This window comes from Cajanus cajan, chromosome 6 (assembly GCF_000230855.2).
Source record: "Cajanus cajan strain Asha chromosome 6, NIPB_CcT2T_4, whole genome shotgun sequence".
In the NCBI taxonomy this organism is placed as follows: Eukaryota; Viridiplantae; Streptophyta; class Magnoliopsida; order Fabales; family Fabaceae; genus Cajanus; species Cajanus cajan.
In genome coordinates this window covers 58,592,522-58,655,678 of record NC_138522.1, presented here as the reverse complement: position 1 = coordinate 58,655,678, position 63,157 = coordinate 58,592,522, and the positions used below count along the sequence as shown (strand labels likewise).

The window sequence follows — 63,157 nt, the reverse complement described above, 5'->3', positions numbered from 1 at the left end:
GTGCAAACACTACTTTTTCTATTCATGTGATTTTTTTTAATTATTTTAAAAATACTACATTAATTTCTTTTTAATTATTTAAAAAAATCACGTTATAACCTTTTGTAAATATATATATATATATATATATATATATATATATATATATTGCAGATATTATAAAAGTAATTAAGGAGAATCAGTTTAATTTTATAAAATTTTGATTTACTATTTTTTTACATTTGTTAATTGCTATGTGTCGGCCAGGAATTTCGCTAATTTAACATAGATTTCGGGTTATGGACCAAATGAGCTGACTCATTATCCACTTAATCTTCTAGAATACGAAAAGTAAAATAAATTAAATTTATATAATAGATTAACTTTTTGGTGTGTTCTTGGGATGGACATAGTTTTATTAAATATTTTATTAAGCTGTTATTTTACTATCTTGGATTAGAAAGAATAAGATAAAACTATTCCTATTTCCTAAGAAAACAGATCACGAGAGAAATAAGATAATGAAAGATAATTATGATAAATTATTACAGAGCTGATAATACAAGTAAATTGTATAAATAAGAGACAATAGCCCAATTTAGGTTTCAGATTTTTAATCACTGCTCTTTATTGGCCGAACAATTATAGTTAATTTATTTTAATTATTTAATTTTTTATATTTTAAAAAAGTAAATGAATAATGGGTCAAATCGTTTGGCCCAGAACCCACTAAAAGCTGTGTTAAATTAGCAAAATTCCAAGAACATAGACCCGGGCCGGCACATCGGAATTATAAAAATGTAATTAGGAACATCTTAAAAAATTATAATAATCCTAATGAAAACTGTAGGCCACAACGTCACACGTTGCAATTTAGCCAAAATAACAAACGATAGTACATATATATAAAAAAACAATATAATAATAGCTAAAAATAAATAAAGTGTATGAATTGCATAAAAATAAATAAATGTTATTTAAATAAACTTTAATATACATAGAACAATAACTATGACTAATATGAATAAAGGGACAAATTATTTTCTGTATTTAATGGAATGGGATTAATTAATATTGGACGCACACTCTAAGTTGGGTTCCTTGGATAATGGTTCAAGGTTGGGAATTGGAGCTTCAAAAACTAAAGGTATTGGGCCTTTAGAAAAACAACTATCATGAATAATTTTATCTAGGACAAAAGGAAAATTTTCTTCATGAAAGGTAACATTTCTAGAAACAAAAATCTCGTGTCTATGTTCAAAATGACAAATCCCTTAGTCTGATTCTGAAATCCCAAGAATGCTCTATGTCGTGAACGTGGGTTAAACTTGTGACGTTGGGCCAAAGGTGTGGATGCATATATCAGACAACCAAAGACTTAAGTTTTGAAAATCTAGATTTTGCTTGTGAACAAGTTCAAAAGGAATTTTATTCCAATTAAGAGCAGAAGGGACACAATTTTATTAAATAGACTGCATATAGGATGGTATAAGATCAAAAATCTTTACAAAGATGTGATTGAAATATGAGAGCCTTTGTTACATTGAGAATATGTTATTGTTTTCTCTCAATTCTCCCATTTTGTTAAGGTGTGGTAATAGTAATACAACTAGTTCCATGAATTATACCATTGGATGCATAAAAATCTTTCAAAAAAGATTCAGGCTCATCACGTTGGTGTGCTTGACCTACATGTCTAGTTGATATTTGAATCACTATTGATTGATGATAAATTTGAAAAAAAAAAAATATATTTTTAAGTGAGATTTTATGAAAAAAAATCTAATTATAAGTAGCATAAAAACTTGACTGTGAGGACCCCTTTTTCTTTTCCTTCCCGACTCATTCCAGCTCTCATTTTTTTTTCTCATTTTCCCTTTTACTCACTCTCACTCTCTCCTTCATCTTGCTACTGACTTTCTCTCCCTGTGGTGACCTCAAATTGAAGGTGCTAATCAAGCTTAGGCAAGAGAATTAGTTGCGGATTTCCTCATTTCTCCGTTCGCTTTCAAGTTCTCTTTTTCTTCAATCTCCGTGGACCCGAAGCTCGGATTTTCTTCAGTCCGAGGTAAGGGAAGCTAGTTTTTCTTAGTAGATTTTGTGGGAAATGAGTCCTTAAACTCATGATGTGGTTGATCCCTTGAAGATTGATGGCTGTATGTGATGAAAATGGTTTTTTTTGGGTTTTGATGAAAAAATTTGGGGTTTTTGGTGATTCTTGGTTGCATGTTGGAAACAATTTGGTTTTCATGTGGTTGGATGAGAATAGGGTGGTTTGGGTGGAATGCATGTGCTTGGATTTCTTGTTTTTGCAGGATGGTTATTCAACAATGGTGGGAGGGATTGGGGTTACTGTCATAGGTGCTGAGCGCTTTGGGGGCAGAGAGCCCCTGGAACCAATCCGCTGAGCGGTTTTAAAGCGCTGAGCGCTTTGGGGGCAGAGAGCCCCCTGGAACCAATCCGCTGAGCGGTTTTAAACCGCTGAGCGCTTTGGGGGCAGAGAGCCCCCTGGAGCACTTCTGGAGGCAAAGCGCTGAGCGCCTTGTAGGTGCTGAGCGCCTTGGTGCTTTCAGAATTGGACGTTGCAGTCTTCATGAAAGTTGTAGCCTTGGATGTTAGCTTTCCAATGGAGCTGGAATCACTCAAAAAGGAGTTTTAGAACTCTAGATATGGCTGTTTTAGTGAAGAGAGGTTGAGCTGTCAACTTTGTTTATAGCTGCTGCGGTTTTTATCATTTTTAACAAGGTAGATGAAGGAATTTGGACTTGGTGTCTTAATGAGAGTTGTAGGAAATTTGATTATCTTTCATATGAGATAAGGATGAGCATGGTAGGAGTAGTATAACTCCCGATGCGCTGTTTGTTGTGATGGTTGCCATTTCACATTTAGTGATTTGGTTAAGTTGAAAGTTGTTTTAGGTGCTTAGGTGTACTCTTGTTGTTTGGGTGAGTAATTGGACAAGATAGATGAGTTGTAAATAAGATGGTTGGGTCGTGTTAGGTGTATGTTGCTATAAGATGCTTAGATGTGCTGTAAGACGATAGGTTGTGCTGATTAATGTTGCCAATGCTGTGTGATGAAAAGTTGTGTTGTGCGGTATGTTGTTAATGATGTAACGCTGAGTTGTGCTATGTGATGCTAATGCTAAACTTTATTATTTGAGTCGAGCTGAATTATAGGCTGTTCATTGTTGAATTTTGCTGTGATTGCTGAGCTGAGATGTAATTGATAAATAAGTTGTGCTGACTAGTTGTAAATGTTGAAAGATGATGTTAAGCTGTAATAGATGTGTCTTGCTATGCTGAGCTGGGCTGTTATTGATAATTTTAAATGCTGATTTATAATATGGCTATGCTCAAGAATGATGAGCTGAGTTATGAGTAGTAAGCTGTGTTGAGTACTACTTGGCTGTGCTGTATGCTGATTTTGCTGTGCTGTTTATTGCTGAGCTATATGCTGTGTTTAGCCACTATTGTGGTGCTGTTATAGCCGCTATGTCGGTGCTGTTAGCCACTATTGTGGTGCTGTTATAACCACTATGTCGGTGCTGTTAGCCACTATTGTGGTGCTGTAATAACCGCTAGCTGGTGCTGATGTGTGCCTATTTGAGAGGCCATTATAACCACTTGAGGTGGTGCTGTTGCTGCTGCTGAGCAGTGCTAATGTTGCCGCTAGGCGGTGCTGTTATAACCACTTGAGGTGGTGTTGTTGTTGCTGTTCTACAGCGTTGATGTAGCCACATCGTGATGCTGGTATTGATGCGTGATATAAGCTGTGCAGATAAGCTGATACTCATAATGATGAAATCTAATTACATTGCTATGTATCTATTTGTATGCTGATTTTTAATTACACTAGCTTACCCTTTTGCTGTTTTCCATGGTGTTTGGACTGCAATGATCATACTGTGTATGGGAGCAGAACAGGAATAGGTGGGCGTCTAGTGGTGAGTCTCCGGCGGACCGTGGAGTTGTTTTGCTTGTGTGGATATTTTGCTGGTAGCTACTTGGGATAGTAGCATTTGGTTGTAATTTTCTTTGGTACACTTTAACCCTAGTCAGACTAGAACTTTGTATATTTATATATTCTAGATCCTATATTTATATACTTGTTCTATCTGTCTGGAGTTTCTAGTGTGCGATGCCGTGTGTAGTGACTAGCTGGGTCGTTACATTGACTGTAAGAGTTTTTTAAAATTAGACTATTCATATTTTCTTATTAAATAAAATTAATATTTTAAAATTTTGACTTAAATATATTTTTAATCTTTCAAATTTAAGATAAATTTATTTTTGGTTTCTCCAATTTAAAATTATTGATTTTAATTTTTGTAATTTTTAAAAGTTTTATTTTAGTCCTTTAGGTCACCAATAACATATTTGAAAGTGATTAATTAAGACGATTATGCAATATTAACTAATTTAATGTGATATTTTCACTAATAAAAACACTAATAGACAAATTTTATATAATAATATTTGATAAAATTTTAAATAAAATTTAAATATAAAAATTAAATATTTTTTTAAATTATAAAAATAAAAAATAATAATTTTAAATTTGAAAAATAAAAATAAATTTATCATAAATTTAAGAAATTAAAAGTATATTTAAGTCTAAATTTATTTAAAATTTTCTTGGGCCTAATTTCTTCTTTTAAGTAGAAAAAAGTGCCAATATATATGTTTGTCTGACCAAAAATTTTATTCATATTTGGTCAACCTGACATCTAAATATTTCCACATGTATATCTATACGGATGATTCTTGAGAAAATATTAAAAGTTGTGCAGCACGTGACAAGTTTACGGCTATTGCTCCGGTGCCCTTTTGTTTGGAGGGGTTTTTGTGCCCCTTGTTTGTAAACCAATGACAGATTGACATGTGGTCTTAATGAGGTGAGTCACCTTGTGAGCTGGAAAGGTAAGACTTGAAAGTTGAACAATTCGTAAAGGACAATAAGGTAATTTCACCCAAGGCTATGAACGTAAAATTGCCTTCTCCGCTGAGGGCTTCGCATTGTGAATTTTACTGCCCCGTTATTGAACCCTAAAATTTCCATTTTCCGTCGAGGTTGTTGCGATTGATTTCTGAATGCGTTGTTCTTCTCCGGAAGGCTAACAAGGTTAAATTTTCCGTCTCCGCTTAGGGCTGTGTATTGTCGTTTTCCGTCGACCTGGTTGCGACTGTCCATTTTGAAAGCGCACGTATAGTCGTTGTGGTTTCGTTTTCCGTTTTTGTTGTCCGGCGAAGGAAGCTGGTTTGTCAGCCGTAAAGCGTCATCATCTCCGACGAAAGTATTTTCCCACGACGCATTTGACCGGAGTGGTTATCTGTCGGTAGTCGGTGATAGATGTAAGTGTTATGTTCCAGATACCTTTTGCATAGTCTTGTTGTGAAGAATAATATTTTTTATATGGTTCGGTTTGTTTTTTTTGGTAATTTCAAATTGTGATGTAGGGTTTAGGGACTTTGATTGTGTTGTTTAGTAATATTTGTGTTGGATTTTTCACATACTATACAGATGGCAAATTTCAATGGTGAAGCATGCGTTAATTTAAGTGATGATGAAGAGTGTAGTTTTGATGACATTAATATTTGTAAAGATAGTGATATTGGAAATATTATTGAAGATGAGAATGAAGATATTTCTAATGATAGTGAAAGTGAAAGTGAAAGTGAAAGTGAAAGTGAAAGTGAAAGGGATAAAGTAGAAAATGTAGGTGTGAGTAGATTTGATTACAAAAGTTATATTAATTTAACAGCAGAGGAGATTTTGGAGATGGAGTTCAGTAGTGAACATGATGCTTATAAATTCTATTTTGGTTATGCAAAGTATCATGGTTTTGGTATTAGAAAAGATGAAGTTGGTTATGACAAAAAGCACAATATTGTAATGCGTCAATTTTTGTGCAACAAGGCAGGTTTAAGGGATAACAAACACTTTATTAGAGATGATAGGAAAAAATAGCATAGACCTTTGACACGAACAAATTGTAAAGCAAAATTACGTGTTCGTTTAGATGAAAAAATCGGTAAATGGAAAGTGGTATCGTTTGAGCCAAGTCATAATCATATTAGATGTCAAGATAAATATGTGTCATTAATCCCTACATATCTTGGGTTGTCTACTACAGACAAAGCAGAGGTTGATTCGTTGCATGCTCAAGGTGTAAGAACATGTCACATAATGGGTTTCATGATGGAGCAAAAGGGGGCCTGTGTTGGTTTAGGGTTCAACAAGAAAGATGTTTATAATCATATTTCACAGCAAAGATGATGTAAAGTTGAAGGGGGAGATGTATTTGCTGCCTTAAGTTATTTACAAGGAAAGGCAGATAATGATGCAATGTTTTTTTCAAGATATGTTGTTGGTGAGCAAGGTGAACTGAAGCACCTATTTTGGTCTGATGGTACCAGCAGATCTGATTTCCAATGTTTTGGAGATGTTGTTGCATTTGATAGCACCTACAAAAAAAATAAGTACAATAAACCTTTAGTCATTTTTTCTGGAAAAAATCATTCTCAAACTGTGATTTTTGATTGTTGTGTTGTTTCAGACGAAACAATTGAAACATACAAGTGGGTGTTAGAAACATTTTTGGATGCAGTGTGCAACAAAGAACCAAAGTCCATTGTGACAGATGGTGATGGAGCAATGAGGGAGGCAATAAAACAGGTGTTTCCAAATGCTACACATAGACTTTGTGGTTGGCATTTGCGAAAAAATGCCTGTCAAAATGTTAAGAATTCTAATTTCTTAGCTGACTTCAAAAGAGCAATGTATGGTAATTTTTCATCAACTGAATTTGAAATTTTTTGGGAGGAGTTAGTTGTTAAGCATGAGGTTCAAGATAACAATTGGGTTAATGAAGTTTATAGGAAGAGGGGCATGTGGGCTCATGCATATGTTCGTGATAAATTTTTTGCAGGAATAAGGACAACGTCATTATGTGAAGGGATTAATTCTTGTATCAAAACCTATATAAGGAGGAAAAATACAATTGTTGAGTTGTTGTATAATTTTGAGCACTCCTTAAGGGATTTTAGGTACAATGAACTAGTTTCTGATTATAATTCATTATATACTAAGCCTGTTCTGACATCCTCTCTTCGAAAAATTGAGCGACAGGCTGCTAATTTATTCACAAGAAATATTTTTAAACAAGTGGCATAAGAAATTATAACTGTTGGATCTTTGAATGTGACAAACAAATTTGAAGCTGAGGAGAAGGTTTGTTTTAAGGTGGACAAATTTTGTGAGCGTGACCGGGAACATAATGTTGGATATGATAAAGAAGAAGGTAAATTTGTTTGTGATTGCATGATGTATGAGTTTTGTGGCATTCCATGCTCGCACATAATATGTGTCATGCGATATGAACACATTGAGTGTTTTCCAAGTAGTTTGATTTGCAAGAGATGGTTGAAGGATGCTAAAAGTTCATATATGTCATCTTTTGAGTCAGAAGTTGAAGATACTGATATGATGGTTATGGCTCGTTTTGCATCATTGGCTGGTTGTTGTAACAGTCTGTGCAGTATTGCAGTAAAAAAATCTGATACTTTCAATTTTGTTAGGAATGAAGTCAAGTTAAAAGAACAACTTGATAAGAAGTTGCAATTAAATGAAAATTTTGAAAAAAACGATAGTTGTGATCCAAATGTGGTTAAGAAAAAAGGTGCTCCAGTAACAAAAAAGCAGAAAAAGAATAGTAGAAAATGTTCTAACTGCAAGAAATCTGGTCACTTTATAACAACATGCCCTGCTGTTGTTTATGAGCAGCATGATGTAAGTGAAATTCATGCTGTTTGTGGATCAGAAAGTGGGCGTATTACAAGTGCACGACATAAAGTAAAATTTTGTTCGATTTGAAATATTTTGATTCATAAATTGATGTTAATCCCTATATTCATTTATATTGAAGTTGTTATAATTTGTTTCAGGGTAAACAGCCAATGGTGAACGCTTCTGAGGTTAAGAATGATAACAATTGTGAGGTTAATAGTTTGAATGAATTCCCACAACAGGTAATTTTGTCAATGCCTAATCCAATGGTCACGTACATGGTTAGTTTAAATTTTTTTGAGACGTAATTTGTGTGATTTTGAAATTTGAAGAAGTATATTATGATTAAGTGTATATATGGTATGCACGGTTTAATGTTAATATTTGAATGTGTCAGGCAAGACAGTATATAAGTCCTTCGCCAGTATGGTTTGGCTCAAGTGGTGTTAACATTAAATGTGATGAACATGGAGTAATGTCGATGCCAAATTTGATGTCCACATATATGGTTAGTTTGTATATAATGAAAATGATTTTGTTGTGTTTTATTTTTATTTGGTCTTTGTAATAAATTAATTGGTATATTGGAATAATCATTTCAGAATTATGGTGTTCCTTCGAATTATGGTGTTCCTTCGAATTTTAATTCTGGAAGTGGTTGGTGTGAATTCTTACATAGTATGATGAAAAATCAAGGTGGATGATGTAAGTTAATGTTATTTTTTGATTGAATTTTTTTTTGTATAAATTAATTGTATGATACATGAATTATTACAACCCAGAAAACAGTAACTTCATTTTGTGTGTCATGTTTAGGCATGAGTGACTGATGGAGGAATTTTTGAGTTTATTGTGCGAAGGATGAGTAAGTTGTTGGTGATGAGATAGTTTTTTGACGCCATCATTGTACATTGTAATTTTATTTGAACAATTGATGCTAAATACCGTTGTGTATAAGGTAAATTTGATTTTGATATTATTTAAATTTGGAATTTTTATAATTTTGTTATTTAATTAGAAACAATTTGTACGAAAATAATAAATGAATTAGAAACGTAAATATAATAAATAAAAAGAAATAAGTGATACTAAAAAAAGTTATAATAAAAAAGTAAAAAAAAAAATTGATTAAAAAAAAGATATTATGTGAAGTGTGTAAAATTGTAATTGTAAATATAATTGTAATATGTAAAAAAAAACAAATTTAAATTATAATATTATTATTATGACACCTGTTGAAGGAAAAAATAGTCGTTGTCATACGTGTTTGTATAAATTATTGTGATAGAATTATTTTGAAATGATACTCACCGAAAATTTGAAATAGTTATGAATTATTTTTGTTGGAGAAAACGATTTATATTTGATGTGACTATGCATCTGGAAATTGACTAGTTAAAAAAGAAAAATTGTGTCCATAATTGGTGATAAATTAATGTACTAATGTTGTTGATAAAAAGGTAATAATATGATTACAAATTATAAATGAAAAGTAGATAAAGTAATGTAATACAATATCTGTTATGTATAAAATTGTTACAAATAAAAAGGATACATCATTAGGCTTTTTGTACATATAGTATGTTAGGATTATGAGTAAAATAAAACTGAAGGACATCATCCACGACAAAGTTGTTGGAGCAGACGAACTCATACCATCCTGCAACGATGTACCTTTCATCAGATGTTTGTTTGAAGTCACATAAATATTGATTTTCATGTTCATCCTGTAAGACTAATAATTTCTGGTCCAGTGGCATAAAATCCCTAACAACATGAGATGAAATCGTCTACAAAAGCAACATGTTATCATTAGTGATGAAATATAACATTATATAATATTTTTGAACAAATTACGATATAAGTTGTTAATTACCAAAAAACTTACCAGTGTTTGAAATTTATTAAAATCTTCATCAGTAATTGTTTTGACCCAACTTTTGTGAAGCATAAACTGTTGTAAATTTTCTTCATCTTTTCCAATATTGTAATTAATTTCGATCTTGGCTCCATAAAACACCCTTATTAAGAACTTATTATGTTCCAAATAATGAATCCAAACCACATGATTGTTTTGAAGATGATATCTTTGTACGAGTTGCAAAGCTCCGGTCAATTCGAAATCAATATCGTCGTTTTGTAATTGCAAAGAAAATTCATTTCCTGCAGGATCAGTAATGACGGCATCGCCAACATTCATCTTATCTTGCCAAAAAAAGTTAAAATTTCCTCCAAGTGGCAATATATCCTGCGTTAAATAAGTTAAAGAAAATGTTAAACAAAAATATATTGATACACACAAGTCCAGACATTTTGTGTATGGATTAGTAGGTATTAAAATTATTACCTGTTCATTATTTATGTTGGTTGTGAATGTTTGAAAAAAGTTGGTCGAAAAGTGAATAGTACGTCGGTTGAGGAATGCGTTTGAAATTGGGTAATCTATTTCATAAAAATTTTCATTGCATATACGTAGATGGAAATGATTATTTCCTATAAAGTGCATGAAAATAAGATGAACTGTGTTCATTTGATAGAAATTTGCCATATCAGTGCACCCACTTGTAAAGCAAAACTTGTTTTTTCTTTTAGAAATTACGAGTTTGTTGACATTGCCATTCGGATCCATGGCATAACATAAATCCGTAAGTAAACGATGACCTCAAAATTTCTGAAATTTCTTTGACATTTTCATTGAATCCTGCATATTATTGAAATAATCAAAGTTACATTACAAACAACAATAGTTGATAAATAATATTAGTGAACATGGAAAATAGAATGAAAATACCTTTCCTGGAGTTAATTTTCTAGCGGAAGTTTGAAACCAGTATTTGAACTTGTCGTTGTTTACCGATGTGGAAGAAGATGCCATGGTTAAAATCTGAAAAAAAAAAAGCAGTAGTACGAAGTAAATGCTGAATAATACCCAAACGAAGATGTAATTTTGAAATTTATAGAGTCAATACAGACATACCTGGATCAGAGAAGGATGGAGTGAATGATGAATAAAACCGAAAATGAAGGCAATGCTGTTATGGTCGTCACATATGGAATGTGAAAAGTGTGTATGGAGGAGTGAATGTTAAATAAGTCATTAAGGGGAGGGGGTGTAAAAACCCATAAACCGAAAAGGGACGCGTGTTTAACAGAAGTGGGTATTAATTATGTAATAAAGAAATATATGAATATTTATATAAAAGTCATCACACACAAACCGTATTTACATTTAGATTTACGAAGCACATAGAGATTTGATGAGGGATATCAAATCTATTTATGTATGAGTGCGATTACATGATATTGATAACCAATGATGATTTCAGAAGTAACCAGTAATACACGCGTGCAGTACGGAAGCAGGGTCAGTTTGAATAATAGATGCGTTTTCAGTGTTTACTTCCGATTCATTATCCTGATGTTTGATACAAAGTCATTACATTACAGTATAATAATAATAATATTTTTAATTAAAATAATTTATTAATTAATAATTTAATAATAAAAAATAAATGATTAACAATTTATTCAATAAAAAATATATTTTGTTATAAATATTTTTTTTTAAATGTAATACAATTGAAGTAATTAAAAAATTATTTTACACAATTAAATATTTGTGTAATTTTGTTCGTCATTGGAATTAAAAGAATGCATATGAGAGTAAATGACAGCAAAAGAAAGTAAAACACTTACGAATGTTTAACAAGAAAAATGTATTCAACGATTGACCACAACAAGAACAACTAAATTTTGGAAACGTTTATAACTAGATATTTCGAGTTATAAACTTTTTCCAACTTCAGGACGTCACCCTCTTTGAATTTTCCGGTCTTCAAAAATTGCATCCACGCAGAACCCAAATAACACTCCTTATTTTGGCAGGACGATCTTCTGCTTATATATAATTCATATTGTTTTTTTTGATTGACATCAAATAAAAAACAATATCCATAATCATTTATGTTCCAAGAAACGACGTATTTAAAAAGAAAATTCTGGCAGCCAAAACAAAAATTAAGTCATAAGTAAACTATATTATATTAAGCATATGTTATTTTTATTAATTATTTACCAGAAAATTAGAAACTTCATTAATAAAATAATTTTTAAGTAAATTTATTACTCACCAATGGTTGTTTCCCTGTAGCTGCTGCTTTTGTTAGAGTCAAATACCACGGTGGATAAACGGGCAGGTTATCCTCATTGGCCTCTTGTACTATGTTGTTGTCACTGATAACAACAACTTCCAACATTCAATGAATTTTATAAAGTAGGACTATAAGAATAAACAAGTTAACAAATGTTTTTAATTCAGTGTTACCTTAGATTTTCAGGGTTTGGATTCTCAGGATAAATAATTTCTTCACCAGCCATATTAAAAATACTCATATCAAATTTACTATTACCTTTATACCCAAAATTAATAGTATGTCTTTTTTTTATACCATAAAATTGGAGTAATTCCTTGACTCCTTGTTCAAAATATCCGACTGTCGGACCAAATTTTTTTGTTAAACCAAGAGTGAAAGTGTTTCCTTTTGGATCAATAGTTTGACATACATTTAACTTCCCTTGCCATTGTTTAAAAAAGACATACTTCCAATAAATTTTTCCCTGCCAAAAAATTACATACACAAATTAACAAATGACATATATAATGCTAAGTTTTTGTTTGTGAATTTAAACAAAATATGAAAAAATAAATTTACCTTTTTTGGTGTCAAAAAAGATGTGAAGTGTGTTACGGATGACCTAAGAATAAACAAAATGCCATTTATCATTCGTAAATAACATTGACAAATAACAAATATAAATAACAAAAGTAAATCGTATGTATTGTATATCCATGCAATGAATAAAAAAGTTAAAAAAAAAAGTTAAAAAGATTTTAGTCACAGTTAAAATGAATAAAATAACAAACATCAGCTTGTACTGCAAAAGGGTAAAGACATGGAATAACAACATAAATGAAACTTACTGATGATTTTTGTTTCCAGAAACGACGGTATCGTCGGCCATGTTAACTGTTTAGGGCGAAGAAAATGAGAGAAAATTTGTTTTGAGAAGAAGATGAAAGGGAAGAAAGTTACAATTGTTTGTCTCTCATGCAAACAAAGCGTCAGTCTTATATGTTACAAGTTACAAGTAATGAGTAATGATTACTCTCCGAATAATGCATTTACAAGTTCACATTTTTGAATGACAGTTGGTACACGTTTCGAAAAGCGTCCCAAACAGCGTCACAATGTTTAAATATTGATATATTTTATAAAATATATTGTAAAATAAATATATAACTTAATATTTAATAGTTGAAAAAATTTTGTTTTATAAATTCTGAACTTATTTGTAAGGTACTGTATTAGGTTTCATTTACTTCAAATGCAATATTAGGGCTTAATTTGGTAAACCCGAATAATAAACCTGATCCACTTTAATCCATTTAAAAAAAATGTGATTATAAAAAAATTGAAATGTTGCATAATTCAAATAAACAGTTGTTGTACTCGAGGCGACGTGGGAGGCAGGGGGGTGCAGTTATTGGGAACACAAGTTGCGTATGGGAGTAACTCTTCGTATACGTAATTTTTGGTATATATATCCGCATCAGTCATTTTAGTCATCATTCGTTCGGTGCACAACACATACAGTACGGTCATCCTGTACAGTGTACACCACCGTAAACAGAATGACAATTCCAGTGGACTTAATAATAGAGACTTTTTTGCGCGCTCCCGTCAAATCAATATGCAGAGCCAAAGCAGTGTGTAAACTTTGGTTTTCTTTGTTTGTCGATTCTATCTTCGCAAAAAGGCACTACGCTCAATCCAAAATCGTGAAAAAAGTAATGTTCTTTTCATGTTTCGTAAATGAAATACTATGCGTAGACACAAGCAAACCTCTTCTTGGTGAAGACGCAACTTGCATTCTTCAGAACCCAATGACGTACTCCAATGCGTACATGAAAATTATTGGTACGTGCAGGGGCATGATACTTTTTTGGGTTCCTACATCCTTGTTCATTTGGAATCCCTCTACCGGGTTTTTTGGTGCTTTTCGTGCATATCCCCCTACTATAATGAGAATCTCGGGTGATTTTTTTGGTCTGAACTTCTATGGATTTGGTTATGACCCATCTGAACAGAATTATGTTGTGGTTCAAATTTATCTTAGCAAATGTCATCCATATCATCGTGCATTGGTGTATTCTTTGAATGGTGCTTCATCGAGGGATTTCGAACATGAGTCCCTAAAGACAATTACACAGCCTTGCATTTCTGTTCATGATGGATGTATCGGACTCTATTTTCGCGATTCTCTTCACTGGATTACTTTCAACTGGCAAACAAATGTTGATGTTATTTTGGGTTATAATTTAATAGATTCAAAATTTTATCAACTAAATATTCCTGGTGAAGTTCAATTAGAGGAATTTAGTCTTTGTTGTTTGAGAAATATAAGACAGTGTTTGGCATTGTGTACTGTGATGCGAGATGAAAACTGGGACTACATTGTTGACATATGGGAAATGGAAGAATATGGTGTCCACACGTCTTGGACTAAGGTCACAAGTATGCAAGTTAGTAATAATTTTCCAGGATATATGTTACCGGCGTGTTCCTCAAATGATTCAATTATATTTGTCAACAATGAAACGGGAGTTATGGGCACATGGAATGCAAGGGATGAGACATTACAATATACGACTTTTGATCGTGTAGTGCAATATGAGCACCAGATGATAGTGTGTGAAGAGACACTGCTGTCAACCTAAATTGAATGTAATTTAATGTTTTAGTTAAGTTATATGTTTTCTAAATGTTTAACATGGTGTACTAAACATATTATGAATTCGTTGTTGTATATATATAAGTAACAGTAAAAACGCTGTTTCTGCATGTATTATATATAAAAAAATATATGTAAAATTAAATAAATTAGTCATAAAAATAATAGTTATTGGAAAATAAACAATAAATTACTTCATGTGAAATTGAAAAAGATAAATAATTTTTCAAAGTCATATGTTCTTTATATATACTAGGAAAAAAAGGCACTTCGTGCCTGCATTATATTTAAAAAAAGGAAAAAAAATGACAAGTTACTTATTAAATAAAGTAGTTATTAAAAAATAAATAAAGGATAAAATGGTTCATATAAAATAAAATAAAAATAAAAATTACATAATAAAAGTATATTAATTTAATTGGTGTTATGATTAATCTATTAGTTTTAAGTTCTTAAATTTGATAAATAAAAATTATTTTTTTTAACTTTTTTTAAAATAAAAGGGTATAATGGTCCAAAAATTGTGGAAACTAAGATAGTTACTAAAAAAGGGTATTCCCTTTATAGATTAGTATAGATATAGATTAGTATAGATATTAATAAAAAAATTTAACATTATATATTATAAAAATTAAAATATGTATTTTTGTTATGCCATTTCAACGAAGAAGTTTATGAAAAAAATGGCTTATTGAAAACTAAAAAAACTTTAGACAGTATCTAATAATCAGTGAAACGTACAATAAATATTAATGGGACACAGTTAACCATTGTTGCATATTATGCCAAAAGCCCAACGCAGCATCCAAAGATATTAATAACAAAAAAATGATATAATATAAACAGAGACAGAGTTAACCATTGTTTGTTGTTGCATATTTTGCCAACTTAACCAACAAGTTGTGTGTTCTTTTGTTGGAGATGCTTCCAATTTTTCGCAGCATAGTTAACGACCTCATCTTTTTTTGTGTTATATGAAGTCAGAACCAAATCAAGGGCTACCTTCATCCTCGTTGCATTGTCTACCTATAATTATAATGGTTGTACACATCATATTCAAATAATATTACATAAAAGGTTATGTCAAACATGCATATAATAACATGATGAATGATTTTAAGGATAAACATTTCATTACGTTGATGTTGTAATCGTGTATGGATCAACTGCTCATCATCCACTGACAAACCCATACGCCACAGTCATTTCTGGTAGTTTGACAAACAAAGTCAAATTATAAGTTAAAAAATAACTAAATTGTATTTAGTACTAGGCAAATGTACAAAGTACAATATATGATATAGGAGAGTTGCTTACGAATCAGGATTTTGTTGGCCAATATCATGTGGAACCTTGATGGAAAATTCTGAAATTGTAGGTTTCGTTGATGGCTCCAATTGGTTAAACGACTGATGCAAAAACATCTCTTCCAAAAATAATGCCTAAAATATTAACCTCATAAGTACGAATATTATTTTATTTATGTTCAGTACTGTTGGTGGCATAAGAGATTACACGACATACCAATTTATTAACAGAGATTTTTCTCATGGGGTTCCTGGCAGGGTGAGGTAGTGAATCCAACAGAAGTAGTGTTTTCTCTCGGAGGTCAACGACAAGCAGAAACCAATGCAAGTTGAGATCATTAATAGGAACAAAAATCTATTGATATGTTAGTTACTCATTTGTTGAACACCTGTAACACTTTTAACAAAATATAATTAATCTTTTATGGAAATTTAGATTAAAAACCTTTGTTAAGTCATGAATGTTTCCCATGTAATCTCCGTGGTAGTAGTCGATAATAGTTTCAGGTGGAGAACTCCAAGCCAACGCATATTGCTATAACATATATATATATATTCATAAATTAGGGTTTAGGGTTTACGGTTTTTACTTTGTATATAAATAAAGTTTAGGGTTACATAAAACTTTACCGCCACAGTTGTAGGAAAATACCAAAACCCATTTCTGTTCAAATTCGAACGTTCTTCATGGGTCAACATGCAAGCAACCAGATTAATGACCTAATGGAAATATAATTTGTATACAAAATTACGTATATATTAATAAAGTAACAAATATTAGTTAACAACCTAAGATAAAAAAAACACATTTAATGTAACGTACCTCTTGATCCACTAGTCCTTTTGGTAACAATGATTTGAGAGTCTTCCTATCCCCGACCATGTTAGTCGACGTAGTTATTAGGACTTCTTTGCTGAAAAAAATTATAGGAAATACTTCATTGTTAATCATTGTCGTCGTCCGATGTTTAGGGTTATAATAATATAGTAGAACATTACTTACGCATTGATGGGGTCATCTTTATTTGAGCCAAATATATAGGCTGCAACCATGGCATGAACCTGGTCCAAAATGATCGTCATAGGTGGGCTAAATAACATTGGTATCCACTGCATTTTATGATAATGAAATTAGTTTCGTATTCATAATATGTAATTTATGTAAATAATAATCACACAATACACGATGCCTTACGGTGGGTATTTCGATACTTGTTTCCATCCCATCATACTTAGCATTATGTAGTGGCTCCATGTCTGCCAAGCATCCCCATTTGTTTCCTGCTATTGTATGTGAAAACAACCTCTTTTTTAAAGATGCAGGATTTTGAACAACAGGTCTTGCAGTTCCAATAATGTGTTTAGGGTTTTCTTGGTTGGAAACTTGATCAGGCGAAACAAACTCTGGCACACGTTCCTCACTATTTGTGTGTTTGTTTATTGTTGAAAGAGTACATGGTGAATTTGAAGGAGTCATCAGTGAAGTTTGACTACTAACCAAATTAGTTAAGTTCTCCAAACCTTTAATAATCATTTCGACCGATGACTCTAAACGGGCCACTTTGTCCTCCAAAGCATCCTATAAGAAATCAAATGGAATAGTAGTTTGGTTAGCAACCATTCAAAATGAAATTACCAAACATAGATTACTCTCATTGAGTTTCATGTCAATCTTTATTAATGATACCTGCCCATGTTTTCTATCGTTGTTTTCATCGTTGATAGAAGGATGAGGAATACTCTCCATGTAGCTGATGTAATTTGATAACAAACATTAAGTCATTATCTGAATGCACAAATATTTTGAAGAAAAATAAGGTTACCTATTATAAAACAATAAAATAATGAATTGTAACTTATCAAACCTAGAAGATATCTCGATCACTTGTTTCACCTTGGCTACCTTCTTGTTCCTCGTGTAAGTCTTCCTGGTCGGTGCCGGTGGAGTCTTGGTCGACGCTTTCCTTCTCTTTCCATGAGATACCATCTTGGTGAAAATGTTGGATATTTTTTTGAGCCAAAACGGAAAAACGGATAGTGTCGAAATATGAACGACTTAAATAACATTTTTTTAATTAATTTTGAAATTATGAAAAAATGTCAAAAATGTTTTCCAAAATTTGTAACGATGTTGATATTTGTTATTTGTTATTCATACAATGAAATGTAGTAAAATGTGTAGTGTTTTAATTTTTGGAGGACCATGGTGGGCAACGCAGGGTAAGAGATGAATTCATATTTGTTAAAGACTACTAGTTTCGTGTATAGGTTTGTAGGTTTTTTATTGCATTTTATTAAGAGAATAAATATAAATATAAATATTTAGTGTTGTTCATTGGACGTGACTTGATGGTTGTTTGTCAGTTCTCAGTACGTGGTTTAGGGTTTGCAGCTTGCAGGTTTTACAGTACTTGTCATCATTGTTGGAAATCAAACTTTTCGATTGTTTCTCAGTTCTCAGTAGCTGGATTAGGGTTTGCTGGTTGCAGGGTTTACAGTAGTTGTGATGATTGTTGGAAATCCAACTTTCCGAATTTCGAAGGTGTGTATAGTACTCTTAAGGTGACTTGTAATAATGACGATTCACATATAATGTAGATATAATATATTAAGTTATACTTAAACATTCCGAATGTATTTCGGAGGATCCACAATTTTAATTTGTTTTTATATGATAGTGACGATATGTTACTTAACACAAATTAAGGATTATTACCCAAATTTTATATAGTTGAGGTTCTTTCATGAATATAGTATTATAATATTGAATCATAAATATTAATATCAGTATTTTATTGCGGTAATTTGTTAAATTAAGGCAAACCATAAAGTGTCATATATATAATTGAAAAACCAAATGGAAAGGTTTTTAATTTTAAATTTTGTTATATATTACTTATTTTAGATTACAATTTGAATAACAAAATATATTTTAGCATAGTATTTTTTACCAAATATTTTAGTAACGTCAAATATTTAATATTTATAATTAAGATATTACTAAATGTTCAACATATAAATAATTAAATAACACAATGTCAGTGGTGAACTTGGAAAATACAAAACATTTAAACATTTAAAAAGTCGTGTAACAACACTATTGTTGACAATAAAACCCTAGTTATAATGTAGAGGATGATGAAGTAAAAGTGGAGCATTTCGCAGGAAACCAATAGTTTTCGTCGTTTTCGTTGACCCATTTGTTTAACACCGTGTAATCTGCAAGTCAAAATTAAATATTTGTGTAAGTAATTTTAATATTTTTTTTAATTATGTAATGGATACCAAATTATTGATAATATATTCAGAATTACCTGACTTATGCTTTTTTGAGACAGACGTAAATTACTTGTTTATGGATGACCTTGTGAAATCGAACAACGTCAGTTCCACCTAACTGAAAATGTCGGCAAAACTGATACCATCCACTCCCGAACTTGAGTTCATTTGGGTACCATAAAAGTTTTCAACTACGTTGTGTTCCGTCTGGATAGAAGACTACAACATCATGGTTTGCTCCAACAAATTCAGTGGCACAAATGTGTTTTGGAATACCCTTAATTCAAAAACATTAATTTCTATTAAACATGGTAAAAATGGAAGTGTAAAGAAAGAAAAATGAATTACATATACAGACCAAAGGTCGCCGTCCCCGTGCCATGGTTTTCGTTAACTTTACTTCCCAACAAACAAGTAATTTTGCTGTCAGAGTTGATGGCATACAACTTGTAACAGTCGCATGATGAGTGATTTCAACGTTAAACTTGAGATAACCGTCAAATGAAAACTTTGTGAATTTCGACGCACACATTTGCAGAGAATTAATGACATTCTGTAATCCATCTGCGAAATAGAAAACGTTCATGCCATTTCTGTGTTCCATCTGAATATCCACGGCAAACACATATCCTCCATTTGTCTCCAACATGACTTGTTGTTTCAAAAGACTTCCCCAATTTTTGCAGAAAAATGTTGGAATCTTTACTTTTTGCTGCACATACATAAAATTAGTTATAAGCATTACTATAATTATGTATTATATTCACCAACCAAATAGAAGCAAAATAGAATAATCGTTGCCTGTCCATTATGAAGCTCAATCTGAAAACTTGGAGGTAGAGGGTGAACCATGTTTTGAGTGGGAGTGGGTACCAACTAAAATGAAATATTAAATAGAAGGGTAATGGTAAGACATATGGTTTAAAGAAGGAAAAACACAACAACCATTGCATTAAATTACGTAATAAATACACCGAAAAACACAACAACCATTGTATTTACTCGTCCATGCTGGGAAACAATAAACAATTAATACAGGGATAGTATATATTAATATTAATTATTCAATTTAAGGAATATTGTCCTAAACCAAATAAAATTGTGGATGACAGGAACACTTGTCAAAATTATATAATATTTTATTGTACTAATTTGTTTTTATTTAAATATTGATTTACTAATTTTAATATGTTGTGTTTAAATAAAATTTATAAATTTTGATATTTTTTATATAATTTAAATATATTAATGGTAATGTAGCATGTATTTAAAGTGTATGATTCATTTACAGTTACGTTAAACATACCCAAAAAACATGATATGTTTGCATTCGAAATGGTCTTAAATGACTTTCCAAACATCCTGTAAATTGTTGAATATTCATATTTTGTTAATATGTTTAAATATTATTTTTATCTAAATTTATCGTAATTTATAGTATAAAGTAGTTTTCCAGTTTTAGTCATTTATATTTGTCGTGATTTTGTTTTTTAATTCTGTCATTATGAACAAAATATGTTATGGAAACTATTTTTTGAATTATTGAATTTTAATCACTACTTTTTATTCATTCATGTTATACAAAATTTAAATGAAATTTTTTTTTTGTTGTTTTCAATTTAAATATAAATATTCATTTTATCACATAATTTCATAAAGATACAAAAATATTTGTCATTATGAAGTATTTGAAACTGAATTTTTTTAACTTCTAATATGAATGTTGTTATAATGTTAATAAATTATAATATATTTCGTTTGGTTGTTGTTTATTGGTATGATTTAAATATATGTTACTACTTTATGTGTTTTCATAAATGTTAATTGTATTTATAAGTGTTTCATATAATATGACGATGACTATGATACAAGTATTACAACTCCATATATGGTTTTTTATGTAAAGGAAATTGTATTTTAAGTTCAAAGTATTGTTCAAATGTTTAGGGTTTTATGTTCTATATTTGTCTAACTTCGCATCATACATGAAATTCGTAAATGTTTAGGGTTTATGTATCATATATTGAAAACGTTCAATGTTGGTCATGTTCTTTATACAATTGTAAACTAATAAAGTTCGATAATGAACAACAGTTTAGTACTTCTTGGCTGAACTTGTAACGTCATGGAAATACCAACCTATTTGGTATATATACTGTATATATATATATATATATATATATATATATATATATATGTATGTATGTATGTATGCATGTATGTATATGTTGTTTATATGGATTTGGATTGGATTATGGAGATGTGGATTTAAAATGTACTTACCTCTGTGCATGTTGTATGTTGATGTCGTTTTCGTTACTTGTTTAAGCATCATACTGATTTTATAGTATGAGATAAGAGGTTGATGTTTTCAGAGGTTTATATAGCCATGTGTGTGCATCAATTTCATAAATCATGCATTGTACACCATTATACTGACTTGGTACTAAGCGAGAAGAATACTGATCACCTTTCTTCTGACGTTGGTTAATTAAAGTATTATGGCATGCAACTCATTATTCGAAGCATATGTATCTACAAATGATGTTGGTTTCTGTGTTAATACATGTTGCATTTGATATGGTGGTCAGTTGTGCGTATTGCATGGAAAGGAATATGATTGGATACCAGATTTAAGGATACGAACATAAGATAGATGCCGTTTATCACATAATTTGAGGTTGTTTTAGAGCTTAGGGAGTTGAAATACTTCAACGAAAACCATAGTTCAGGTGAATACGTGGTTTAGGTGAAATTAAGAAAGAAGGTCAACACACATTTGGGAAGCTTATCAAGCCAGCATCAATATTCACAACGGGACTGTAAAGACATTTGGAATCTAAAGGTTTGAAAAATGAGATTAAACTTTAAGTTGGGATTTGAGGCTTGTGTCCAAATGTTGCATTTGTGAGGTTTCTAAGGTAAGGGTTTAGGCTTATAACACTTAATGTAATACGGATGGAGTTAAAATATCACATTCATTCCATGTTTTACGCATCATTCGGGCTGCATTGACTTGGAGAGGGTTTCGTTAGGGTTCTTTATGATTTCTTTAATATTATTTAATAAATTTAAAAACGTAGAATTTTAATAATTATTAATAATAAATTTAAAATTTTAACAACATACATCAAATATGTAAATTATCTACGTGGGCTGGCAGTATACATACATAACAAACAAGTAAGTGGGGTCGGATTTTCAAAAACAGTAACATATTTAATTAAATTTAAGAAAGATTTGAATTGTGAATTTCTTTGAAAGGGTCAAAATTAAAATTGAAAAGACGCCTGTTGCTGACTATGATGGGAAAGCACGCATAGCGTCTCTGTTCTGCTTGCATACCTTGAGACACTATTGATACATTAAATTTACAGTATGAATTATTGACCATACATTAAACCCTAAACCCTACACACTAAACACTAAACCCTAAACCCTAAACCCTAAACCCTCAAACCTCAACCCTAAACCCTAAACCCTAAACCTTGCAATAAGACATTCTGGTATCAAAATAAGACCAACCGCCATTCATGGCTGAAATATTTCAAGCAAAATGTCCAATATAAGTTCCCTAGTTGGTTTCTCTAGTGGTGGGAATATATATATATATATATATATATATATATATATATATATTTGCTAAACATTATAAATTAGGTGACAATGGGTCATCAAGTTACACGGGAATACAAAACCTCATACAATTTTCTATATTCAACATCAAAATAACAACCAATGAGCCAACGCCATTCATCCCGCAAAGCATATGTTGTTTATGTAGGTAGGCAACCAGGAATTTATTTGTCATGGTTTGAATGCGAGCAACAAGTTAATGGTTATAAAGGAAATAAGCACAAGTCTTATTCAACATACGAAGAGGCTGAATCAGCATGGATTGAATACTGCAACAGTCGTGGCCATTCTGAAAGGAAATCATGTTCTATGCCTATACCAACACAAACGAACGTTGAATGTCACAATTTTGGAAAACCGGAAGGTGACGTTTTCAATACTTCAACTTATGTGTTTATATTTGGAGTGTGTTCTTAATCATTTTATACACTTTGTTAGTTTCAGGAACCACATCAACTGACATTCTTCAACACCCTTCGGCCGATGAATTTGTCATTCAGCAAAGTATGACGAAAATGTTAACCGACATATGTGGCATACTTAATATTGGTTTTCCTGTGTACACCAAAGCTGAGGTTAAATATGTTGAAGATGTTGAATATCGAAGGTTCTATGGATCCTTGGTTGTAACACTGCCTGAAAAGACAATTGGGTGTTTAGGCAAATTTGCTTCAAATGATGAAGAGGCAAAGGAAGATGTTGCGTTGTCCTTGATACAACAATTGTTAGCGGTAAAAGGAAAAAAAATTAAGGACTTTAACTACTATAGCATGTTAGAAGTTCAGAAGGATCTACAAAAAGTTATTCATGATAAACTGGAATTGCAAATGGAGGTTGCGATGTTAAAAGAACAAATTGCGAAATTGACTCGCTGACGGTATAAAAGTCATATTAATCTCTTCTTCGTGTTTGTTTTGTTTATTTATGTGTTCCACCTAAATTATGGCATTGTTAATCATTTTTTAAATATTGTTTACTTTTTTATTTAGACCTATGGTTAGATTCTAAATTACAGTACATCAAGATAAAGGTGGACATTATAAATTCGGTACGACTTGGTAGGAGATGCAACTGTGATACGACATACACACAACTCAATACACACGCACAGATATTTTGAGTATCATCATCACGATTCTCATATCTTGGCCATCAGCATCAGTCTGACTACTGAGTCTGAATAAAAAAAAACAAAATGTGGTGCGACTGAATCCACCGAATGCTTTATGCTGCTCATAATTATTACAAAAATATATAAATAATAAAATATTGAATTAAATATTTAATTTGTAAATAATTTATTAACAATATTAATATTTAAATTATTCCGTGGATCATTATTTTCAAAATTCTTCATCCTCCGAAAAGCAACTTCCGAACAATTCGAAAAATTACAATATTTTTTTAAAAATTAACTAATTTTAATAAATAATGAATTTATAATAATTTTTTTAATTTATATTTATAAGATAGTATTCGGACGATTCCGAAAATGACAATATTAATTTTAAATTTAAAATATTTGACTAATTAATGAATTAATAAAAAAAATTAATTCATATTTATAACATATTATTTGGATGATGATTGGACCTCAAAATTGGCTTTCCATGTAACTAAATTGTCACCACCATTTTTAATTTGGTATACATTTTTGTCCACATTTTTAAAACCAAACTCTTAACTTTATGAAAAATGTTAAAGAAAATTTTCTTTTAATAAAATTTGTTTATGAATAAAGAAAAAAGAACCATCTTTATTTTGCAATTTAATAAGGTTAAATTGTAGTAAGTCATAATGTTAATATAAAATCTTTTTTGTATCACATATTATATATATATATAATATATATAAATATATAAATATATATATTTTATTCAATTAAATTTAGACAAACACTAATTAACATTTTTAAATATATGTCTATAAAATGGACATATCTTAAACACCAAATTGTTGCTTTGTATTTTGGTGTTTTGGAAAGCGTGTCTTTACGTTTTCGTTAACAAAACGATTTTCCAAACACGCTCTAAGTGTCACATATCTTCTTCCCTCAAAAAATAATAATCAATGACGTTTAGACCAATGTTTATACAAACACAGCACAGACATTGGGCAATGTAAATACACATTCCAATGTTCTGAAAATGTCATCCCAGTTATGTACAATTTGTGAAGACCAACTCATCTGCATAAACACTTTGATCATAAAAGACATACTATTTATACTAAGGAAAAAAATCTATATACCCAGTTTTCTTCATTTCCACATTAATTTGTATGTTTTGGGCTTCCAGTGTTGTATGTTTTTCCAGTCATGGCAAAAATGGACATGAACGATATTTCATTTAGTCTCACACTTCTGAAGGTCGAGGTTTGTATTTATAAATATTATTATCACTATTCTTATGTGTTGTTACATTTATACTATTGTTTTCAAATATTTTTTAATTAACTATGTATATGCATTTTGAAGAGGCGTATTATACTCCCCACCTATTTCAACGAACTTTTTCGCGATCAAAAGAATCGGAAAGTTTTTGTGCATGATAGGGATAACGAAATAATACATACAGACATTGAGGAAATGATGTATAATGGAAAGCAAAGAATGTTTATGGTTAATGGAATCGCAGATCGTATACACAAATTTTGTCCCCATGGAACCTGTAAGGCGCATTTCCGTTATGTTGGTCAAAAACATTTCCTTTTTAATTATATCCCTTCTGCTCCAATGCCACTTGAGGAAGCTGAACTGTATCAAACACTCTGGGACAACAACCAAACTGTAGGTTGGGAAACCTTCATCAAAAAAAGTCATATAAAAGGAGCTCTTGTAAGTTGGAAATGACGGTTTATAAATTTTTGTTTTTTTCTTAATAAACTGTATTTATTAATTTTGTTATGTTACCATATTTTAGCCGATTCCCGCTAATATTCGTAAGGAAGAGTTTGTTGGAGCCAAATATCGACCTAAAACCGTTGAAATTGTTCTACTTCCAAGTGGTACAAAAATGAAGTGGACATTGTTGTGTTACAAACATCAAATTTTTTTCGGTCCCGGTTGGTATGATTTTGTAAAGAAGGAGGAGTTGGGTACAGGTGACTATCTGTTTTTTGATAAAATTGTTGGACAAAACAAGATTTACCTGTACGTGGACCAAAAATTATGAATTCCTACGGTAAGCTTTTACTAATCCTCTTTTGAAACCATTTTGAATTGAATATCAATTATCACTTATTAATGTCAACCAATTTCAAAAGCAACCCTAATACCTTTCATTTTTAAACATTTTAGGTCGTCCATCATGATTTCACGATTTCCTCTTTCTAACAAGGACTGTTGGTGTTAACTTTCTTTATGTTTTTTTATTTCATTTTGTGTATGTGTGTTTCAATGTTAACCCTCTGCTATTTGGACTGAACTTTGTTAAGTTTCACATGCTACCCGGTTCATTTATTTTTTACACATTACTTATCACTTGAACATCAAACCTAATAGGTAATATGAATTGTATATAGTAATTAAAGGTATTTCAACTGTTGTTACGGTATCATATAAATTATGAGGAATTTTATAAATACAACATTCATCACAAATTATTATTATAAACAAACTATGATCAATATTTTACAACATAAACTTTTTTGCATATAAAGTTTTGTAATTAAATATTATAACAATACATATGCTTGTAACACAAGTAAGGTAGTATTTGCTGAATCTTTGTCAGGCGTCATGATGACGAATGAACCTCGAGCGTCGACCATGTCACTTATCAACTTTTCATGATTACAACAAAATCGCATACCAGTGGATCTCCTACGGAAAAGGTAATAATCACTTTAACCTTCTGAGATGTTAATAAATTTGATGGGATGCATGTCCGTAATTGCAGTAGTATAAATGTTAATAATTTAATTTCTGAATTATGAAATTTATATAAATAATGTTGAAATTTTCATCATCAGTATCCTTTATTTACTACATGAATGCGCATTTCAATATTTATAAATGATTAATTTTAAACTACGTATTAATTAGTTATATTATAATATGACTTATTCGGTGTTAATGAATTTTTCTGTTAATTGTGTTACATAACATCATATAACTTGTTATTCAAATTCTGTATGTTGCTTTTCATTGTTACCATTTATTGTTTAACTGTACATTACTTCAAAAGTGCTGCTTATTTTATGCCAATAAATGACTGCAATTATAAGGTATAACTACAAATATTTACAAAACCCTAAACAAAAAACAAATGACTAATAATGTTTAATATAATATACAAAACAAAATAATACAACCATTACAAAATACGTTACAACATATATTAATGCATCCTTAAACATAAACTATGTATTATAACGAAACTATAACCACATAAGGCTTTCTTCATAAATATACATGTAGTGCGGAACTTCAATAATTTCAAATATCTTATGCTCAAGAATCCGCTCAATGTTATTCTTCCTAAGCATCATTCCGTTGGTGTTGTTTACATAAACAACACCAAAATCTGTAGAACACACCGGTAACATGTATCCGGAACCGTAGTGAGACGTGTGCAATGTTACGTATTGAGTCCAGTAACATTGACCACCATTTTCCTTCATGCTCCATATTTTGACAACATAATAGCTTGATCTTTCAACATTGTCAAATATTGCACAAAAGCTGATAAGTTCATGTAGTATAACCAATGAACAAACTTCAACACTTTCGAAATCACACTCGCTGGGGAGAACAATCTCTTCAGCTTCACCACTACTACATTGGTATGCTAAAATAACAAACGAGTGACTAATAAAAGACAATACAACCCAATACAAAGCTTCACCAAAATACAAACCCAACCACCCATTTGATACAGTAAAATCAGGATCCATATACCTACAGAATATATTCGTATTAATGGTGGACCACTCACCATTTCTGAATGAGTAACGCTCAATGATGCCTGTGCCATCATATATGTTATCATATACCTCCATGTAAAAATACTCTTTTACAATAGGAACATACCCTAAACCATAGAACTTACGAATATATTCCTCTACTATTGGGGTTGAATCAGTCAGTGGCCTCTGGTTAACCCCGAGGAAATTTCCAGTTGTGGGGTTCCAAACATAGGTAGAAAAATTACCTTGAAATAAGCCTTTAACCAATAGAAGACCCCTGCATACTCCATATACTTGCATGTCGTAAATGAGACCTTCTCCAACCATGTCTGTCCTTATACGCCGCTGAATGCCGATATCATCAATAGGTTTGGTGATGTCCATCGAACATACACCCAAATTTTGAAATCGATAAGGCGAATTTATGAAAATGGGTTTCTTAATTACACCACCAGCAATGTAGTTTGCATGCAAGAACTTAGGATCAGACAAAACCCTACACCACTGCCTACTAACACATCTAAATTTAGCAATTGACTTGGACGGTGAACGGACAATGATTTCCAGAACCAAGTCAAAAGGTAAACATGATAGGTCCATGCTGGGAATTTTCAATAGATAAGGCTAACAAAACCAGGGGTTTGGTCACGCGTGCATCGGATATTTGTATGTATAACTGAAACAAAAATGCCTAACACAAATAGTGGTTACTTATATATATATATAAGCATAAAACCATTGTAACTATCTCTGTCTTTTCGTTTCTAACTAGTGCGTGCATGTTTGTTTTATCATTTGGAAAAGCCAAACGGACGTTCAACTCCATTTTTTCCGTTTGAATGCATTGAAATGTGTGTGGATGAGTGCATTGGAATGCGTCTCCGTCTTTTGCTTTCAATCACCACGACGCCGCGCTTCGAATTAACTGACTTTATAAAATATAATAATATATTGGCAAAACATTTAACTTTTACATTCGTAAATGATTTGATTTTTAAAAAAACCAACTTTTTCTTTTTATTAACTTAAATATCAATTTCTAAACTTAAATGTAAATATATATACTATATTACTCTAATTACACCATACAGTAATTAATTTTGAAAAATTGCATCACAATTTTGGATCCTTCATTCATATATGTCATGACAGATCTTTGTCAATTGTTACAGTAAATGTCGTTTTTATTTGTATTTTTTGTTTGTCGAATATGACTAATTTTAACTGTTAAACATGCATGCTTTTGTTTTGTGTACTGGTTTTGTGTTATCGTACTTTTTTATGAATGTATTTTATTTCATTTCATTCAAGGATACTAAAATAACAAAAAAATTTAAAATCCTCTACTTCTATCAACAATTCAAATTTGTGCTCTACTTCATATTTTAAATATTTCTGGTTTGTCATTTTTAATTCCAATGTTGGATTACTGTGGTTCGTAGGATTCAGAAATTAATATGTGCTTCAGGAGGCACGTGTCATGTGTTTACACGAACGTCGAATGTATCAAAATAGTTATAAGGATGAAAATGATGCGTCAAATTTCACTTGTTTGGAAATGGAGTAGAGAAGACAAGAAAGAAAGACAGAATACGGGGGAGGAGGCAAACCATAACATAAAAAACAGACCAAAAATACTATTTCACCTTCAACTCAACTTTAATTTCGGTCATAAAAGAGGTAAATTCAAATTTTTTCTATGTAAATCAATAAACATTACAGAATAACAATATAATTCACATTTTTTCTATAAAAATCACAAAACATTAGTAAACCCAATACTAACAAGCTATACATAATCCTTAATACAAATAACCTCAAAATAAAAGTAATACAAACATCTTATACATAATTAATAATAAAAATAACCTAAACCCAAAGAAGGCTTTCCTCATAAATAGTCATGCGGTGATAAATTTCTATAATTTCAATCATCTGATGCTCAACAACCCGATGAATGTTGTTCCACCTAAGTATCATTCCACTGTTGTTGTTTATGTAAACAATACCGTAATCTGTAGAACATACAGGTAACATGTATCCGGAAGCCCAATCACACATATGCAATGTTACAGTATTACTCCAACACTGCTGACCACCATATTGCTTCATTGACCATATTCTTATAACATAAAACGGTAATTCAGCATCGTCAAAAATCCCACAAAATGTTAGGCATTCATCAAGTATAACTAATGAACATAGTTCAACCCTTGACAAATCAACATCACGAGGTAGGCCAACAGCCTCAAATTGACCATCACAAAATTTGTATGCTAATATTTGATATGAGTTAATAGTATAGGACAACACAAGCCAGTGCAGACGTTCAGCAAAATACAAACCAAAGGACCCATTCCGGACAGTATCATCAACTTCAGTATATGATAATTCCATGTTCGTATCAATAGTTAACCACTCATCCTTTGTCAACGAATAACCCTCCACTATGCCAATCCCATCATATTTCTTTTTATATATCTGAATATAAATATACTGACCTATATTTAGAGCATACCCCAGACCATGAAACTTAAGAATATATTCATCCACAAATGGAGTTGACTGAATCGGTGGCCTCTTGTTGAATTTCCTCAAATATCCTGTTGTGGGATTCCAAGCATAAAACTTAAACTCACCTCCAAAAAGAACTTCGACCAACACCAAGCCCCTGCATGCACCAACAGCTTTGATATGGGATCCGAATTCATGACAAAGCAAATCTGTTCTGAATGTTCGCACGATGGCATTATCATTTAGATGTTTGCTGGTATCAACCAAACATATCTGTCGAAGTATTTCATTTATGAATAAAGGCTTCCTTATGCCACCCACGGCTACATAATTTTCTTCTAAAAACTTCCGATTGGACAATAACCTCTGCCAACTCTTACAAACGCATCTGTATTTTGCAATACAATTGGCAGGCAATCAAACAATAATTTGTAATATCAACTCAGATGGCAATGCCGAGAAGTCCATCTCACTCTCAAATCTCTTTGTATAATACTTATCCTGATGCTACAAATGTTCGATTTTAAGGCTCCGGGTTTGTACATATATATGCACCCATTGGATACTGACCGTCATGAATGGGGACTTGTACTGTTGTACATGACTACTTATTTCTTAGCTTGCAACCCTTCCCATAACTGGCGCCGTTGGTTTCTGGGCTGTTTGGTTTCCGGGCCGTTTAGTAAATTACTAAATTACTAAATTACTAAATTACTAAATACTAAATACTAAATACTAAATACTAAATACTAAATACTAAATACTAAATACTAAATACTAAATACTAAATACTAAATACTAAATACTAAATACTAAATACTAAATACTAAATACTAAATACTAAATACTAAATACTAAATACTAAATACTAAATACTAAATACTAAATACTAAATACTAAATACTAAATACTAAATACTAAATACTAAATACTAAATACTAAATACTAAATACTAAATACTAAATACTAATTACTAATTACTTGTTTTTTTGTACATACTAATTTTCACTTACTTATTATCATGTTGTAAATTTCAATTTTCCTTCGTATTTACAATTATAAAATAAACAAAAAAAACAATAATGTCAATTTTAATTTAACTTCAAATTTACAATTATAAAATAAACAAATAAAACAATAATGACACGGCCTGATCAGAAAATCTTGCCCCGACCGAAACCGGAAGTTTTCGAGGTGAGTTTTTCAGTTTGGCAGGTTATTTTCAGTTTTTTCAATTTTACGGGTTGTTACATTTGGTTTATAATGGGTTATCTTGGTCGGGTTCGGGTTAAAATATTTCAACCTGTCGGTATCCATACCCGACCGACCCAAATTTTGCTCACAAACTAGAAACCCTAGCTGCCGCTCCCCAATCAGTTTCTCCTTCTCCAATCAGTTTCTCCTTCTCCAACTCAGCCTCTTCCTTCGCATCGGCGGCAGCCGCAGCATCCAGCTGCTCCCCCTGAATGACACCATAATTGGCAGGGTTATCATGATCATAAGCCTCCTTCCACCTTACCAGCCTCAACGACCTATTAAGCTTGTTCTGAAGAACAAACTTGTCCTTGATTTCAGTGGCGACCTTGATGCGGTTCAGAAGCCCGCCAACGACACGATACTCGGGGCGGAGGCGGAAGTGCTTGTGCTCGAATTTGTCGATTTTGGCCATCCACTTGAAGGCGTCGTCTAGGATTTCGGTGTCGGTGAAGCTCTGGAGGAGGTCCTGGTGGCGCTCGAACTTGCGCTCGAATCCGACTAGACCGACCCGGTTAATCCGAGATTCGACAAACCCGAACCCGATAAACCCGAAACATTATTACAGTCGAAAATGGGTTAAATTTTTTTTTTGGTCAGTTTGGATTGGGTTAAATATTTTTTACCCGAACCCGTCCGAACCCGACCCGTGCTCAGGCCATTGACACCCTTCAAGTTCCCAAAAATTTGCACAACTACCAATCTGTACAAATATAACTCTTTACGCAACCGCAACCTGTACAAACCCTAAACCCTTCAATAGTCCATTCGTTTCATTCACATTGTTGCAACACAGCCTAATCTTCCTCCATCCTTTTTTGACCATGACTTCCACTGCTGCCGTCGTCGGTAATACTAACTCCAACTTTCTCCTTCTACTAAATTCTTTTATGCTAACATTGTTGTATGTCGTTCAACCATGACTCATCTCTTTCTTTATCACAGCACAAACAAGACAACACATATTTCTCTTCAACCAGGAATGCCACATTTCTGAGTTTAAAGCAGAACTTTGGCCTCATAAGGTAAACCCTAAACCGCTTAAACTTTACACAATTTGTTATATAATGTCTGCATGTTAATAATTGTTTTTTGTATTTAGGGACAACTGATTATTCCCAGACGATTTTACCATCATTGGAAGGAAACCATGAAGTTTGACAAATACTTTATCACAGATCCGGGTGGAAACTGTTTTCCCATCAACATTACCAGAAAAGGACAGGTTGGAATAATCACAACGGGATTTCAAAAAATGAATGATTTTTATGGACTGCAACACTTGCATTCTATACTGTTTAAATACAATGGGAGACAATGGTTCGCCATTAGAATCTTCACATCCATGGACGACGAAATTCCTTATACCCCAAACACAGTTGCTGAACAGCAACAACCACAAAGGTTATTTTCATATTCCTGCAGTATTATATATGTTATGAATTATTCCCATTTTATTTCTTATTTCTTATACTTGCAAAAATATTCTGTTATACAGATTGGACAACGATGTCTCATTGGAACCAATATCCATCAAACTTGTCATATTCTAAAGAGGAAGAGGAAAATGGCATCTTCATTTGAGTACTACTTAACATCAACATGCTCAAGGTTCTTCAAACAACAAGGGTTCCTACTGGGAGACAACTTGATTTTAGAGAAGGTTATCACCCCAAACAATTTACTTATTCAAGTCCAAAAGATAAACCATTAACTTTATGTTATTTATTTATTTAACTTCTCTCAAAATGATGAACTAAACCCTATATCAATATGACTATTGAAGTTCAATATTGACGCCTATTTAACTATCATTTATATTGTCTTATGAACATCACTTATATCATTATTAGTGTTTTAAGTTACATTTATACTAATTGTCTTTAAATTGCAATTGTAAACCCCATATTAAAGGAAACCAAAATGCCTAACGTCTTTCGGTATTGCAAACCATTTTCCTAAACATACAATTTACCCTTCCAATTCAACTTTACTATTCATATTCTTATTCATGTTATAACCTCAACTCGTAACCATTTATTACTCATTAACGCTGTAGTCAAACACCGAAAATGTATTACTCTTTAACGAATGAAATTATAAAAACACATGTTTATTACGGTTTTTGTCCTGTTTTCACATTTTGTGTAACAACTGCGAACCCTCCACTGCAGAACCCTCCTCTGCAGATTGCCATCTTACAATTTCAGTCACTTACAAATGTAATAACAAAGTCTCACACTACAATAAATTTTAACTATTATTTATCATGACTTTTATCATAATTATTTAATAATCTAACGTTATTTTACATCATTCACAATCAATTTATGAACGTTATTTCAATCGACATACCAATATGTTTTTCAATCTAAAATCATATTATTTTCTGCCAACTTACCAACTCAAAAATCCTAATAAAACATGACTGTTACTGTTATTCTATATTTCGTCCACTGCGACTACACCACCTAATATATTCAACATAAGCCCATTTGCAATAGCCTAAACATAATAGGCCCACCAACATAACTTGTGCGATAATATAAATTGTATCAACTGCAAATCACAGTACCTCCATTTGCAACTTATCAATGACTTTAATCTGTAACAAATTTCAACCGATTGCCATTTCCCCACCCATATCACAATTTCTGTTAACCACAACGTCAACAAATCATACTGTCAGTATATAATGTATAAACATTTTTCCATCCTTCAACCATTACAAACAAAACGAATTACTTTAGCCTCCTCAATCCACATTATTCCACATGACATGATTATGCCTCGTTTAACAAATAATATGCCACTAACAAATCTAACAACGTTCATATACAATCAAACCACACTAAATAACAAATTCTTCTGCAATACACTTTCATTCTTTTTTGTTTCAAATAATTTGTCAACCATATATTATGAATCACATTCTGTCCAACTTCAAATCTCTCATTCCTCAAATTTCACTCAAAACTCAAACCATATTACACACTACTCAACAATAATATTTTTTTAATGTAATATAACATTATTACGATAGTTAATTATGTAACACAATAATGTACACCTTATTCTACCAACACTTTCTACCACAATTACACAACATACATATATTCTAATATGGTTCAAAATATATTTTTTTTTCATTCACAACCAATCAATCTTAATATTTCCTTATAAAAAATTCAAAACCATTATTGAACTTCAATCCTTCTACAACAAACAAAAACCGCAAAACAACAACTTACCAAAATCGACAGTACACACATAACACACAACTCTCTCGTCACTTGCTTCGTTACTAAATACCACCGATTACAAACAAAACCCACTTTTGCCACACATACGAGATACGACGTACCACAAACACACTTTTAACTTTAACAAAACCGATTCATAAATCAATGTCGCAACCACCTCGCCGGAAAATGCCAATTTAACGGTTCAAAAACTCGGCTGAAAAACCACACTACGATAACCTCAGCCAACAAGGGGAATTTTAGATTTCAAAAACGCCTTTCAAACAACACATTGCCAATCAACTCCTCCGACAACTCCAACTTTATGGTTTCACAAACACTACTCATCTATTCATTCCATTAAACACTAAACTCAATATTCACACAAAAAATTACTTAAATTAAAACACGATTCATCATTCAAACCTGATTCATCATTGAAATTTGCCATCTGTATAGTATGTCAAAAATCAAACACAAAAATTACTAAACAACACAATCAAAGTCCCTAAACCCTACATCACAATTTGAAATTACCAACAAAAACAAACCGAACCATATAAAAAATATTATTCTTCACAACAAGACTATGCAAAAGGTATCTGGAACATAACACTTACATCTATCACCGACTACTGACAGATAACCACTCCGGTCAAATGCGTCGTGGGAAAATACTTTCGTCGGAGATGATGACGCTTTACGGCTGACAAACCAGCTTCCTTCGCCGGACAAAAACGAAAAATGAAACCACAACGACTATACGTGCGCTTTCAAAATGGACAGTCGCAACCAGGTCGACGGAAAACGACAATACACAGCCCTAAGCGGAGACGGAAAATTTAACCTTGTTAGCCTTCCGGAGAAGAACAACGCATTCAGAAATCAGTCGCAACAACCTCGACGGAAAACGGAAATTTTAGGGTTCAATAACGGGGCAGTAAAATTCACAATGCGAAGCCCTCAGCAGAGAAGGCAATTTTACGTTCATAGCCTTGGGTGAAATTACCTTATTGTCCTTTACGAATTGTTCAACTTTCAAGTCTTACCTTTCCAGCTCACAAGGTGACTCACCTCATTAAGACCACATGTCAATCTGTCATTGATTTACAAACAAGGGGCACAAAAACCCCTCCAAACAAAAGGGTACCGGAGCAATAGCCCAAGTTTACGGGTGTATATAAAAATTAATTACACTCACAAACCTTTTTTATTTCACAGAAACATGTGTTTTTTCATCATTTAGTACTACACGCAAGCAGCAAAGTTTGAATCGGGTCATTTCATACACTTATTTTTCATAAAATAAATGCAACTTCAACGATACGGCCCTTACAGTTTTATTTCCACACGGTCCTGCCACCATTTTTGGATCAAATCAAAACTTGTTGATAAAATCATAAATGTGAGTATTGATTTCCTCAGCTACTTCTTGGTTGTTGAAATGAGCTACTCCTTTCTGCACAATCACTTCTTTCAAATTGGGCACATCTTGCTTGAAACCTCCACCATGAATATACTCCTTCGTGCCTGGCGATGTGTATACCATGTCCAACTCACCTGTTATGAATTTTACCGGCACCTTTATTTGCACACCGCTCCATGGTGCTGTCAGCTCCCAATTTCTGCAAATAAATACAATTAATTAATTTAGAGAAACATTAATTTAGAGCAGCTAAAAAACCGGAGAGTGAAGAAATTACGAGTTCAAATTTCTGTAGTAGTTCAAGCCTCCAATGAAGCCAGTTTTCTCATATTTGGAGACATAATAAGCAAGATCATGTTGTGTGAGCCAAGAGGGTAACGCATCAGTCATATCAGGATTGAATCCTGTTCCGTATTCTCCCTTGGGAAATATTGGAGGTCCAGGTTTGCGAGTTGTGAGGATGTTTTTTAGGACATACTCAGTGCCAACTTGAGCCATCTGAGCCTCTATTTCGCCAGGTTTCTGTCACACACAATCAGATCTACCATTGTAACTAGCTGTAGCATAACTAAAAATAATTAATGAAGAAAAAATGATGGAAATATAACCTGAAATCTGCAGACATAGTAGTCATCTCCATGCATAGCACGCATGCCATCTACCGTTCTGACGTTGGCGTCTCGGTGGAGGAGAGGAACACTGAGGCAGACATAGGCCTTCACTTTCTCAGGACGAAACATGCAGAGATACCAGCCGATGACGGCACCCCAGTCATGAGCCACAAGGAACACTTGCTCCACACCCAAAGAGTCAATAAGCGCAACCAAGTCACCCACTATGTGAAAGCAGGTGTAGCTACTGATCGAAGGTGGTGCCTCCGTGTCACCGTAGCCACGCAGATCTGGAGCCACGGCACGGTATCCTAGGGAACTGAGAGCGAGGATCTGGTGGCGCCATGAGTACCAGAGCTCAGGGAAGCCATGCAAGAACAACACCACAGGGCCTTCTCCTTTCTCTGCTACGTGCATTTTGATGCCATTCACTTGCACTCTTCTGTGCACTATGCCTTCCATCTGTGTCTTTCTTCTTCTCTTGGGAAGTGCGGTGTTGGTTTAATACGGTGGTTCTCCTCAAAGTTCAAACCAGAACACCAATGATTATCATTCAATTAATACGAGCCATCAATTTATATGATACTTTTGGGGGATGACAAGAAACTTAACTACGCGCCAGCCTGTCGCTTGTTGCCCGTCTCTACAAAAAAATGGAATTTTGGTCCTCATCTCCAATCCTCTCTCAATTTAATTTTATAAAAATTATTTAAAAAATTACATTAATTATATTATAAAATTAATTTATATTATTATAATATTATTACAAAATTAATATGGTTTCTTAAATATTAAATAATATTGTAATAATTTTAATTAATTTTATAATATTATAATTAATGTAATTTTTTAAATAATTTTTATAAGATTAAAATTTAAATTATGTTTATTATTATTACACAAGCCACTCCGTTACCATGGACAGCGACGTTGCAACCCTGAGGCGGCTGATCGACCAAGTCGAACAGATGCGACAACAGCACGACGCTGACCTCCAGAACATACGTGCCCAGCACGAGAATGACCTCGCAGCATTGCGAACCGCTAATGAAGCAGACCTCGCAGCGTTACGCGCCGAGAATGAGCGCATCCGCGCCCAGCTCCCTCGACATCACTCCAATCAACCTCCGCACGATAGTGACGATCATGAGAAGGAGACACATTCAGCCTCCCAATCCAGAGCGACGACTAAGGCACCGACTTCACGACCCGCCACGCATCAGTCTCATGCATCAACACACAGAACAGGGCAGGGTACCAGCAGGGCCCCCACCCACGTCTCCGAGGGGCAAGAACCCTTCCGCCGTCATCCCTTTGTGGATGGCATCATGGAGACCCTACTACCCCGCGGGTGGAAACCCCTCCACCTTGACCGCTACGACGGCACCACGGACCCTGACGAGCATATAGATTCGTACACAACTCAGGTAAACCTTTACACTAACAGCGACACTATATTGTGTAGGGTTTTTCCGACCTCACTCAAGGGACTCGCGCTTCATTGGTACACCCAACTACCAGCCGGATCCATCGACAGTTTTGCCACCCTGGTGCGGCGATTTATGGCACAATACGCCACCAGCCGACCTCACCACACAACCTCGGCCGCCTTGGCCAATCTCAGGCAGAACGACGACGAGCCCCTGCGGGCCTTTATGGAGCGCTTCTCCAACATCTCAGTTCGGATCCGAAATCTCAACCCGGAGGTCGCCCTGCATGCCATGCTCATGGCACTGAAACCCGGATCATTCGTCGACAGCCTATGCCGCGATGCCCCCCGCGACATGGACGAACTGCGCGCCCGCGCCGCCGGCTACATTCAGATGGAGGAGCACTCGGCTTTCCGCGACCAAGTTCACGGGAAAGGCCCCGCGAAACCAGAACAGGGCCATAAAGATAAGGTGAAAGTCAATAATGACAGCCAGTTCAAGAAGTCGGCCAGAGCGAACAAAGGCGGGAGGTATGACTTCTACACTCCCCTGAACGCCCCAAGAGTCCACATCCTGGAGGAGGCCAGTAACAACAACCTACAAGCCCTCCCACCACCCGGCCACACACTCAACAGCGCCGACAAGTCCAAGCACTACCGGTACCACAGGAACTATGGCCACACCACGGACGAATGCCGCACGCTCCGGTACCGCATCGAAGAACTTATCCAGGCGGGCCACCTTGGCCACTACGTCCAGCGATAGCCAGGTCCCCGAGGTGGCTCTGGAGGCCGGGGACGCGGGAGAGGTCGCAGGTCAGGAGCTCGCACAGACTTACCCACAGGGTCCCAGTGTAGACCCCTAAAATTGTCCGGGTCGGAAATAAAAGCTTGAAGATTCTCGAAGACTGAAGGATAATCAGCCAGAAGGACTCCTGGAAAGCCCTAGGAGGGTTCTCTGTAGGTCTAGAGGTCTTAGAATAGCTCAAAATAAAGAAGTGGAGGGAAAAAGCCCAATACGGCCGTACTGAACTCAATACGGCCGTATTGAAGCTTCAATACGGCCATACTGAAGTCAGTACGACCGTATTGACACTTCAATACGACCGCTGCGAACTCAATACGGGCGTATTGAAATTTCTGACTTTCAATACGACCGTATTGAACCCCAATACGACCGTATTGAAGTTCAAAAATTTCAATACGGCCGTATTGGCCCTGTAGGCCGTACTGCGCCTATTCCCTATAAATATGACGTCAATTGGACGTCATTCCACACTTTTTTACTCAGTTTTGACTCCCTCCTTGAGTATTTTGGGGTTTTTGAGCAGTGTTCTGCCCTAGAAAACTCTCTGGGAGTCGATCCGACAAAGTTCTTGAGCCCCGAGCCATTTTGCTTGAGGATCGAACCTAGTCGAGGGGAAATCTTTTGGATTCCCTTAGTTAAAATTTTGTTCTAGGAGAGCGAGGAGCGGGCTTGTAGAGCGTGGGAACGCCAAAACGCTTCCCAGTTCTTCGCAATATAAAAGCACGCTTCAAGAGGTTTCCCTTCAATCCTTCCTTTTACTGCTTTCTGTGTGCATACATAAACTGTCATCATGTAGATAGTCAATTTATAATTGTTTAGAATAAATAGGGGTAATTTAGTAATTTTATACTGTTCTTTTAAAAATAATCTGTCATAGGGAACCCGAAAGGGGCGCCGTGGGGTGCTAACACCTTCCCCACGCGTAACCGACTCCCTTACCCAACTCTGGTTGTAGTGGCCAAAGTTGATTTTTAAATCAATTGCCTTATCCCTTTTTCCAATGTTTTGAGTAAAACATTGGTGGCGACTCCACGAACCCTCCTTTTATGAAAACCACTAATCCATGGAGGGTCCCGCTTGGGATTAATATGGATTAGTGAGCCTTTTAATAAAATTGCTCGTTTGACGAGGTCTCAGTTTGAGAATAAGTCATTCTAGCAATCCACTATTTTTAAACAAATAAACGAGTCCAACCATCCTTCGCGAATGCCGAGAGCCCGTTTCGGGCCGGTGGCGACAGATGGCGACTCCACTGGGGAAGCCTCGAGAGTCAGTCCCATTTAGTGACAGATTATTTTTAACAAATAATAGTTAAAATTACTTCATTACCCCTCACTTGTATGATAACATGTTTATCTATTTGGCTTTAATAACTGTTGTATTTTTAAATTTACGCAATTGTTTGAAATAAAAATTGTACACAAACCTTTGCACACAACAGTTCCCTCTATACCCGGGGGCATGAGTGATTAACCATAGGGAGTGGATGTTAGTACGGCCGGTTGTCGAATGGGTCTATAGGTGCCCGTAGACCGTTGTCGGAAAACATCACTCAAGGTGATAACCATGAACTTGAGTCCGACGGTGCGTTGGAACTTTCCATCGACCTACGACGAGAGGAATTGGGTCCCTATAATGGGGGCACCTTGGGGGCCTTGGACTGGTGAGAACAGTTAGAACCTACCTTGAATATGCACCATTTCTGCAGGAGACCCCTACCTCGTGATTCGCTCGTGACTGTTCGCGGATGAGTGAATTGTTTGTGTAAAATGCTTATGTGCAATTGTTTGTGCATTAATAACCTCGTGATAAGGTCTAAAAATAATCCCCATGCATAAAAAACCATGACATGAGAGGAAAGACCATGTGTGGAAATATAATAAAAGTGAGGAGCATGTACATCATTACCAATAAGACATCATGCGTCCTCATGAAAACATACATTTTAGGATCACCAATACCTCTTGACATGAGTGAAAGAGACCCATGACTATAGAGATTCTCCGTTGGGGAGAAATCATAGATAAAGAAGGGTGGTAAACTTCCGTCTTAAAAAGGCAGCGCCTTAAAGATGGAGGTTTATCAAGCTCATGTTAAAGAGTGTATTCATTCCATAAAATAAACTAACTAAACATTCATTTTAGAAAGTGGCTGGTCATCTCTCTGTCCTTACGCGCGCACGGAAAATCAAGAAAATGGAAGCATTGGAGGAGCAAAACAAAAAGCTCACAACCGAGCTTTCACAGCTTAAGGAGCAGATGGCGCAAATGATGGAGCTCATGCGTCATCACAACATCCATGATTCTCATCATAGTGATCATGGGTCCCATCATGAGGGAGAGGAGGAAGAGCATGAAAAAGATCCTCCAAACGCCGTACCCCTTGGGGCAGGAATTATAATAAAAGAGCCCGAGGTCTCAAAGGAACAATTCCATGCCCTCGAGGATCGGCTAAGGGCTATGGAGGGGCATGACTTTGACATTAAGGATGCCGCCGACATGTGTTTAGTGAGGGACATTCAATTCCCTCCTAAATTTAAAGTGCCAGATTTCCCAAAGTACGTGGGATCGACTTGCCCTAAAAGTCATCTCACCATGTACTGTCGCAAGATGGCTGCATATGCCACAAATGAAAAGCTCTTGATCCACTGTTTCCAAGAGAGCTTAGCTGAAACCGCGCTCAACTGGTATATGCAGCTAGACGGAAATCTAGTACGTACATGGAGGCAGTTGGCCGACGCCTTTCTCAAGCGCTACAAATACAACATCGACCTAACACCCGATAGGTCTGATCTTCAAGCCTTGAGTAAAAAGAACGATGAATCCTTCAAGGCGTACGCCCAACGTTGGAGGGAGTTGGCGGCACAGATAGAGCCCCCGCTGTCGGATAAGGAGACGGTGTCCTTATTCATCAACTCGTTGACTGGTCCCTATTACGATAAAATGATAGGGAACACAACGACACTCTTCTCGGACATCATCACCATAGGAGAAAGGGTGGAACAAGGACTCAAAAGTGGGAAGCTGGCTAAGCCTTCCCAATCATATGAAGCTAAGAAGGCCTTCGGGAAGAAGAAAGAAGGAGGAGTCAACGCTGTAACCATTGCTCCGTCTTCTTCCGCTTCGAAGTCAGGAAAATCGCAAAACAACGCTGTGAAGAAGTTTGATAGACTTCCGACCACTTATAGCGATCTCCTGCCGAAGCTAGTGGAGGCACGTCTTATAGCTTACATTCCACCAAAGAAGGTGAATCCACCCTACCCCGATTGGTACAATCCACAAGACAAATGTCTATACCACTCGGGGGCACAAGGGCATTCAACGGAGAACTGCCGAGCTCTCAAGTATAAGGTCCAAGACCTTATCGACGCTGGGTGGGTCACTTTCGATTCGACGGCGCCCGACGTGAGCAAGAATCCTCTACCGCAGCAGGAGTAGAGAGAAGGGCAAGCCATGATAGGGCCCCTCCACATTTTTTCTTTTAGGGACTCATGATCAGTACCCGAGATCATGAGGGCCTTTTCATGTAAATAAAGGGTTTTGTATAGTTTTACACTCATATATCAATAAAAAGGCATTTTTCACACATTATTCTCGCATTTTTGTTCTATTCTCTCTCTCTCATTTATATTAATAAACTCTAAACCTAAACAGAACCAATAAATAATTATGTCTGTGATTGCTCGCTCTGACCGGGATCCGAAAGCCGAGGGTGAATGGGTTGAGTTGGACAGTGATGAGGAGACCATCTCTCCGGATCTGCAAAGACTGCTAGATCAAGAAGCTCGTCTACTCCAACCGAATCAAGAAGAATTGGAGACCGTGAATTTGGGGCAGGGTCAAGAGTTGAAAGAGGTCAACATTGGGATCCGTATCAGTGATGGAATAAAAACGCAATTAATTCAATTATTGAGGGAATACAAGGACGTATTTGCATGGTCGTACCATGATATGCCCGGGTTGGACTCCAACATTGTCGAACACAAGTTGCCCTTAAAAGAGGGGTTTCGACCTATTAAGCAAAAGCTTCGACGAATCAAGCCCGAGTGGTCGTTAAAGATTAAGGAGGAGGTAGAAAAACAATTGGACGCGGGATTCTTGGTTGTATCCCAGTATCCCGAATGGCTGGCTAACATTGTGCCAGTCGTCAAAAAGAATGGGAAGGTTAGAGTGTGTGTTGATTATAGGGATTTGAATCGTGCCAGCCCAAAGGACGATTTTCCCTTGCCACATATTGATACACTCGTGGATCACACCGCCACAAACACACTCTATTCCTTCATGGATGGATACTCGGGGTATAATCAAATCAAGATGAATATAGAAGACCGCGAGAAAACTTCTTTCATTACACCCTGGGGAACTTTCTGCTACAGGGTGATGCCCTTTGGACTTAAAAATGCGGGTGCCACCTACCAACGAGCGATGGTGACTCTATTCCACGATATGATCCACAAAGAAATAGAAGTATACGTGGATGACATGATCGCAAAGTCAAAAGACGAAATGGACCACATCCAATATTTGAGAAAATTATTCAATCGGCTTCGTAAGTATCAGCTTAAGCTAAACCCGGCTAAGTGTACTTTCGGAGTTCGGTCGAGTAAGCTTCTTGGGTTCATCGTCAGTGAAAAAGGCATAGAGGTGGACCCCGATAAAGTAAAGGCAATAATGGAAATGCCTCCTCCTAAAACTGAGAAAGAAATTAGAGGATTCCTCGGCAGGGTGAACTACGTCGCAAGGTTCATCGCACAGTTGACTGACACGTGCAAACCGATATTCAAGCTGTTGCGCAAGAATCATTCCGAAACTTGGGATGAGAATTGTCAACGAGCTTTTGACAAGGTCAAACAGTGCTTGGCCAATCCACCAGTATTGGTGCCACCTGTCGAGGGAAGGCCATTAATCCTCTATCTGACAGTGCTTGATGAGTCCATGGGAGCCGTGCTAGGGCAACAGGACGAAACTGGAAAGAAAGAACGAGCCATCTACTACCTGAGCAAAAAGTTCCTTGATTATGAAACCCGCTACACGCCATTAGAAAAGACTTGTTGTGCGTTAGCGTGGGCAACACAAAGGCTCAGGCAGTACATGATAAGGCATACTACTTGGTTGGTCTCCAAAATGGACCCAATTAAGTACGTGTTCGACAAGCCAATAATCACTGGGAAGATCGCCCGATGGCAAGTACAATTATCAGAATTCGACATCATACATGTCACACAAAAAGCCATCAAAGGCAGTACCCTAGCTGATTATCTAGCACATGGGCCGACCAATGATTATCAATCCCTTCAGGATGATTTCCCCGATGAACATGTAATGAGTATACAACATGAAGATCCTAAGGACGATGTGTGGACCATGTATTTTGATGGAGCCTCCAACATGCTTGGACAGGGGATCGGGACAGTGTTAATCTCCCCACAAGGAAAGCATATCCCTCTAACAGCAAGACTCAATTTCGACTGTACAAATAATATGGCCGAATACGAGGCTTGCGCGTTAGGAATCCAAGCGGCTATCAATAATGGTATCCTCAAACTCAAAGTATTTGGAGATTCGGCTTTAGTCATCCATCAGCTACGAGGAGACTGGGAAGTCCGAAATCCTAAACTGATACCATATGTTGAGCATATCAAAGATTTGACACAATTCTTCCAAAGTGTCATCTTTGAATACATTCCAAGGGAGGAGAATCAGTTCGCTGACGCCCTTGCTACACTATCATCGATGTTCGCCTTGGATAAGGAACATGAAATGCCCATCATCAATATCCGGCGGCACGATAAGCAAGCGTTTTGCCTACTGATAGATGAAACTGTTGACGATCATCCATGGTTCCATGACATCAAACAATATCTGTCAAAAGGGGAATATCCTGATATGGCCAGCGATAATGATAAAAAGCACATCCGAAGAAGGGCCATGGGATTTCTGTTGATTGGAGAAACCCTCTACAAAAGGAATTATGACTCGGTCTTGTTGAGATGTATAGACCAAGTCGAAGCTCAAAATATAATCAAAGAAATACATGAGGGGGTTTTTGGTACCCATATTCCCGGGCCTGCAATGGCTAAGAAAATCCTCAGAGCAGGATATTATTGGTCGACCATTGAAAAGGATTGTTACCAATACGCCCGGAAATGCCACAAGTGTCAAGCATATGCCGACAATATTCATGTCCCACCAACGCCACTCAATGTTCTGGCTTCACCATGGCCATTTGCAATGTGGGGCATGGATGTTATTGGACCCATCGAGCCAAAGGCATCCAATGGACATAGGTTCATCCTTGTGGCCATTGACTATTTCACCAAATGGGTAGAAGCGGCATCGTATGCTCATGTGACCCGAAAGGTGGTAACATCCTTCATCAGAAAGAATATCATATGCAGATACGGTATTCCCGATAAAATCATCACTGATAATGGATCCAATTTGAACAATAAGATGGTGGAAGAGCTGTGCAAAGAGTTCAAAATTCAGCACCATAACTCTTCCCCATATCGACCAAAGATGAATGGGGCAGTCGAGGCAGCCAATAAGAATATCAAGAAGATAGTACAAAAGATGGTTGTCTCATTCAAAGACTGGCATGAGATGCTACCCTTCGCTCTCCATGGTTATAGGACTTCAGTACGTACATCCACAGGAGCTACTCCATTCTCCCTTGTTTATGGAATGGAGGCAGTTCTGCCAGTTGAAGTCGAAATACCTTCTCTGAGAGTAATCATGGAAGCAAAACTTTCCGAGGCGGAATGGGTTCAAAGTCGATACAACCAATTGAACCTTATCGAAGAAAAACGACTGAACGCCATATGCCATGGTCAAGCCTACCAAAGGAAGATCAAAAAGGCTTTCGACAAAAAAGTCCATCCTCGAATCTACCATGAGGGAGAGCTGGTGATGAAGAAATTGCTACCAGCTCAAAAGGACAAAATCGGAAAGTGGGCCCCAAATTACGAAGGACCATACGTGGTGAAGCGAGCCTTCTCCGGAGGAGCATTGATTCTCACAGACATGGACGGAGAAGAACTTCGATACCCAGTCAACGCTGACGTGGTAAAGAAGTATTATGCTTGAAGACGTTGCTTGCATCAGCCCGTTAGGATGAAAACCCAAAAAGGGCATCCTAGGCAAAAGTTAGGGCAAAACAAAAAGCCCGCCAGTACAAGGGTACTAGGCAAAACAAAGGCAAAATTATCCCCGCTAGGACACGTCCTAGGCAAAAATTAGGGGCAAAAGAATAAGATGCAAAAAGTAAAGCAAGCAACGATCACTTGAACCGAAAACCGAAAGGCGGTTCAAGTGATAATCTTCTAGAAGCAAGCGTCTTGCAGTATCTACACTCCTGGCTCAGGCATCTCACCCAAAACGATTAGGGGAACGAGAAAAGCGACAATTACAGATATAATTGTTTAAGCCAAAAATGTATAGCCTACCTTGGCCAGCCATTCTTTAGAAATTCCCTTTGTAAATCTTTCTGTGTAAACATTTGTGAATATTAATAAAATATCCATTTGTTTCTTTTCTTTCTTGACCTTGTGATTATGCCTTTAAAATTGATGTTTCTAAAAATTGTACGAAACTCTTAATAATCGGTCAATAAAAGAAAATTGGAGGGGTTCCTGTAAAATCCATAATCTCCTGCGTAAAGGCTCACAAAAATACTCCCTCGCGTCAATGACAGAAAGTCCTCCAAGAAGAGGAGGATAGGGAGAGCCACTCACTTCTCTAAATAAATGAACAAAAATAAAAATTGTATTGCATTTGTGCATCACACACATTAGTTGCACATTCAAAGACCTTATCATGAGGCAACTGCATAAAATAGAAAAATAGAAAATTGCTTGTGTATGACAGCAGCAAGCAAAATACAAAGATTCAGAAAATCCAACAACCAGTTCACACAGAATAACTGAGCCTGGAGAGGCTCGCCGAAACAATACTCCTCATCCCCCACATCTCAAAATAATTGAGCCTGGAGAGGCTCGCAGAAATAATACTCCCCAAAGGGAACCTCAACTCATACCCTTGGATTCAAAAATCCCCAGCAAGAGTTATCAAACAAGATCGTCAAATCCCCAATGGAAGTACGATCTCCCAAGCAGAATATCCAAGTCAAAGGACTTAAACTTCCTCAGTGAAGATAGCTCTCCAACTCAAGTGTCGAGTGAGGCTAAGCCTGTAGAGGCTTCCTAAATAATACTCTGGGATACATAAGATCCCCAAATCCCCAGTCGCCTACTCAAGAGGCATCCCTGCAGAAGGAGAAGAAAATAAAAATCAATGATCATTCCCCAAGTGGAATCTGGCTCTCAGCCAATCATTGAACGTCAAGCTGATATGCCTAACAGAAGAGGCTAATCAAAGTCAACGACAAAATCCCCCAGTGGATAACAGCCTACACAGAGGCAGCAAAATCAGAAAACCAAAAGAGACACCCGAACAAAGATAACAGGGATACTCCACCAACGTCGAAAGGACGTCAGCCAATCATAAGGCACCGCTCACATCAGAAAGAGCATCTTTGTGTCTACACCCCAAAGGAATCAGAAATTCTCCAGCGGGCACCAACTACGCAATGGAAAGTTGGGACACAAGAACCTATGAGTAACTGCACATCCCCTAGACGGATCCCTGCGTTATCCAGCCCTTAGTGGCACAAAATCAAAAAACAACCGTCGAAGCAGCATCGTGGACTGTGGAGACAAAATCATCACGAATCCCTGGAAAGGAGATATTCACGCTACCCCGTCGTCACAAACACGGAGGTATGCAGCTTCCGGCTCGGACAATGAGCGAAGCTATCTCTGAAAAAGGGTACTCACCGCCTACCGTTGTCATAAAGGTACTTAGCTTCCGGCTCGAACAAAGAGTGAAGCTAAGCCTGGAGAGACGGTACTTACAGCTTCCAGCTTGGACAACAAGCAAAGCAAGGCCTGGAGAGGCAAAACTCATACTGCTCACCGTCGTCACAAAGGTGCTTAGCTTCCGGCTCGAACAAAGAGTGAAGTTAAGCCTGGAGAGACGGTACTCACAGCTTCCAGCTTGGGCAACAAGCAAAGCAAGGCCTGGAGAGGCAAAACTCACACTGCTCACCGTCGTCGTAAAGGTGCTTGGTTTCCGGCTCGAACAAAGAGTGAAGCTAAGCCTGGAGAGGCGGTACTCAACCATCAGCGTCATCAGAGGCGCGTTGATGTCCAACTTCCGGCTCGGGCGTCGAGTGAAGTTGGCCTTGGAGAAGGTAAACTCAGCTACCGAGGATGTCAAAAGCGCCGAGGTATGCACCCACCTGGAGAGGCTACTCAACATTTTCCCACCGGAAGACGCTACAAGTCAGAAGGTCGGCACAATACCCGGACAATTGGGTCAACTCCTTTACTTGTCAGCCGGTATACCAAAAGGCCGTCCGACTAAGTAAAGGGGGGGCAGCTGTAGACCCCTAAAATTGTCCGGGTCGGAAATAAAAGCTTGAAGATTCTCGAAGACTGAAGGATAATCAGCCAGAAGGACTCCTGGAAAGCCCTAGGAGGGTTCTCTGTAGGTCTAGAGGTCTTAGAATAGCTCAAAATAAAGAAGTGGAGGGAAAAAGCCCAATACGGCCGTACTGAACTCAATACGGCCGTATTGAAGCTTCAATACGGCCATACTGAAGTCAGTACGACCGTATTGACACTTCAATACGACCGCTGCGAACTCAATACGGGCGTATTGAAATTTCTGACTTTCAATACGACCGTATTGAACCCCAATACGACCGTATTGAAGTTCAAAAATTTCAATACGGCCGTATTGGCCCTGTAGGCCGTACTGCGCCTATTCCCTATAAATATGACGTCAATTGGACGTCATTCCACACTTTTTTACTCAGTTTTGACTCCCTCCTTGAGTATTTTGGGGTTTTTGAGCAGTGTTCTGCCCTAGAAAACTCTCTGGGAGTCGATCCGACAAAGTTCTTGAGCCCCGAGCCATTTTGCTTGAGGATCGAACCTAGTCGAGGGGAAATCTTTTGGATTCCCTTAGTTAAAATTTTGTTCTAGGAGAGCGAGGAGCGGGCTTGTAGAGCGTGGGAACGCCAAAACGCTTCCCAGTTCTTCGCAATATAAAAGCACGCTTCAAGAGGTTTCCCTTCAATCCTTCCTTTTACTGCTTTCTGTGTGCATACATAAACTGTCATCATGTAGATAGTCAATTTATAATTGTTTAGAATAAATAGGGGTAATTTAGTAATTTTATACTGTTCTTTTAAAAATAATCTGTCATAGGGAACCCGAAAGGGGCGCCGTGGGGTGCTAACACCTTCCCCACGCGTAACCGACTCCCTTACCCAACTCTGGTTGTAGTGGCCAAAGTTGATTTTTAAATCAATTGCCTTATCCCTTTTTCCAATGTTTTGAGTAAAACATTGGTGGCGACTCCACGAACCCTCCTTTTATGAAAACCACTAATCCATGGAGGGTCCCGCTTGGGATTAATATGGATTAGTGAGCCTTTTAATAAAATTGCTCGTTTGACGAGGTCTCAGTTTGAGAATAAGTCATTCTAGCAATCCACTATTTTTAAACAAATAAACGAGTCCAACCATCCTTCGCGAATGCCGAGAGCCCGTTTCGGGCCGGTGGCGACACCCAGCAAAATGCTAATGGCGCGGTACAGGCCGAAATAAGTCAGGAGACAGACTCAGCCCCCTTGCAGGGAATAATCAACACCATTGCAGGCGGCTTCGCCGGAGGAGGTGCTAGCAGCTCGGCCCGGAAAAGACACCTTCAAAGCATCAACTGCGCCCACTCCACCGCCTCGATCTCGCACAAGAGCTCGCCACCGATCTCTTTTTCCGATGTGGACTATGCGGGAATCAGCCCTAACCAAGATGACCCCATGGTCATCGTGGTAGAGATCGCCAACTGGGAAGTACAAAAGACACTCATTGACCAAGGGAGCTCGGCCGACGTCCTGTACTGGCCAACATTCCTCAGGCTCGACGTCCCCCACTCTCTAATCTAGCCACACACGGAGCCCCTAGTTGGCTTTGCCGGCAAACGGGTCCACACCCGTGGATACGTGGACCTGCTGACAACCTTTGGAACACCTCTGGATACAAGGAGGATCATGGTCCGATACCTCCTCGTGGAGGCCAACACCTCCTACAACATCATCATCGGGAGGTCGACCCTAAACCACCTCGGTGCGGTGGTATGCACTCCGCACCTCACCATGAAGTTCCCAGGGAATGACGGAAAGATTATCTCCGTCAGAGCAAACCAGAAGACAGCTCGGCAATGCTACGCCGAAAGCCTGAGGATTTCCTCATCAGGCAAGGAAAGCAAGGGGAGTCCATCCACCGCTCCCCATTAGATTCTACTCCCCCATTTGTACAAACGAAACCGTGCACTCTTTTCCCGCCTCAGTTCCAAACTGAGAGGGTTTTTAACGAGGCACGCAAAACCATTTAATAACATTCTACATTTTGCTAACCCATTGCTTTCTAAACTACTGCTTTCTTACCTACTGTAAAAATCGAAATTGAACCACCATCATTCATGAAAATCCGAGGTCGAGCACGAACCCCGATATTCTCGTTGAAGGTCGAGTACGAACCTTAATCCAATCATTCATGAAAATCCGAGGTCGAGCACGAACCCCGGTATTCTCGTTGCAGGTCGAATACGAACCTTAAGCCAATCATTCGCACAAATCCGAGGTCGAGTACAAACCCCGATATTCTCGTTGAAGGTCGAATACGAACCTTAATCCAATCATTCATGAAAATCCGAGGTCGAGCACGAACCCCGATATTCTCGTTGAAGGTCGAGTACGAACCTTAATCCAATCATTCATGAAAATCCGAGGTCAAGCACGAACCCCGGTATTCTCGTTGAAGGTCGAATACGAACCTTAAGCCAATCATTCGCGCAAATCCGAGGTCGAGTACGAACCTCGATATTCTCGTTGAAGGTCGAATACGAACCTTAATCCAATCATTCATGAAAATTCGAGGTCGAGCACGAACCCCGATATTCTCGTTGAAGGTCGAGTACGAACCTTAATCCAATCATTCATGAAAATCCGAGGTCGAGCACGAACCCCGGTATTCTCGTTGAAGGTCGAATACGAACCTTAAGCCAATCATTCGCGCAAATCCGAGGTCGAGTACGAACCCCGATATTCTCGTTGAAGGTCGAATACGAACCTTAATCCAATCATTCATGAAAATCCGAGGTCGAGCATGAACCCCGATATTCTCGTTGAAGGTCGAGTACGAACCTTAATCCAATCATTCATGAAAATTCGAGGTCGAGCACGAACCCCGATATTCTCGTTGAAGGTCGAATACGAACCTTAATCCAATCATTCATGAAAATCCGAGGTCAAGTACGAATCCCGGCATTCTCGTTGAAGGTCGAGTACGAACCTTAATCAAACACTGCACATAAACCCGAGGTCGAGAACGAACCCCGGTACCCTCGCTAAAGGTCGAGTTCGAACCTTAATCTAATTATCCGCACAAACCCGAGGTCGAAAACGAACCCCGGTATTCTCGTTAAAGGTCGAATTCGAACCTTAACTCAATTATTCGCATAAACCCGAGATCGAAAATGAACCTCGGTATTCTCGTTGATGGTCGAGTTCGAACCTTAATCTAATTACTCACATAGATCCGAGGTCGAATACGAACCCCGGTATCCTCGTTGAAGGTCGAGTACGAACCTCAAGCTAATCAGTCACATAAACCCGAGGTCGAAAACGAATCCTGGTATTCTCGTTAAAGGCCGAATTCGAACCTTAATCTAATTACCCACATGAACCCGAGGTCGCACAAACCCGAGGTCGAATACGAACCCCGGTATTCTCGTTAAAGGTCGAATTCGAACCTTAATCTAATTATCCGCACAAACCCGAGGTCGAATACGAACCCCTGTATTCCCATTAAAGGTCAAGTTCGAACCTTAATCTAATTATCCACACAAACCCGAGGTCGAAAACGAACCTCGGTATTCTCGTTGACGGTCGAGTTCGAACCTTAATCTAATTACTCGCATAAACCCGAGGTCGAATACGAATCCCGGTATCCTCGTTGAAGGTCGAGTACGAACCTCAAGCTAATCAGTCACATAGATCCGAGGTCGAGAACGAACCCCAGTATTCTCGTTAAAGGTTCCACCATCGAACCAGTATCCTTGGTAAAGGTCGAGCACGAACCTTAACCTAACCGAATCCGAGGTCGAGAATGAACCCCGGTATTCTCGTCAAATACGAACCTTAATCTAATTATCCGCACAAACTCGAGGTCAAAAACGAACCTCGGTATTCTCGTTGATGGTCGAGTTCAAACCTTAATCTAATTACTCGCATAAACCCGAGGTCGAATACAAACCTCCGCTAAAGATCCAATACGAACCTTCAACACGCAAATCCGGGGTCGACGTACGAATCCCGACATTCCCATTCAAGGACAAATGCAAACCTCAACCCAATCGTTTACGCCAACCCTAGTCGGATCAAACATGAGCCGAGTATGGACCTCAGTGTCCTCACCTAAGGCTGAGTCCAGGCCATAACCAAATCGGTTCGCTTGAAGAACGAGGCCGATAACACACCTTAACCCCTTCGTAAAAAGGGTACGAACCATAGCTGCACCCTAGGCCAAGACTAGAGCCATCACTTAAAACCGAGGTCGATCTCAAATCCCGACCCGGTCAACGCACGGCCAAGACACCACCATGCACAAAAAACAGGCAACAGATGTCAAGCGAAGGCTTAAAAGCAAACAAAAAAGTCAAACACAAGACAAGCCCAGAGCACGAAGGAAGAAAAACACACATATATATATACAAATCCAAATTTACAACTAGCTCGGTACACGAAACAAAGAAAAAGGAAACAAAAATTACAAAGAAAGCCTAAGCGGAGGCATTTTCACTGGGACTGTCGTTAACATCGTCCTCCGAAACAATCCTCCCACAGCGGACCACCTTCTCCACATGCATCGAAGAGAAGTCGAACCCGGGAGCAAGAAGCCGTGCCTGACGAGCAGCCTTCTGAAAGCCCCTCTTATGCTCCGCCACGACGGACCGCTCCACCTCGGCAAGCCGTCCTTCCACGGCCGCCTTCCCCGCTGCGAGCTCTACTCTCAGCGCAGCAATCTCATCCTCTCGACCGCCTAGAATAGCCTCACTGCGGAGACGCTCCTCAGCCGCCACCGCCAACTCCCCCTTTAGAGAGGCCACAACATCCTCTAAGACCCGCACCTGGTCACGGGAGGACGTCACCTCGTCCTCCAAAGAGCGGGCCCGCACCCGGGAGAAGGCGGCGAGTTCCTGCAGCTCCCCCACCCGAGAAGCATAAGCCTCATTGGACCGCAATGCAATCTCAAGAGATTTCTACACCCGCGCAAGGTCGCTACACGCAGTCCGGAGTTCAGCCTCCTGCCGCTTCGCCTCATCAAGGGCCGCGGTGAGAGTCTTGTTATCCTCCCTCAGGATCTTGTTCGCCTCCTTCCATGGCTGAAGCTGGCCCCTCACCTTAGCCAGCTCCTGCTCTTGCTTAGCCAGCTCCTGCTGCTGCTTGGCAAAGTCTTCTCGTTGCTGGCCCCACTTGGGTTTCCAGTGACTCATTATGTCCATCACCCTCTGCAGCATGACCTGGGCAGCATCAAAACTGTCATCGGGACCGATCCTGTCAATCAATCCCTGGTCCTCGGAGCTCAACGAACCCTGAGGAAAGAACCTCTTCGCGGTCACCCCCGCGCTCCACAATGAATCCATGTCGGAGGACGCGCTGACGTGATCCAGCCGCACCTTATCTATCCCCTTCCCAAAGCGATGGGACAGATATTGGGTCCGGGCAGGCCCCTGCGATGAGCCCGCCTGCGGCGCCAAACCCGCGGCAGAGGATGGCCCTCCCTGCTCAGCACCTAGAGAGACCACCTTAGGGACTCCCGACTCCGCCTGCAAAAACCAGTCCCGCGTCAAAAATTACCAAGGAGACACGTGAGAAAGCCATGAAAAAAAAAAAAAAACAGACTCACCCCAGCAGCCTGGGCAGCCAGCCCGGAAGCCTGCACCTCAGGATCAGCGGCATTCCCCGCCTGCATCTCAGGCTTAGCGGCATTCCCCGCCTGCAGCTCAGGTCCAGAGGCATTTCCTACCTACAAAAAATCACCCAGATCAAACAGCCGAACAACATAACAAAAAGGCAGAGTGAAGAGTCCGAGAAGACAATACTCACCACCTTGCCAACCCGGACGGTCTGCCCGGAAATGCAGGCCTCCACCTCGGCAACGCCAACCCCGCCCTGCAAAGGGATCCGTAACGCCTTAGAAAACAAAGACGGAACCCACACGGAAAACATGAGCAAAAGATAAGCTACTCACCTCGGCGTCCGGTGCAATAAGCCCAACACCCTGCACCACCTCCACCGTAGCCACCAGCGAGGCCTCCTTGGCCGGAGGGCTGTCGGTGAGATCCACAGCGTCCACAACCCGGGAAGTCACCTCCTCAGCATCGCGAGAAGCGGAGGTCCCCCCGACCTCCTCCTCCCCCCTCTTCCTCTTCCGGTGGGTTTTCAAGGGGGCAGCATCCTCCTCTGGAGGCTCGGGAACCTCGAGCTCGGTAACATTGTAGCGGTGTTTAAGCTGACGCCACAAGTATCTGCCCATAATGCCTGCAGAAAAGAAACAGAAACACATCAATAAGGGGCAACTACACAAGTCCTAATAACCTACCAGAACACATAACACTCACTCTCTAGGCCCCTCTCCCTAAAAGGCGAATTCGCAAGCGACAAGACGAGCTTGCAATCCAACGGACGAGGGAGCGCGGCAAGATTCTTGATGGCGGCCGTCTCCGCAGCCGTCACCTTCAGATCCCCCAAACCGTGAAACCTAGACAGCTTGGGGTACACCAATAGAATGGAAACCTCGGCAAACCGCCGAAGTAGAACACCCCGTCTTCCAAAGGATCAACACCCACAAGGGCGACCCGGAAAAACTCCTACTTGAAATTTTTATATGATTGGGAGTAGGGAGTAAACAAACCCCCATCCCTACTCCCGGTCAGGGACAAAATGCCATAAGGCAGAGCGTCCATCTTCAACTGATAAAAATGAAGAAAGACGCGAAGAGACACCTCTATACCTAGAACTGTACACAGGACCTGAAAAGCCCTCAAAAAACCCCAACTATTGGGATGCAACTGGCAAGGAGCCGCGTTGATGAAATTCAAAAAATCGCCCTCAAACTGAGTGAAAGGAAGACAGACACCCAAATCCCTAAAAAAGCATTGATATACATAGAAATGGGGGGGATCAGTAGACCTCCCCATGTACACGCCCTCATCAGCCTGACAGGGCTCAAGCCGAATCATGTGAAAAATGGAGGAATCGCAAACCCTATGCGCTCTCCGAAACACATTCACTTCGAAGAAAGAGCGAAAAATGCTCTAAGCCTCAGCCACCTCGCGTTTGACGCAGTCGTAACCAGGAACGCCTGGCTCCGGGCCCCTAGGTGGCGGCGGGTCTTTCTTCTCAACAATGACCCTTCCGACGGCCACCACCTTGCCACGCGCCTTGCCCCTGGCAGACGCAGAGGATCCGGCACCACTTCCACCGGCCATGAAAAAAGAGAAGAAGCAAATAAAAAGGAAGTACCTGGTACTCCTCCTCAGAAAACAACCCTAACAAAGAAGGGGTTACCGGAAACGACGACGGAGACGAAAGCGCAAAGGAAAAAGGAGGTGCCAGGAAGCAAGAAAGCAAGAAAAGCTCTCATACTCGAGAAGTCAGAAGAAAGACAAAGAGTAAAAACGAAGAGGCGCGAGTGGAAGAAAAGGAAAAACTCTTCCCCAAAATTCAAAACCAACGCGACACGTGTCGGCTGAAAAGCACAACTGACAACACATTTATTGCGAAACCATCATTACACAACCGTCACTGCCCTTATTGCGTCACTCAAACGTCTCCAGAACACTAACAGTCGCGACACGTGGCGGACCTCCAATTAGCGTACGCGCAAAGCCACTTTTCCCTCTAGCAAGCCCGGTCTTAACTCCTCGACCTACGGTCTTCAGAGCTCGGGGGCTAGTGTACTAACCATACTTTGCACCCGGGCTCCTAGCCCGGATTAGTAATGCAAATAGGTGACCTCGGGCACGCGGTGCATGACGTCAGCCCGACATTTGAGCAAATCATACCTGATTCCGAGGATCTCGTCCCAGACCAGATCCGCCCTTCAATTATATCATATCATATCATGATATATCTTATCTCAAGCCCAAAAGCCCAAGGCAAACCTAGATCACCCCCAAGGTACGTATATTATATATATGAGACTATTACTCATGCAAACCCTAACTTTGGCATCGGAGTCTCTTTTGCAGGTACCTCCCCCATCTTGGAGCATCAATACACCAGCAGAGGAGGCTCACCAATCTTACTGGAAGAATCATACTTACGGTCAAATTCCGGTAAGAACAATAATGATATGGTATAATTAAAAAATATAATTAATTATTATTATAAAAAAAGCTTTATATTAGTAGTGTATGAGTAATTATCTCAAAATAAAAATAAGGTGAACACAAGGTTAAGAGGACTTTTACGTGACATGCATGCCACAAATACAAAGTATTTAATTATTACAGATTTGGTGCAAAAGAAATCATAGATAAGGTAAATTCACGATGCATTAGTCAATCCTCCCGTAATCCATTTATTAAAATATGCTTTAAACAATATAATAAAAAACAATATAATAATAGCTAGAAATAAATAAAGTGTATGAATTGCATAAAAATAAATAAATGTTATTTAAATAAACTTTAATATACATAGAACAATAACTATGACTAATATGAATAAAGGGACAAATTATTTTCTGTATTTAATGGAATGGGATTAATTAATATTGGACGCACACTCTAAGTTGGGTTTATTGGATAATGGTTCAAGGTTGGGAATTGGAGCTTCAAAAACTAAAGGTATTGGGCCTTTAGAAAAATAACTATCATGAATAATTTTATCTAGGACAAAAGGAAAATTTTCTTCATGAAAGGTAACATTTCTAGAAACAAAAATCTCTTGTGTCTATGTTCAAAATGACAAATCCCTTAGTCTGATTCTGAAATCCCAAGAATGCTCTATGTCGAACGTGGGTTAAACTTGTGACGTTGGGCCAAAGGTGTGGATGCATATATCAGTTCGGATAAATTTGAATTTTTTCACACTCCTAACGACAATTTATTTTATGACTTACATCATTAGTGATAAGATCGAAAATTTATTTTCTAAATTTGGACATAGCAAGCAGCAAAGTTGTCTGGATCGGGATCCTCCCCATGAGATATATGTTTTTGTAAAATAAGCGCAACTTCAACGATTTAAACCCGTCGACTTTATCTTCACATTTCCACGTCCCTGAAACTGTTCTTGGATGCGATCAAAACTTGTTGATAAAATCGTATATGTGAGTATTGATTTCCTCTGCTGCTTCTTGATTGTTGAAAAATACAGATATTTTTACGAATTTTTAAATATTTAATTTTTCTGCAAATCAAATTTGTAGAAAATATATAAGTTTCTTATAATATTTCATGAGAATTTTAATTCACAGAAAAATATATATATATTAAAGAAATTTGTGAAAATTTATAGTAATTGGCTGGAAACTCATAGAAAAAGTTAGTTGTATATTTTTCTACTATTTATTAAAATACCATTAAATATAACTTATAAATTTATTTTCACAAGAAAATTTACAAGAAATAAAAGAAAATTCCTGCACCGTTTTCTATGAATCGAAAAAAAAAATCCTATAATCAATATAATTACAGTAAAATTTGTAAAGTTTCTTTCTTTTTATTTTTTATAAAATAATCTATAAGAAATTTTTGCAAATAATTTTTTTAGAAAAATTCACAAAAACTTCCTGCAAATTTATTTCTGCAACAAAATCCCTAAAAAATTCCTGTTTAATATTGTTTATAAGTGCTGTAGGAAAAAAACGTGTTTATATATATTATAATGAAATAAGATTAAAAAATATATATAAAGCTTAAGTTATTTTATTATAAGAATAATTTAAAGTAATGTTAGTAATAGAAATTGATATCATGATATTTGAATATTAAAATACTTGTAACAATCTAGAACTCAATTTTCGATAAATTAATTTTTATTTTAGTGTAATTCTTGGTATGTAGTTTGCCAACGATCGGACGTAGTCCTTCATAATAAAACACCAAAAATTAATAATATATAATATAAATTATTAAGTATTTAAAAATATGTTAATATTTACAAATACTATAATTGAAGATTCAGTAGATTGTTTTAATTATAATAAATTACATTTTAAAAAGTATAATATTATTTTGTTTTTTTATTCGCATAATATTATTATTTGTTTACTTGTGTTAGGAGTTATTTTAATAAAAAAAAAGTAGTACCTTAATTGGTATTAAATAAAACAATATATAAATTTATATATATATATATATATATATATATAATCATTATCTTTTTTATTATAATTATAAGTTCAAATATTCATAAATCAGTTTCAATTTTCTTTTAATAAGTGTGATTTACTTATTTCTCTTAAAATATATATAACCTTTTACCAAAGTTTAAGATATGAATATGTTCTTCTTAAAATTTGTAAGTGTTCTAATGGTAAGGTGATGTATGGTTACTTTGATATCTACGACATGATAGTGTAAAACTTCTACAAAGATACTTTGATAGTCTAATTAAAAGTCAATTTTTTTTTTAAGAATTAAGTTAAAGTAGATATGATGGTCTAATTAAAAGTCAATTTTTGTTAAGAATTAAATTGAAGTAGATCGATATATACTTGGTGTTTCATATATTTGTATTGACTGTATTACGTGATTTCAAAAAATGATTTTGTATGGTAGTTATAGAGTGAGATATTATTTTTGTGTCACTCTTTAATGTATTTCAAGTTTTTTTTTATAGATATAATGTAAGTATTATCATTTGGTTGTTATCTAAATTACAATTATTAAGAACATGTCTGATTTGTAAACTCGGTGTGTCCAAACTAGATGATATAATATACATTAAAATTATATGTAAATTTGTGAATATATTTTAAAACACGTCATTAGTGGAAAAAATACTTTTAAAATTTGTTATTTTTTACTTTTAAAATTGATTCTCTGAGCAATTTTAAAAGAGCCGATTTTAAAAAAGTGGGACTTTTAACATCGATCATGCTTGACTGATGTTAAAGGTTAGACTTTTAAAATCAGTTATAACATGACTGATGTTAAAAGTCTAACTTTTAACATCGGTTATGGCATGACCGATGTTAAAAGTGGTTAATTTTTTAAAAATATTTGACTTTTTTAGGAGAATCCCTGAACAAAACCTGTAAATTAATAAAATACTAGATAATTCATATGTTTTTAATGGACCAAATTACATACAAATGACAAGTTGGTAAATGTCAACCATATATGTAATCAAAGTAACTTATAAATTATTATGCATTCTAAACTACAAAATGAGTAAAACTATAAACATAACTCGTAGCTAGTCAATGTTTCAATGAAAAATGTAGCACATTACTCCCTAATGGTGTTTATATCTTCTAGCGACAATGGTGATCGATCTATAAATATCTGTTAAGAAAATTTAGAACAATTAGAAGTAACTCTTAAAACATGATAAAATGCAAACTTAAAATAAAAATTTTAAAATTCTAAAATGTACTTCAGTCCACCCAGATACTATTTGTGAATCAACAATAGTATGCATTGCCTTCATTACATAGTATCTGCACTTATAGTTTCCTTTTTGCTTATGAGACTACAAAAAGAATATAAAAACCAATTTTAGTAGTAATGGTAATTCAAAAGAAAATACCTTTGAAAAAATATAATTACTAAAATAAAATAACTTACTTTAAGAGAGACCCAAAGCATTTTTTTCTTCAACTTTTAACCTTTAAGTATGTGGTATCCTTCCATAGACCTAATGATAAAAGGACATCATTATTATATTTTAAAATAAAATATAATGATAAATAAAATAAAGAAGTTTTTTTAAAACAACTTACATATCTAATAATTGTTTAAAGTCTACAAGAGGAGGTTTGTGCATCGAACAAATGCATACAGATATATTGTCCATAGGACAAATAATCAGAAGTTGCTAATGAGCATTGCATTGAGAAACTATCAGTAATAGACAATACATTTTTTTTAAAATTTATAATCAATTATATATAAATAGACTTACTTAGAAAAGTAAGGAGCTAAGTAAACATTTTTATTTGAGTCAGACATCCAATTTTGGATGTAAGCTTGAATTTCTTCTGTCTTGTTCCTAATTTTTTGGATTAACTCGAGTTCCAAAAATTCATAAATGTGATCGTTCCCTTTATCCACACTCAATTTATGGATAAATCTACAAGGTTTGAAATAAAGTTAGAAAAAAGCAACAAAACATAATTAAAATTAATTCAAATACTTACAATAACCACAATTGCAAAATTGATATGTTCAGCATGCAGTGCCCGTTTGTAATCTCTGATATGTCGCTCTGGCTTATATATAAGGGGACATTACTACAGAAGCCAAACACTTCAGGAGCCTAAGGGACTTGTTTGGGTCGACTATCCGACTATCATCTTTCACATCTGCAACCAATCTCCATAGTTTTTTATCGTAGATTTCTAGAATGGTTAAGCATAGCCTTTGCTGGGGCAACAACATCCTATTAAATAAAGGTGCCCACTTTGGAACGAACCGTTCCTAAACTGGAACAGGCCATTCCAGAATCTGAAAAATGCCTAAAACTGTAGTATGGAACGGCCTCAGAACGGCCCGTTCTAGTTGTAGAACGGGCATTTTTGTTTGCAAATTCAAAATTCGCCCAACAACAACGAAATAAGAGACATGAGAAGAGAATGTTACATTGATATTGTATTCTTCCAAGAAAATGAGAAGCTAGAGACTTTAAATGAGAGCGTGAGAGAGTAAAGAAAAGAATATATGAATCGTAGACTTAATTTAAAGAAGATATGGAGCCAAAGATTCGAGAATGGAGGGAAAAGGAGGATGGGACTGTAGACTTTAGATTAAGTTCTCACATTTTTAACATCGGCTATCTATGAACCGATTTTGTATGTAGTTTTTAAAATCAGTTCTTAGATAGCCAATTTTAAAAGTAGAACTTTTAAAATCGGCTATTTAAGAGCCGATTTTAAAAACTACATACAAAATCGGTTCTTAAATAGTCGATATTAAAAGTAGCACTTTTAAAATCGGTTATTTGAGAGCCGATTTTAAAAGTAGTACTTTTAAAATCGATTATTTAAGAGCCGTTTTTAAAAATAGCATCAGAGACCTTTAAAATCGGTCATAAGGTAGCCGATTTAAAAAGTAATGTCATTATTTACAAAATTGTCACGTGTCACTTTTAAAATCGACTACCTTATGACCGATTTTAAAATCCCAATTTTAAAAGTGATTTTTGTACTAGTACGTGTTTAAATGTGTTGCAGAAAAAAAGTGTTTATATATATATATATTATGATGAAATAAGACAAAAAATATATATAATGTTAGTAATATAAATTAATATCATAATATTTTAATTATAAAAATAAAGCTTACATTATATACGAGATAGTATCGAGATCATACACAAGCATTAAAGCTCAATTCCAAATACATATATTTCAAATTATGTTTTATGATAAATTTATTAATGAGAACATGTTATAATCGTATAAACATGATAAGATTGAAAGAAGAAAAAAAAAAAGAAAGAAATTCTATAGCGGCTTCAACATATATTATAACACACATGCATCGAGGTATGAGTTGATAAGGGGTTTTCTCCACTCCAGTAGATGAATAATTTAGACCTTTTCGAATGAGATCAAAACTTGTTGATAAAATCATAAATGTGAGTATTGATTTCCTCTGGTGCTTCTTGGTTGTTGAAATGAGCTACTCCTTTCTGCACAATCACTTCTTTCAAATTGGGAACATCTTGCTTGAAACCTCCACCATGGATATACTCCTTTAGGCCAAGCGAGGTGTATACCACATCCAACTCACCTGTTATGAATTTTACCGGCACCTTTATTTGCGCCCCATCCCATGGTGCTGTCAGCTCCCAATTTCTGCAAATTATTAGTTTATAAATTATTAAATAATAAAATGTTATTTGATTGGTAGAGAGAATGGGAAACAAATTTATATTGATAAACTTAATTGAAAGGAAAACTAATTTAGAAAAATAGTTGGAATAGATTGGAGTGAAAATAACTTACTAATTGTTTGATTATAAATGTTGAATACATAATTTATTTATAAACTTAAAAATCACCATTCATATTTTATATATAGGATTCTAGAGATATTTATTTTAGAATTTTTTATCTAAATGTAATTGTTTAAGTAATTCTATAATTTATATCATTTAATACTCCCTAGCGTACACTTATATATTTATCTATAATAATATAACTTATTCTAGATGTTTGTATCACATTTTAACAAATTAATGATTTTTAATTGGGAACCCTATAATCTTGTTCAAGAAGATAATAATTAATTTAGAGCAGTAGAAAAGAAATATTATCCGGGAGACGGAGAGTGAAGAAATTACGAGTTGGAACTTCTGTAGTAGTTCAAGCCTCCGGTGAAGCCGGTTTTGTCGAATTTGGAGACATAATATGCAAGATCATCTTGTGTTAGCCAAGAAGGTAAGGTGTGCGGCATTTCTGGATTGAATTCAAAGCTTCCCTTGGGTAAGATTGGAGGACCAGGTTTGCGAGTGGTAAGTATGTTTTTTATGACATACTCAGTCCCAACTTGAGCCATCTCAGCCTCCATATCGCCTGGTTTCTGTCACACAACTATTCACATCAGATCTACCGTTATATCAATTAATAAAGTCAAAATGTTTTAACACTAACCTGAAATCTGCAGATATAGTAGTCATCTCCATACAAAGCACGCATGGCATCAACTATTCTAACTTTGGGGTCTCTGTGGAGGAGAGGAACACTGAGGCATACATAGGCCTTCACTTTCTCAGGACGAAACATGCAGAGATACCAACCAATGATGGCACCCCAGTCATGAGCCACAAGGAACACTTGATCGACACCCAAAGAGTCTATAAGTGCAACGATGTCACCC

General features: G+C 36.4%; 5 protein-coding genes across 5 annotated transcripts in view; 1 reads left to right on the top strand and 4 right to left on the bottom strand.

Annotated features, from left to right (window-relative positions):
• The first annotated feature begins 13,367 nt into the window (after positions 1 to 13,367).
• LOC145958876 (F-box/kelch-repeat protein At3g23880-like) lies at positions 13,368 to 14,665 on the top strand. The gene has a single exon (XM_083076411.1). It carries the CDS (start codon positions 13,460 to 13,462, stop codon positions 14,543 to 14,545), a length of 1,086 nt encoding a protein of 361 aa, XP_082932537.1. The 5' UTR covers positions 13,368 to 13,459; the 3' UTR covers positions 14,546 to 14,665.
• Positions 14,666 to 27,161: 12,496 nt separating this feature from the next.
• LOC109796430 (F-box/kelch-repeat protein At3g06240) lies at positions 27,162 to 28,289 on the bottom strand. The gene has a single exon (XM_020356106.2). The coding sequence runs from the start codon at positions 28,287 to 28,289 to the stop codon at positions 27,162 to 27,164; it is 1,128 nt and encodes a 375-aa protein (XP_020211695.2).
• Positions 28,290 to 29,558: 1,269 nt separating this feature from the next.
• LOC109796429 (uncharacterized) lies at positions 29,559 to 31,872 on the bottom strand. Its single transcript, XM_020356105.2, has 2 exons — positions 31,547 to 31,872; positions 29,559 to 30,591 (listed from the first exon to the last, which is right to left on the bottom strand). The coding sequence occupies exons 1-2, from the start codon at positions 31,870 to 31,872 to the stop codon at positions 29,559 to 29,561; spliced, it is 1,359 nt and encodes a 452-aa protein (XP_020211694.2).
• Positions 31,873 to 35,880: 4,008 nt separating this feature from the next.
• Positions 35,881 to 37,311, bottom strand: LOC109796920 (epoxide hydrolase 1). Its single transcript, XM_020356780.3, has 3 exons — positions 36,734 to 37,311; positions 36,403 to 36,647; positions 35,881 to 36,324 (listed from the first exon to the last, which is right to left on the bottom strand). The coding sequence occupies exons 1-3, from the start codon at positions 37,196 to 37,198 to the stop codon at positions 36,078 to 36,080; spliced, it is 957 nt and encodes a 318-aa protein (XP_020212369.1). The 5' UTR covers positions 37,199 to 37,311; the 3' UTR covers positions 35,881 to 36,077.
• A 24,283-nt stretch (positions 37,312 to 61,594) lies between these two features.
• The window catches only part of LOC109796921 (epoxide hydrolase 2-like), a 2,162-nt gene continuing 599 nt past the window's right edge, over positions 61,595 to 63,157 (bottom strand). Inside the window, exons 1-3 of the mRNA XM_020356781.3 lie at positions 62,932 to 63,157; positions 62,622 to 62,860; positions 61,595 to 62,133 (exon numbers count right to left, since the gene is read on the bottom strand). The exon at positions 62,932 to 63,157 is cut by the window's right edge and continues 599 nt beyond it. Of these exons, the coding sequence (XP_020212370.1) occupies positions 61,887 to 62,133; positions 62,622 to 62,860; positions 62,932 to 63,157 (712 nt within the window). The 3' untranslated portion in view covers positions 61,595 to 61,886. The remainder of the gene's footprint in view (positions 62,134 to 62,621; positions 62,861 to 62,931) is intronic.

Excerpts from the sequence above, each read along its gene's own strand:
- LOC145958876 (XM_083076411.1), top strand. The coding sequence starts at position 13,460 with ATGACAATTCCAGTGGACTTAATAATAGAGACTTTTTTGCGCGCTCCC.
- LOC109796920 (XM_020356780.3), bottom strand. The coding sequence starts at position 37,198 with ATGGAAGGCATAGTGCACAGAAGAGTGCAAGTGAATGGCATCAAAATG. Across the intron at positions 36,648-36,733 it reads ACTATGTCTGCAGATTTCAG|AAACCTGGCGAAATAGAGGC; the intron begins GTTATATTTCCA and ends TGTGTGTGACAG. Across the intron at positions 36,325-36,402 it reads TACTACAGAAATTTGAACTC|AAATTGGGAGCTGACAGCAC; the intron begins GTAATTTCTTCA and ends ATTTATTTGCAG.
- LOC109796429 (XM_020356105.2), bottom strand. The coding sequence starts at position 31,872 with ATGGCCAAAATCGACAAATTCGAGCACAAGCACTTCCGCCTCCGCCCC. Across the intron at positions 30,592-31,546 it reads GCAGCTAGGGTTTCTAGTTT|ATGCGTTTGTAAGAGTTGGC; the intron begins GTGAGCAAAATT and ends TGCAAAATACAG.
- LOC109796430 (XM_020356106.2), bottom strand. The coding sequence starts at position 28,289 with ATGGACCTATCATGTTTACCTTTTGACTTGGTTCTGGAAATCATTGTC.